General features: G+C 53.7%; 1 protein-coding gene across 1 annotated transcript; it reads right to left on the reverse strand.

The window, feature by feature from the left end:
• Positions 1 to 28,695: 28,695 nt before the first annotated feature.
• On the reverse strand, positions 28,696 to 56,688 carry DUSP8 (dual specificity phosphatase 8; the record flags this gene model as incomplete). Its single annotated transcript, XM_082000292.1, has 6 exons — positions 28,696 to 29,788; positions 30,217 to 30,340; positions 30,548 to 30,707; positions 32,971 to 33,137; positions 49,630 to 49,768; positions 56,458 to 56,688. 6 exons carry the CDS (start codon positions 56,686 to 56,688, stop codon positions 28,696 to 28,698), a joined length of 1,914 nt encoding a protein of 637 aa, XP_081856418.1.
• Positions 56,689 to 67,249: the final 10,561 nt, after the last annotated feature.

A 67,249-nucleotide genomic window follows, 5' to 3' on the forward strand; every position in this document is an offset into this window, starting at 1 on the left:
GGTAACTGAGCAGTAGTGGTATAACAGTACGGATAGCAACTTAAAAACTAAAGGCAGGAGGAATCCCTGTTGCACACAGCCCCTTCTCTTTTACTCCACTTACACTCTAATTAAGTCTGGGAGAAGGAGCTATGAACCTTTGTGAAGTCACCATAAGGCACAGAAAGGCAGAGAGATAATAAACTTGTGTAAAGTTAGCATGCTCCCACAACTTATTTCTGTCATAAATCCCCCCAAGAGCTAGACACCCTGCTGTCCAGAGAAAAAGAGTTTTATTACACAACAGAAGTTTTGCATCTAAAATTTTATTTTTAACAAGCCACGTAGTACCACAGTGAAACCAAGCCACATGGATGAGGGCCCTGATTATTTTACTGGTACTAGAAGTGCCTGTGAAAGGAGTGGATACTGCAGCTCACAAGTACAGGAGACGTTTACAGTGATCCTGGAATAGAACAGTCCTCTGATGCAGACAGGATATTGATACACATTAAACAGAAAATAATCTTCATTGAAGAGTTTAGGGATAGCACTTAACTTCTTGATGACACGGAGTTTTTCTTGTGCTCAGAGACATTCAGGTAGGAGTCAAGAGGGAATTCCATTAGTTTATGGAAACAGAAGCTTTTTTGCAAAGGAAAAGATGAAATATCTCGTCCCCTGCCCATTTCCTTCACTAAGAGTCCCTTTTTTATAGGGCTGGCCTACATACTGAAGGCTTTTCAAGTATGCCATATAAAGCTCTCCCCCTCATTACTGCAGAGGTAGGTTTTTTTCCCCAGTTTAAGGTGCATCTACAGAGGTGTTTTGCCATCACAACTATGTTAAACTGTTGCAGTTTTCTTATTCAATCAGCATAATCTGTTAACCTGCTAAACTATAAAGTTTATAGTATGGATGTAACCCCAAATTATGTTTTGTGTTTAACAGGTAACTGTTGGTAAAATAGTTTGTTTCTCTCTCCCCTTTTTACTTAACAGTTCACAATCCTCCTCTATTAGGAAAAAAATTGTTACAGCATCAGACACCACAGTTGAAGATTAAAAATAACTGACACCATGTCAGATTTACCAGTATTATTAATGTTTTACTCCTTTTTAATTATGAATTTTAAGACAAATTAAAAAGTAAGTTTCATAACTGAAGGAACAATGCCTGTCTTTGTTGCTACTTTGAACTTCAAGCGCAGATCAATGCTATTTGTAACACAAAAGTTTGGAATCTCTTCCAAAGAGGGCAATGTAAATCTGTCAGATGTTGTTGAGCAAAGCAATTAAGCAGCGCTGATCTCTGTCAAAATTGCATTGAAAATATATCCTATCTACAACAAAAAAAGCTCAAAATAGTACTTTTTTTAAACGGAGAGAATGTACTGAAGAAACCATAGTCTTTCACCAATATCAGTGTTAAGGCTATGTTCAACAGAAGTGTAAAAAATCCCAACCAACCACAGAAAAGACTTTTATTTTGGTTTATTTTGGTGCTAAACTGTGCACTGTAACATGCCAGCAGCTCATTTTTTTAGCTTTCTTCCCTAGGACTTGACTGGATTTTGAAGCACTTGACTGAACAGAAGGCAGCACCCAGAGAAGTTTTGCTGTGTGACCATGTAAGCCTATAGCCATTTGTTAATCCGTAATAAACTCACCATTGTTTACAAGCTTCAGCTTCCGTTTTTTGTATGTTAAGCACTCTGAGGCGATCAGAGACACTTGGGCTGCTACCCTTTATGGTATGATGAGAACTTACCCTTCCCCTACTTTCCAAGGGACCACAAGTGAAGGGGAGGACCAGCAAGGAATAAAGCAGATCTCACTCAAAATCGCCTATTGGATAAATGTGACATGAGCCTGAAGGGTAGAGATCTAGAACAGAAGCAAGTGTTACTGCTGCCTAATTTAACATGCTTGAAGGTAAATTTCTCAGGAATACGAAGTTAAAGCACAGAGGATGTTTCTCTTCCTAAAACATTAAGAAAGCACAACCGATAACGAGACATACAAGAAGGGTTCTTGTGAGCAAGCGCATGGAAAACTGTAACTGCAAACCAGCACATTACCAAAGCAGTTAGGAATAAGAAAGATCACAGCATTTTTACTAGTGGTAACACTCATTCAGGAAAAAGTGACAGCACCAACAAGTAGACAAATACAATTTGCTTTCCAGAGGCAGAACAAGACATAAACAAACCGATGGGTTACTGGGAGTGACCTGTTTTCCTACTATTTCTGCAGGTTTTTCTGCAGCCCTTCCCTTCTCACACAAGAGACCCAAACAGCTTAAGTTTTCACTGACAAAAATTTTCACTCAGCTGACCAAGCGACATTACCCAAAATTCTGACAAGTGTCCTCAGTTTCTTTCTCAACAAACAGCAAGAAGGACGTTTTCATTTATACACATAGTTGCTAATGGCAGCCATAAGTTGGACAGAATAAGAAAGGGTCCCTCAGGCCTTCTGCCCCTTCTCCCTTCAAAATATCAATGTTCTCCCTTCCTGCCATAACCCTCCCCAAAATTCACACAAACAGAACTCCACAAAGTTTTAGAGAAAACATTAAGAGCATCAGTGGGACAATACTGGGTTCGGTCAGGCGAGAAACGTATCAGGAAATAGCTGAGAACAAACGAGTAATGCACAAGTGACTCAGGATCCATTCCCTTTACAATGGGGAAAACAGGCAAGTCTTTTTTCCGCACATGGACGGATCCACCCACCCTGGGTAAAAAAGTGCCAATTTTTTCATAGCAACTTCAAAAATAACAAAATATTTTTCATAAAAAAACTGGCATTTTAACGTATTGAGAGTTTGGCTACATTAAACCTTGATTCTTTTCTGCTTTACAACATAATTCACACAAAATAAGTACAGCTGTGTAAATGAGGCACTTTGAGCCATCCAAATGTCTTGCATAAGTTCTGGGTTTGACTTTTTTTGTAATTACAGTGGCACTTTGACACTTCAGCTTTTACTTTTACAAAGTAAATATAACAGACCACCTGTGCTTCGTGGTTGTTATGAGACAAATCAAAACAAGCTTGTCATTTATATTTTCATTAAGACCATGTAATAATAGAGTGCAGCCCTCTGATTTACAAGACACAAGTATTGCGGTATATGGTGTATAGAACCCTTCACATGCCACAAATACTGCATTTCCACTGCTCAGCCTGCTGGAGGAAAACTCAGTCATCAATACCTACCCTACAGATACTCGGCATTCACTCCACCAGACTGAGGAGTCAGCCTTACAGTAAAACATAAGTGGTATTGACAGCTGGCTCAAGAGTTGGCTACATCTACTTTGAAGGTAAGTAACAAGTGCCATATTTTCACCAGCAAGCAGTTCAGGTGCAGACAAAAGGCAACAGACACACAAGTGGTCCTTCTAATACATCTAGCAACTGTGACAAAATAGTTTATTTTGTATTCTAGGCACATCACATTAAAAAAGAAGGCAACCTAGATGGTAAAGATCACATTCAGGAACCGGATCAAACTACTGCAAGGAAGAAGTGAAGGGCAGCAAGTTATCACTGCAATACGGGTTTTGCTGAAGCATAAACCTACTGCTCATGCAATTTTTGAAGCGTAATTATTCACAGTTCACCTGAGTGCAGGTCGCCAGCACAATTCATGCAAGAAGTAATCGAGTTTATCTTGCTTGGGATACTGGTAGGATATCAGGTCACTCCCACCAACTGCATCTCCCTCTCCTGCACTGAGGTTTTCGGACATAAAACCAGCAGCAAAGCGCTTTCTACCTTCTGTCTCTATGTAATTAGGACTATTAATCCCAGGTTCTCCAAGCCCCCCGGCGTGGCTCTGATTTGGCTTTAATCTCTGACGAGGTCTCTTCTTCCTCTCCACAGAAAGCCATTTAAACCTTGGCAAGCCTCTCGGTTTAAAGTGATGTTCTGTTGCAGAGGCATTAGTCTCACACTGTATTGGTGGGAAGCACGGAGATCTGCAACGCCCAGCCTTCCTATACCTCCCCCCTCCCCCCCCCCCCAAAAAAAAAGGAACGAAAAGTTACTTTTTCAGAGAGCGACCGCTTGGGACAAGGCAAGGGCTCCCCTGCACCCCTTCCTCCTCGCCTCCGGGCGGTCCAGCCGCCTTCCCTACCGCCTCCCCGGCTGTCACCGCAGGACGCGAACACGCCGCTTGTCACCTCGGCTGCCGATAACTGATTAGTCATTTGCGCCGCTCGACACCCGACCGGACGGACGGCGCCTCCCCGCTCAGCAGCCGCCCCTCACGCGCCCAACGGTTCGCCCTCGCGCCCTCAACAGCTCCCCCAACGGCGCCGGGCTGCTCGGGAGCGGGGAAGCCTCCCGAGGCGGGAAGCCGCTCCGGCGCGGCTGCCGGCCCGCGGGGGGAAGAGGGGGCCCCACTCACCCCATGAGCCAGTCCATGGCTGGGTCCCGCCGCGCCGGGAAGCTCCCGCGGCCGCCGACTCCTCGCTCACCGCCCGCTCATGAGGGCCGCCGCTGCGGGCGCGGGGACCGTGCTCCTCCCTCGCTCGCTCCCTCCCCTGCTGCCCAGCTCCGGCTGCGCGGCGCGGGCGGGGCGGCCGCCAGGCTGCGCCAGGTCCCCTCCTCAGCGTGACACTCGCGCACTGGGGCGGCCGGAAGTAAACACACGGCGCTAGCGGCCGCCAACCCGGAAACGCCACCCCGCCTCCTCCCCCCCTCTCAACCCGCCGCCCGGGGCACGCTGGGAAATGTAGTTCGGGCGCGGCCGGTAACGCTCTCAAGGCCTGAGGGGCCCTGGCACGCCCGGGTTCGTCAGGATGTGAAGGGAGCGGTGCCCCTCAAGGGGCTTCCTCCTGGTTGGGGCTGCTGGTCCCCGGGCCAGGGCCCTCCAGCGTTACTCATCCCTCTCTGGGGGGATTTCACTGTCCAGGACCGGGCCTCAGCAGTTCAGTCCTCACTATGCCATAGGCTCCCTGAGGTAGCGATGGGGTGGTTACACCACTCAGCGCAGAAGCCAAAATGCGTTAATTCATGAGAGTGATGAAACCCTGGAGCTCCCACAGGACAGCCAGGCATTGACCGAGGCCGCTCCTGCACTAAGACAGCTGTTCCTCTCACCCCTGAGAGAGTCCCAGAGCTTTGGACATGGGACATGAGCCGGCTGCCTCCCTCACCTGCCTCGTCCTTTCTGCTACTGGTTGCACCTTGTGCTCCAGAATCTCCTCTTTGACTCAAAATCCTTATTTTCTCAGTTCCTCTAATTACAAAAATAACTAGCCAACTACTAGCTCCACAAATGCAAGAGAGACAATACCTACCCACAGACCATGCCTCTTTGAGATGTAAATGATGCTAACTGTTTTAAAGAGGAGAAATTCTTTCCATGTAAATCACTGAGGCACAACGTTTCAAAAGGCTGTGTGAGATGGGGGGGGATGTCCTCTTCACCTATTTCCCCCAATAAGCAGCACCTGCTTAAGTGGAGGTGTTTACAGAGGCAGAGCTGCTGGGGGTGATCGCACGCTTTGGACATGTGTATTAATTAAAAACTATTTGTGTTATGGGAGAGTGATGGCTACTTCACTGGACAGCCTGCAGTCACCAGCTTTCTAAGGGAAGGATCATCTTTCAGAGGCTCTTTGAGCCATCATCCTCCTCCCCTGCCCTGCTTCCTCCACCCCACTGTGCTGGGGGGACGAAGGGCCCTCCCAGACCCTGTGGTGCTGCGGGTGTGCGGGTCCCCAGGGCCCCTCATCCCACAGGCACCCACCTGTGGGCCTGCTCGTTCAGGGAGGATGAGTCGGTCTCCAGCCATCACACTGACTCCAACGACAGTTTCAACAGAGCAACGTTATCCTGGAGCTAGGAATGCATTGCAAGGGGCTGTCACAGGGTGCGATTTAAAAAGAACTTGACTTGGTCGTGGTTGTTTTGTATCCCTCTGTCTTGAGGAAAGGCATTTAGAATTATTTTATATTAAAAACCATATTGCACTGTCATTTTTGGAACTGACCTTCCCCCTGAAATCTGCCAGGGATCCCTTTGCACAACACATAACTGCTTTCTTTTGCCATTCTCCTCTAATAAAGCATCACCCTGAGAATTATTTGGGTATCCAGCAGTATAACGTAAGAAATAGAAGACCAGAACTTGAAAATGTATGTTATCTGTGTTCCAACTGAATATCTTTCTTTAACACCCACATTTTAGCTTTTAATTATTTATAGTTTTAGTTACCTTTGCATTAACAAAATGTAGCAGAGGATAGAAAAGAGGTCTCCTGCAGCAAAACCCCACATACTTTGCTGAGTGGCTGGGACAAGGATCTTCTACAATGTTTAAAATATCAGAACAAACCATCTGCAGAAAATAATTATCCTTTATGCAGACACTTGATCCAGTCATTATCTGCAAACATTTGAGAACAGATGTCCCTCATTTGAATTATGTTTTCTTGTTGCCCTTTGTTAGGAGTATTTTTGGCAGGGCATTTGAGGATGAGCTCCATCCAATTTTACTGTGGGGTGCATTGTACCAGGAGTAGGGTGTTTAGTCATATGACACACGTTTTAAAGCAGAGATGACTTCTGATACAATGAGTTTGTCATGTCAGATTAGCTGTTTTCCTCCTGATTGTATCAAGGAAAATATAAAGCAACTGGCACTAGGAGAATTACTGGTGCAAAAGAAATTCAGACAATGGACATCTACTTCATTAATCTTTCATATCGTACCTTCCAATGACACAAGGCTCACCTAAGGTCATTATTTTATAATTTTTTTTCCATTGTCAAATTGATACTACACCTACTGCTTTTTTCTTTCTCCCCTCAGCCACTGGAAACCCCAGAAATCCCTCTGGCAGACTGAGGATTTCACATTCATCCCTGTTCAGTCAGGTCCCTTTGTGAGCAGCTCTGAAGAGCAAAGGATGTGCCAATCCAAGAGCAGTCTCCAGTGGCTGTCCTGCAACTCCCCTTCTTTTTCTAAACCTCTAAAAAATGTAGCACAGAGATTATTTGTTTGACAATAGCAAGCCAGGCAGGCCACGGGGCTCTTTTGTGCTAAGCCCTATACACATGCATAAAGAAAGTGTGCTCCTTGTTCAGGGCAGCAGGCTTGCAAGACCCTGTAGGACATGAATATAAGGTGCTCAACAAGAGGCTGTTCTTGGCATACAGATGTGGTAGGAAGCGCGGATGATCGTGGGGGTTTATAATGCTTGACGTTGAAGGGTTTTGCACTGACTCTTCCCTGGATTACTGTCCCGCAGCTTACTTGTGTCTAACAGGATTTAAAATGCAGGATTATTGCCAGACAGTCTGAGCATAACGGCTGCAGTGCACCCCGTGGGCTTGCGGGATCTGGACACGCTTTTGGCCTGTGGCACGTTGCAAGGAATACTGCATCCACTTGCTCCTCCTTGTTCTGCCACTCGTATTCCCCTGGCGTGGCTGGCACAAGAGGACCCCGAAAAAGTTCATGCCCTGCTCCTTTCAGCCTCCAGGCATAGGGTGGCTTTGGTCCCAGCTGTTCCTCAGCAGCACCATAGCTTTTCAGGAGCTGATGGGAGGCTGGAGAGGATCCCGTGCAGACCAGACCACAGGAGTTGGGGCAGGTAAACCAACTTGCATGAGTATTTGTCAGTCATGTAAAACTCTGCAGAGCTCAGTGTAAAAGCCAGGGTACATGATAGCGTGGACTTGAGGGCTGTCCCAGTCTATCAGAGGGCTCTGCTAGGTCCCATAACCCCTGAAGAGAGACACTGCAGTACCGAGACTGGCTTGGTCCTGGCTGAGAGCTGCCTTGGAATAGCAAGTCTGCTGGTGTCTTTCCTTTTCTTTCCCACAGTTCTCATGACCAGACTTGTGCAAAACAAGATGTTTGATAGCAGCACAGACATCATTTGTCATATATAGCTGATTTTCTTATTGGTTTTTCAGTCAGCTTGCTTTGCCAGTCTAGTAATAAAGCAGCGCCGCAGAGGACAAGTGGCTATGAGGAAGTAATCCAGGCACTGGTCTCTCTGCAACTCTGCCCCTTTACTGCCTCTGATTTTATTGTCATTACCTCCTGCAGCAGGAAAAGTGCAACGCACAGGTGTGCAAACATCGCCTTGCACGGCCAAGCGCTACGGAGTGAGAGTGAACTTTGCTCCCTTACTGGCTTATTGCATCAGAAACACCTGTCCCTCCTTCACCACCTAATATTTGGTGTGGGGCCCAGTGGCCTCATATCTCGTACCTTGACAACAGCTTTGCATGTTCTTTCTTCTCTCCCTAAGTGGCTGTGGTAGCACTGAAGGAATGGGCGAGGGGTGAAAGAAAGCATTGCTCAGGGCTGTATGAGTTTTCCTTTTCTTGATCTGAGGCAACATCATTCACCTGGACCTCATCTTAACCCTGAGCAGCTGAGAAGCCTCAGCAGATGGAAAGATGTGAACCCGTTTACCTGGCTGAGGTATTTCCAGTGGGTGGCAGAGAAGCAGAGCAGGTGATGGCTATCCTGACACAGAGGGGGTGTAGCATTATTCAGCAAGTTGCAAATCTGCTGCTCAGATCTGTGTCTTCAGCAACAGGAGGAGATACACTCTCACTGGGAAGACGTGGCAGACTGATGGTCTTGGGATCAAAATGGTGTATTTGTGAAGCTCAGAATGCGGCACTGGCTCTTTAAGTCAAAAACATCCACATACTCCTTCCCTGAGACAAAACGTCTTTGTCCCTGTGCATGAAACATATTACGGTTCAAATTCCGGCAGAGCCATTAGAAAAAGCAAAGTACATGAGTCTAACAGCGTGGGCCTGCCTGCAACTCCAAATGTGATTATTAATCATGCTAGATATTAATAACAGCATCTCTCCTTGGTTGGAACATTTGATTTTTTTTATAAATAAACACTGAGTGGTTATAAATATTGATTGCCAGTAATAGTAAGACATTTTAGATGTGGTCCTGCAACAAGACAATCAATCCTGCTGAGGACCAGATTGGGAAAAAAATGGCATTTTGGGTCCTGAACTAGCTGGGAAATATGGCTTGTATCCATATGTCTGAGAGAAGTCTGAAGCTTCAGGGAGGAGGGCTGAAAAATCTGTCCTTGGGGGTTTGCATTTCCAGGGATGCTGAACAAAGTTCAGTATCTCTCCCAGTCACAGAAGAATGGAAGTATTAGGCATTTCCTCTTCTAGACAACGACTTATGAATGGATGTTAAAGCACGAGGCTGTTGGTCACTGGGTTTTATTTTTCCCCCCACTAATTAGGTATTACTGAGCAATGCCCGACTGATGCCTCAGCTTCCACATCTGGAAAATGAAAGAAAGTCTTTCCTCTGCGTCAGAAGTCTTGTGAGAGACAGCATGTAAATGCTCAGAAATCTTCATTGCTTAGGAGTGCTCAAAATTAGGTGGATTTCTCTGTTCTTCCAAGCAGGGTACACAAAAATTATACCAAAGTGAATTGAATAGTAGCCAAGAGAGTTTTAGTTTCAGCTGGGAAGCTCGGGATGGCCACCCGTGGGGTCAGTATGCCTGGGCTGACCCACGTCTGTCGGAGAGCTCTGTAAGCCGGATGAGTGGGAGTTTCCTTTTGTCCCAGTGCTGGCGATACTGCGTCATTGTGGACAGGCTATAACCAAACTCACGCTCTCATTTCACCTGACCAGCACTAGCCAATTTGAACAGCCCATCGGAAAGGGGAAGCAGGAGACACATACCAGCTCTGTTGTAGGTGCTGCTTTTCCTTACTGATCAGCTCTTCCCTGGAGTGTATCTTAACCTACTGCCTGTGTCAGGGTGGAGAAAAGGACACAGGGTAAGAAACAGGACATCTATTTTTAAGTTTGGAGAGGGATGTCCACTCAGGGTGGTTGGGTTATAGGCTACCTGCAAGCAAGCGGTGTTGAATGTAACTGGAAGCCAGGGCTTGCCTATCCCCGCTGGTGTTGCACGAAGATGGAGACAGTGCCGGAAATTGTTTGCATTATTTTCCTAATGCTGCATCTCTTTCCCAGATGGCAAAACTCCCCCCAGGCCTCCATCTCGAAAAAAACCCAGCAGGCAGCAAAGAGCCTTTAAGTCTGTTTTTCAGAGTCCTGGATGCTTTTAACCAGTCCTTGACACTATTTGCAAAGGCAAAGAACAACTTCCTGGCATGTCTTTTCCTCTGGTACAGCTACACCTAAAGCAGTTCACCATGTAACCTCCGAAGTGACCTCAAAGCCTGCGTCATGTCTCCTGCAGAGCAAGGAAATGGGCAGCCCATCTGCACATGCACAGGGCGCTTCTCATGCTGGACAGTTTGCCCCCCGCAGCCGTATGCCCAAATGGAAGCAGCCCTGGGTGTGCAAGCCACAGGGACGACTGTGAGACTCATGCGCCAAGATCACACCCGAGGGTTTGCTTTGCAGGTCCTGCGCGCCCAGCTCGGAGCAAGCTGCGTGCCCTCGTCCTGCCCACGTAAACGTGGGTGAGGGCAAGCAGTGGACTGGCTCCGGCCAGCCGCTCTGCACCTCCACTCCTGCTGAGGTCGGGGAGCGGGACAAGGGCTCAGCATCCCGCAGGCGCCGTCCAGCCCCGTGCAGGGTTGGTGCCTGTGGTACGAACGAGACCTCCGATGGCTGCATTAAAGTGTTCCCAGCCCCCACTGATTACAAAGGGTGCCTGGCAGAACAGGAGTCTGTTTGTCTGCCGTGCTCTGCACAAACAGTTGCTTCTGTAAATACATCTCACATGAGCAATTAGCCCCGACAATAAAGAGGTCCCATCTCTGCCGAGCGGTTCAGGAAAGCTGCTCTTTCACCGGGCACCAAAGAGGAGCTCCAACAGCTAGCTCTCCCCAGACTGCTGCCTTCCCAGGGAGACCACAGGTCTGGGTCTGCAAAGCATCCCCTCCTTTCAGCTCCAGTCCTCTCGTCGGGGACTCAGTGCCTTGGCGTGACACGTGTGAGACCACAGCTCTCAAAACAACCCCCGGATGATAACCGAGCACCGAGCAGTGTGGGGCTGCACAGGGAAGGGGCACACATTGCTCTTCAGCTCCTGTGATGCCCTGGGGGCAGGGAGAAGTTATTTTAAGGGCGCAGGAAAGATTATGCTATGAAATTGAAGCTGGCTCTCACCGTGCTTGGAAACCACCCAGCCCAGCTCAGCAGCCATTCTTATCACTGACTAAATGCAATTGTAATTATTTCTCCTCTCCCTTCTCCCTCACCTTGCTAGCATTTTTCTCCTCTTTCATCTTGCACAATTAAAACCTAAAACCAATCCAGGAAAAGCACTGATCAGTTATTATTCATGCATACTTGCAATGCCAGGTAGAGGCCTCAGCTGGACAGCAGGGCTGCCTGTGCCAGGCTTTGGTCATTGCAAAAAACCACAAAGAGAATTATTAATACCAAAGCCCTGCAAGTCCTGGCCCTACATCAGGAGGGGAGATGTCAAATGTGATGAGCACATCGCAAGCAGCGTGTCTTCATGCACAAGCCTCGTCTCCATACAGTGCATTCTGTGCTAAAAAAAAGGGGGAAGAAGCAGGGCAATGTGGAGGGGACACGGTCACCCCTGAGCATCAGGCAGCCTGCTGCCTGCTCACTAAGACTGTCTGAGAAGGGCAAGTCCTGTGTCCCACATCGCTGTCATGGAGGGAAAGGGAGCTTTCGCTAACGCTGCAGCTCTCTTTCGTTTCTGGTCCTGCTGCATGAACTCAGTTCATCTTCTCTAAATCCTTCCAGCAATGGACACACCTTTTTTTTTATGGGCGATGTGGAGTGGGAATTGAGGCTAAAGTGCTCCTGTGCTGCTGTCACTTGCTCCTACACTGATACCACTGGAGTACAGCTGCAAGAAGATAGCCAGTCTTGCAAGGCTTGTGCAAAAAAACCCAGAAAAAAACAATGACACAGATGCTTGTATTTGTGAACAGCAGAAACCCCAGATTTGCTTCACCTTCTCAACGCCTATGCTAGAAAACTCCCTTTATTTTGCCCTATTTGGAACTGGGCAATAAAGCTCTATTTCCCTGCCTGTGAGATGGAGCAAGACGCCAGTGTGCTGTCCTCGGGGCTTCACATCCCAAGAAGACTCAATGGCACCATCTGATGGCCATAAGAAAAGCAAGCAGTAAAAGCTGCACCTGGAGATGGAGTAGGGGGGAAAGTTCATGTGAAAGCTATTCTCAACCAGTAACAGGGTTTCTAGCTGGGTGCAGATGGGGTAGTGGTCTAGTGGTGGGGGAGAAAAGGAGGCTTTGGGAGGGGTTCAGGAGTGCTGAGAGGTGGGCTGGTTTGACCAGCGTGGTGGGAACCCTCTCCCCTTCCTCACTTGGCTCCTGGAGCACCTCTGGAGCAGGTACCTGGGAAGGGCAGGTGAGCAACAGTCGGCTTGCAGGGTGCCACTGGGAAAAATGTAGTGTGCTGCTGAGGCTCCCCAAAACCAGCTCAGGGCAGAGTACACAGTGCCAGAACTGGTGGGTTGAAAGAAACAAAAAACCCCTGCCAAAACAGCCAGGAGAAGGAAAGGCTGAGCTCCTGCTGGGACTGCTGAAGAAGATTTGGGGTGCATGGGTGGCCACATGAGGCTCTGTTGATGCAGGTGGTTCAGACCAATGGGGATTCTTTTGGTAATTGGCATTTCATTGATTTTTTTCTATGCATAGGAAGTGTTGCTTTCTCCAGCAAACGCTGTAAACAAAGGTCAGGTTTATTCCATGTCTACTTTGCAGCGTTAGCAATGGGAGGCAACCTGCCCTTTTTCTCCTCTGACTCTGCCAACCACAAAGGCAATAAGTGCAAGGAGTCAGCTAAATTCTGGCCCCTGCGCATGGTAACGTGCTACTACATGAAATCCAGGAGGGTAGGGTAAGGGTAAGAAAGCTTTGCTCAGGGCAATTTCTTCAGATGTGTGGGGATCCAATGGTGCCAATGACTGAATCATCACCTACAACAAATGCCACCAGTTGTTACCGTAGCACCATCATTCATGTGTATGAAACCAGCTGAACAAACTCCTTGGAGTTTGGGTGTGGAGAAGTGCACCCGTTGGTCCTCTCATGAGATCAGGCCTCTGCTCCAAGGTGCACATCCCATCTGCAAACCAGGGCTGCATGAGCAGTTTTTAAAGGAAGAGATGAAAACCACTGTGCTGGGCACACCGGGGCTCTGGCTGAGTGTTAAGGTTTCCTCAGGGCACCCACTGTTGCCCACAAACCCACCCAAAAATGAAAGACTTCTCCCTGCTAGCCCTAGCCTGCCTCCAGGGCAAAACACAGCCACCACCAAATCCCCCTCTCCCGAGGAGCTCTGTGAAGGCAGCTGTAGCAAGACATGAGTATTCCTCCCTCTTCCGATGGTCACTCCCTGCCGTGGGCTGCCAGCCTCAGAGCTTGCCTGGTCAGGGCACTGGGCGGTTGTTTGTCTGCCTGTTTCTTAATCTGGCTGTTGTCAAAGGCAAGTCTGCTTCCCGGGCGGAGCTGATAGATGCAAGGGAGGGTTTGATCTCCATCTGCTTCTGGCAGCTGGCACTAGCATTAATGTTTGCAATGGCTCATTAGTCATTTATGAAGTCCACCCAGGCACCTCAAAGTCTTCCTGGGGATGCTGAGGGAGTGAGGGAGCCCACTTTATAAGGCAGCAAGTTGTTTGCTTCATACCCAGTAAGGGGTATCATCAGAGCAGATGACGTGGTATCTGGCTGTAGCTCCACCAGTCTTTTTTGATGCCCTAGCTGCCCAGAATGGCTCCTCACCTCGCCACCTGGTTACTTGAGCAAAGTGGACCTGAACGGATGGGAGAAGTGGCCGAGGGGTGCAGGATTGTCCCTTGGGGGTAGCAGGGTGCTGTTGAGTTGATCATTACCATAACTGAGTGCTCCCCGGCAGACTGACAGGCTTATCTGCTTGTGCCGCCGGACTGAGTTTGCACAGAGATGCAGTCGCCTGTTTACCAGTTAGCAGAAAGCAGACTGACAGCTTTGAAACCATGGGAGAAGAAGGAGAGGATACTGCTGTGGTCACAGCCCTTTCAGAAAGTCCATGCCATGGAAAAGCAGAGACCACATAGGGCACGTTCCTAGGGAAGGCACCAGGCTTTCCCTCCCTTAACCTGCAACTTAACCTGGGGGAAGACGTCCTCCCCTTCCTCCACTGAGGAAGATGGAGAGGATAAATAAAGCACGCGGTCAGCCAAAGCAAAGAAGCAGTGCTGGTCAGGCTAAATCTCTGTCCTTCTCACTGTAGTCCTGGTTGCTTTTCCCTTAACTCCCAGCTGCAAGGCCCCTCGGAAAAGCATTCCTGGAGGCTGCGGAGAAGAGACAAGGAGAGGAGAGGCAAAGAGGTTTCTTGAAACCGGAGCCCTGAGGGAGACGTGTAAGAGGTGTGGATCAATAGTTGTGCTTCCGAGAGCCTCCAGACTCCCTGGATCAGCGATAATAGAGGGCTGAGCTCATTGCTAATAGCTTTGGTGGGTGCGAGAGCCAAGGGCAGCCCATCTGCATTGGAGAAAGTCTTGACACCGTCTCTGCGGCTCTGTCGGCAGTAGTGCCTGCTGCAGGAGACAGCACGAGGATCCTTTTTCATTACTTCTCTGTGCATGGACCATTTTTTTGGTGAGGAGGGGTATGGAGGCTTGGTCTTTGGCTGGGTGCTATCAAATGCGCAGTAGAGCTAGCAAAACCGCAGAGGTTATTTGAGCTAGATGAGTCCTTGCAGTGGTCCAGGTTATCTTCCTGGCTGTGTCCCCTTCAATAAAAAAAATACCCCAAAGAAGGATGATTCCCCACCCAAGGAGGTTATTCCTCTTCCTAAGAGATCTCAGTACCACTGCTGCTCTGCCAGGCACGCTCATGGGACTGGGGTGAAACAAATTACCATCAGGAATCCATGCCCAGGGCCTGGTGCAGGAGGCATCTAAGCCTCAGTTACTCCTGTTCGCTGCCTGCTCCAACTTTGCCTGGTGGGGTTTGCCTCCCCTGTGCCAGCCTTGCACCCAGTGCTGCAGGATGGGGAACCGGGGGAGCATGGCAAATAGGATTTGCAGAGGAATACTGAATTTTCCTTTTTTTTTGTCAAGTTCCCAGAACTAAGCAAACTCATCAGATCTGAGAGCACTGCAGGAACCCTGTGTGACCCAGAGGACTAATTATGGGGTCCAGTGGGGAGAAGGGAGGGCAGAAAGTTCACAGTCACCCAAATGCATCCCACTGTGCTGGCCCAGTGACATTATGGCCTCAACTACAGGCTCCATGGGCACCATTTAATCATCCAGTGCCTTCACCCTGATGGAAATTGCTCTTCTCCCATCTCCCAACTTGTCCATACCCTCTGTGCTCCCCTCTCAGCGTGGTGCCCAGGGCTGAACCCACAGTTCTCCGGGCTCACCCTGCAGCAGCATGTGTCACAAAGCCCCGGGTACCTGGGCATTTTCTCAGAGGCTGCATGACCAAAATATCCTGGTCATCTGCAACAGTCTGCCCCAGAGGTTTGCAGAGAGTGAGAGGCAGGCGTGCCAGGTGCTTGCGGGGAGCATCTCCTGCACATCCTGGCCGTTGTCCCTAATGGATGGCCTGTGCAGCAATTAACGGGGAAAGCAGGGCAGGGAGAGGCAGCCCCAGCAGCACTTTGACTTTATGATGTACTTTTGCTTGGCACCAGCAAGGTCTGAGGAATGTCTCTGGTGAGGGAAGGTTAATGCTCCCTGACTGGAGACAAGGCAGTCTGGCCCTTGCTCGGGGCACCACCAAGTCTGCTGAGCAGTGGCTGTGTGGAGACTCCTGCAGCCTGAATGCAGACGCTTCGTCACTGTGCTGTGCCTGGGGGATGCCAGGGCAAAGCCAAAGCCAAGCCTTGAAGCCAGGCTGAAGGAAACAGCATTCCTGCACACCCTGAAATGATGGGCTGAGCCAGAGAGGATTGCTGCTGAGCTCCTCTCAGCTCCTGGCGCTTGGGACCGCACACGCAAGTCACAGATAGGACACAGAGTCTGGAAGGCAGTGGGGACCTGTCACTGACCTCTCTTGCTAATGAAAAGGACAGGCTGGGATGCCTGTAAGGGAGTTTTGGGGTACAGAGCAGGGTCTCCTAGAAGTGGAGAGGACTGTAGCATCCTGTGCAGCCACCAGTCAAGCAGCCCAACACTTGGTGCCTTGATTTTGCCAATGTGCCAACCCAAACCCAGTCCTCAGTGGCTTTGAAGATGTGAAAGACTCAAACCACATGGTTTAAGTGAATGAAGCAGGGCAGATATGGCTCTTAAGAGCACATGAAGCCCTTTCTTTCCCCGGTACCATGCATGGCTGGTGTGCTGGAGATAAGATGGGAGCTGGACACTGCAGACACCAGAGCTGATGTGTCTCTCCCAGCCAGGCTGCAGGAGGGCAGGTAGCTTGCAGAGACACTGAGCCAGCATGGCCTTGCTCTTATACAGTAATTTGTAGGGTAGCAAAACATTTCAAAGCTGAAGCAGAGAGATGGGCACCTGCCCTTCCTCCTGTCACACAGCCTGGTGGGCCAGAGCCAGGCCGGGGTCTCCTGTCCCACCGGAGGCTAACACCCCGCAGACAGCTTCACCCTCCGGACTTCTGTCCTGCATCTGTCCCACAAGGCGTGTGAACAGCCGTTGGCCTTCATCTCTCTCTTCTCCTCCTTCTCCTCGTACTAAACACCTGCAGCGGTGCTTCAGCACGCTTATAAAATGGGGTTCGTCTGGTACCGAGCATCGCCTCGGGCGCTCCTGAAGGACACGAAATGAGTGTAAACTCCCTTTCCTGTCGCCTGGTGTTGCCCAGACAAAATTTTGATGGTTTAAAGAGCTCCGGAGCCGTCGGGAGCTGCCACTAGAGGTTGCTCGCATGCCTTGCTGCAGGCCGGGTGCTGCCAGGGCTGCAGGGTGCTGAAGGGCCTGGGCACGGGTTCTGCTCAAGACACAGCCCCAGGACTTTCCCCCAGCCCGGCTCAGAGCCCGGCTTTGAGGCAGGTGGCAGGGAAAGGTGTCCCACAAAGCTCTGGTTTGGGCCACCGATGCCCCGGTGCTTCCTCCAGCACAGCCTGGCGTTTCTGTGCCCTCGGTTCTTGGGGTTGCCACCAGCCCTTGGCCGTGTGATGGATGCTGTGGGGCGGCAGTGGGGTCCGTGAGATGGGAGAAAGCCTGGTGGGTCGGTCCTGCTCTCCTGCAGCATCACGCCCAGCCAGGTGGCCCCGCAGGTTGACATTGAGGGGAGGTCACTGGGACAGAGGGAGCACACAAATATGTGTTTACCAGGGCATGCAAGGGCTTTGCTTCCAGCCCACAGGTGGATGTCCAGGCTCCTGCTTCCCTCTGTCCTGCACTCTTGGCTGCCATTGGCCTTGGCTAAGCTTGGTGCTGTGGAGCTGGGGACACCATCTCCTCCAAGGCGTGAGCCCCCAGCTCTCCCATGCAGGGCGTTGTGGAGAGGCACTGGGGGCCCACTCATCCTGGAAGGATGGAAAGACTCTCCTGTGTTAGTGCAGGCTCAGGCCCTTAGCATCTGTTACGTAGAGACCCAGGGCAGGGTGGTGAGGAGAAGTGCTACAGCCACAGCCCAAATCCAGAGCAGCTGCCCGCTTCCGTGTAGGGTGGATCTACTTGCACCTAATGTGCAGCTCTGCAAGACACAAACCAGACCTGGCTTGGGGTACCCCAAGTGTGCCCCGGCACAGGGGCTATGTGTGCTCTCAGGTAGCCCTCTTGATGCTGCTGAGGTTTCGTGAATCATCTCAGGCTGGAGTAATGGCCCCCCTGATGACAGGAGAGTTGAAGAGTGATGCTGTGAAGCAGCAGGATTGGAAGAGCTTGAAGAGCTGGAAGAGCCTGAAGAAGAGCAAAAGAGGGGGACTATGGGGCTGAGGCAGCAGCAGGAGAAGAAAATGCCATCCCAGCGTGCCTCCTCCAGCTCTACTGCCAGCGCCACGCTTGCCGCATCCTGAGCGACTGTCCCGGCGGTGGCGGGGCAGGCAGAGGAGCCCTGTCCTCCACCGGCAGTGGCAGCGCTGGCACGGCAGTGTCTCGCAGACACAGATGCGCACCGGTCAGGATGCAGCTCTGTTCCCAGTACGACTGGCTGTGACTCAGAGAGTGCCTCGGGGGAGCAAACCAGATGGGGAAGATGGTGGCTTTTTATTGTTTGGGAATGGAGCTGCTTTTTAACATGGAGGCCTTTTTTAATTCATTACGGTGTTTTGCAGACGCCAAAGCACCCACTGGGCAATGAGACGCGCTGCGGAGAGGAAAGAGGGCTGCAACTACTGTGGGCTGTGGGCAAGATGGGAGCAGCCAGGTCATCTGAGGGGCCAGCTGGATTTGGGCACAGCCAGCTCTGCACTGGCATTCAACACAGATGGTTTCTGGAGGAGAGGATTTTTGTTTGCATGCTTACCCTGGTGCCATGAAATGAGATTTTGGGAGGCATTTTCTCTTGCCCTGCTCCTGCTCACACAGCTCCCTCCTGGCAGGGCAGGGAACAGGAGCGATGCCGAGGGGCTGCCAGCGTGATCGATGGGGGTTGCAGCATTTTGGGTTGGGGCACACATATTTAGTGGTAAATCCACAGCAGGATAATTACCTCTCTTTGTGGATGGCGGCTTTATTAAAAAGAAATAAATAAAGCATCTTTAAAGGAGAGACGAGAGACACAAACCCCATCCTTGGGGCAATGCAGACGGATGAGTAATTGGGGCCCTTTGAGTAAGTGCCTGCCCGGCCAGCTCTGAGTCACTGAGCAAACAGCACCAGCCTGGAGCCAGCAGCAGGGCTATTCTTAGCCGCTCGCCCGTCAGGAGATGCTGACGAGGGAAAGGAGGCAGGTTAAGGGGTGTCAGCAGGGGAAAACATTTGCTTTCCAACTAAAAAGCCCCCAGAGCCAGCCTGAGGCTCACTTGCAGTAACCCAGCCTGGAGATGGCAAGTGTGAGGATGAGGAGGGTGGCTGCTGCCATGCTGGGGAGCTTGGGCTAAGTTTCTCAGGGAGCTGGAGGGAAGGAAAAGGCACCTGGGGACATGGGTGCTCCTTGGCCATGCACATTGCCCAGAGGGACCTTGAGGTTCCCAGGTCCTGGGGGTAGCAGTCAGCACAGACTGAACATCGCCCACGCCTGCTCCCTGAAGCAATCCCCCTTCCCACCCGTGCCCCAGGGTCCCACTTTGAGCTTCCCAAGAGCAACCTCCCCCCAGGCAGCCTGACGTCCCTGCTGCGGCCAGGGCTGCATCAGCAGGGAAGGGAGATGGCAGAGGGGTACTGTAAAGGCCTGGGCTCGGTTGCACTTGGGCTCCTTCTAAATAAAGCATCTCCAGTCATACTGGCTCAAGCTGCTGCCTCAGCCCAGAAGCCTGGAAAACTAAATGACATCATCTGGGTACTGCCGACAGATACTATTTCCACTTAGACACCAAGTGCACAGGCTTCAGCTGAAGAGAAGAGTGTGTCTGGGGAGGATTGCTGGTTTTAGGGAATCCCCTAAAACTGCTCTTTCTCCCTGCAAAGGACCAGGTCAGGCAGTTGACCCTCGTTTTCATCTCTGCTCTCACCCAGGGCATCCCAACCTCTCTGTGCCCCAAGAGGGACTCTGCACCCCAGGAGGGACCCCAGCTGCATCTCAGCTCCCTAAGCCAGTCTCGCTCCAACACCATGCACTGGGAAAAGTCCAAGGACTGGCCCATTGGCTCCCTTCCCCCCGTGCTGCCAGTGCTGCACTGGCCACAGTGACAGGGACTGCTTGCCCAGTGGCTGAGGGCTGGTGGGGTCAACCACATGTGGCAGAAGGTCTGGGGCTGTGATTCCAGAAGGAGGTTCATGGGTGGGAATTTTGGGACTCACAGCTGTAGTACTCCAAACCAGTATACTCACAAGCCTTGTCGGCAGCTACTGCCACTGAGAGCAGGGTATCTCACCACCTTATGAAGTGACATTGTGGAGAGGAACATAAGGAGTGATATAAAGCATCGCATTCCTCTGGCATCCCACAGGGGAGGACCCACAAGGGGACCAGGATTACCCTATCAGTTGGGGAACTATAGCCTGGTGGTGTAGGAGCAGGATTGGGGGCCAGGATTTCCACCACACACTAGTTTGGCTCCAGCTCTGCCTTCCTGGGTGGCCTTTGGCAAATAACCTGTCTTCTTTGCTCCAGGTTTCCTATTTGTACAAGCTGGGGCGAGTGGGATTCTCCTCTGATTTCCAGAGCTTTCTGGATTTGGTAGAGCTGATTCCCATCTGCAGGGGTACATGGGAAAGGGAAAATCAAGCCCAATAACAATAATTACTTTTCTCCTTCCCATGGGTGTTGTAAGGATTAGCTCATGTTTAGCAAAATTCCCTGTAAGTGCTAGGCATTATTAATGTCTTGGATTGCTCCAGGAGTGAATGTGGCTTTCCAGGGAGTGACGGGGTTTTTCCCTTCGCTGGCATGGAGCTGCAACGAAGTCATCACAGCCCAAGGTAAGCAGCACCCTGTTTCTATTAGGCTCGGGGTGTAGGGCAGCGTCTGCAGCCCAAGAGCAGTCCTTATCTTGAGCAGTCCTAACCCATCAGTGGTGGAGGGGTGAAGCCCATCCCTTCTTGCATCGAAGCACAACCAACAGGGATGTGGAGGAACATGCATCCCACGGAGGGTCTCGGAGTGCAGTGCCCTAATATGGGCTCATCTCACCGGTGTGGCAAATGGCATCTCCCAGACACGCAATGAAGCAGGGTTGAGCCGGGAGGTCCCACCAGGAGCAGCAGGGGACACGGCTGCAGCATTACCTGAGGTCCACCCAGCAGCCAGGGATGGACACCAGGTCACAGCCATGGCATGGCTCAGGGTACAGGTTTGAGTGTCCTGACTCAAGCAACGGTGCATGGGTGGGGGTCAGTTCATGCCCAGGGTGCCCTCAGGGTCCTGACATGCAGTATCTCTGTACACCAGGAGTTTTTGCACTCCTGTGAAATGTGGAAAAGCAATGCACATCACCTAATGCTAGAAAGCCTGCGAGAGATGATAAATTCTCTTTTCCAGGCTCCAGTGCTGGAAAAAGGTTCCTCTCCTCCCAGGAGAGGAAACCAGCTTGTGGCTGGCTCAGACCCTGCCTGCCTGATCCAGAAAATATCTCTCCCAGGGACCCCCCAGCTCTCTGGGCAGGGGTATAGGTGGCCAAAGCTCCTCCAGCCCCTGCCACCCTGGCTCTCCAGCCCTGCAGAGATGGGGCTGACTTTTTGTGACCCCTTCTCCCCGTGCTGACTCAGCCATGCCCCCACGGTGGGTGGCCTCAGCCCGGGGTGGGACGGCGTGAAGGTAGAGGCAGTACGTACTGGCAAGCTTTCAAAGAGGCCACAAGCTAAATAAATAGTCAGCAGCCTATTTCAGTGGCTGCTATATTTAGTTCAAGGAACATTTATTTATAGGCTTGGCAGCCATTCTGAGTCAATAAAAGCCCAAGAGCTGGAAAAAGGACGTTCCTGGGTTTCTCGTTGCAGTAATGGTTTCTGCCGTGCAAACCACGAGGAGCGAGAGAGGCAGCCTCGGCACTGGCGAGGAAGCTGTGCCAGGTGCGCACCCATGGGTGCCCCTGCCAGGGGACAGAGCCTCCGCATACTTGTGCAGTATACAGCTAAGAGAGACACCCCGCAGCTTTCACCTGGTCCCCTCCCGCATGGTGACCCAAAGGCCCAGTGGTCCCCTGGCCCAGAGGGAATTTCTCTCTAAAACACGAGGGGATTTAGCCATGCCCTGCGGGAGCAGCGACATGAGATGTCGGCCCTGGGGACTCTGCTGCGACATCTTGCCCAGGGCAGCAGGTTTGGAAAAACGAAGCCAGGAGCAGGTAAACAGGGAGGGTGGTGGGAGCAACGCTCACGTTTCTGTATTAAATAATTTTCCCTTTCCCTGTCATGCATGGCAACAAGTGGCTGAGAAAGAAGGGCGTGCAAACAGCCCCTCTGAAGTCGCTAGTGGGGTCAGCCAAGCAGGAGGCCAAAGCTTCACGCCAGGCAGTGTAGATTCTACCCCAGCAGCAGACGATGGCAGTAATTTCAAGAGGCTTTACAAAAGACTCAGCGATTGCAGCTGGATGAGGGGAGTGGATTTATAGAAGACCGGGGGATTTAGCCCAGCCTATGGAAAACAGCCGTGGGGATGGATGTCCCTTCTGCATTTAAGTCAATAAGTGCTGCGGCTTTCTGGAGCCAGAGCTGCAGGGAGCCTGCTCACGCCTTCTCCTCCCTCCAAAGCAAACCTGCTGCAGGGGGGAGCAGGGAAATGCTTCCAAGAGCCTCTGCTTGAACACAGCCCTGCTGAAATGGGGCTGCTGGTTGGCGCCCGCCGGCTGCCCCCCCAGCACAGCACAGCTGCCGCTGTGGGGAAGGGGCGACGGCTCAGTCGGCTGCGGTGGGACCGGGGGATGTTGATAGGGCTTAGCTGTAGTGTGCGGCAAGCGTGTATCTAGACACTGCTGCTGCGCCAGGAGGAAGGTGGGAGCAGAGCATAGCTGGGAGGCAAAAAAAAAGTAATAATAATAATAATTATTAATAACAGAATGTATTTCAATGAAAACACTCCATGCCTTTGTGCTCTTTAGCTCGGCAATCTGTACCATCCCCTACGCTTGTATACACCTATCCGGAGCAGGATGCCTGATCAGTTGCCTGCCTCCAGCTTCAGAGCCGCAAGCCACACACCGGACCATCCGAAAGCCCTAGAGCGGTTGTTTGCCATCCGTGGGCCTATGAATGCCCCAATTAATTTTTATCGCCCTACTCCTTGAGCCGTGAGCCTTATTTCTGCTTTGAGTCAATCCAGCTGTGGCTTCCAGCCACAGGGCACTATACATAGACATGGGTCTGGCTGTGCGTCCAGGTCTGGCTGTGTGTCTGGTTCTCCACTGGCTCTGGCCCACATTGATGCAGCTAAAGGTCCATCACCCTTCCCAAATCCCCAGAGGACCCTCCAGCCCCACCATGAGAAGTTCTGGCCCTCAAAAACCAAGGCTGACACCAGCTGTTAAAACACCTATTCGGGTATTTATTACAACACGTTGTTCCAAAATACAAAAGAAAGGAAAAGAAAGTAGAGGGTAGAAAAGCACTGCTGTTTACAGCCTCCAGTAATAAATAAATAAAGACAGGCAGGGGCAGGGTGTCTCCCCAGGTCCGATGCCAACACTGGCCAAACAGGCAGCGAGGAAGGGAGCATGGTGGGGCTGGTGGCCAGAGCCTCTCTTCCCTGCTCAGGAGTCCCAGGTACACCAGGGTGGGCGTAGAGCCCCTCCTGGTGTTGTGCTTGCTGAGGAAGGGCCTGGTCTTGCAGGGACAGGGCGGGGAGCTGAGGAGGCTCAGCCCTGGCATGGTTGGGACTTGCCTGTTCCTTCCCCATCCACGGCTGCCCCAAAGACAGGTGAGGTAGGAAGGGTGGTGCCGGACCGGGACCCCAGCAGGGGTCTACCAGGGTCCCTCGAGAGAGTGGCAAGACCTGAGCTCTCTGCTTTCCAGTGCGGTCTCAGAGCAGCCTCAGAAATGAGTTCAGCACAGCATGATGAGAAGGACCCCGACTCACGGCGAAGCAAAGTCACGACAGAGACAAGAGACTGTGCCCAGGCCGCTTGGAGAAGGGTGGTGTTAAACCCCACAAACAAAAATGACTCTTCATGGGGCTGGCGGATTATGGGGAGTGTTTTGTACCAGTGTAGATGGGGTTCCTCTTCCCTTCCCCTAAAGTCTCCTACTTCACCTTACAGACATGTGGAAACCTCTAGGTTGTACAAGGAGCCCAGGCAATGGGTGCAAAAAACAAGCGCCAGACTCTGTCTGCTTATGACACCCCAATTTATCAGTTTTGGATAAAGGCCATATCCTGTCCCATGTTGGGAGCCATTCCCAGCCCCTTTCCGAATCCCTCCAGGTACCAGAGGCTGCTCACATCTCTCCTTGCTGCTCTGCCACTGAGCTTGTTCTGACACTGGCCTTGTGTCCTCCCGGGGCTGTGCTGTTCCTGGGCAGGGGAAGCTCACCAGCACGAGGAGGACACTCAAGCCAAGGAGTGGCTCACTCAACAAGGAGGACACTCAACCCAGGGCACATGGCTAGAACAGGGCGCCAGCGCAGGGGCTCGGCTGAGCGGGGTGAGCTTTGCAAACCATCTGCAATGGCAGAGCAAGAAGCCTCTGTCAGTGATGACGCAGCCTGTAGGTGCAGCCAGCAGAAGAAGGTGAGAGGACCACAGCTGGAGGGAGCTGACTCCATGAGCTGGATGCCTGGCCTCTTACAAAAACTTTAAGCTTTCGCCATTTAATCCTCTGTTCTTGGTGCCAGTGGGTTCCTGCCTCTTGCAAACGTGAGCAGGCACCTGTATTGGGGAGAGGAGCCGCACGAAGGGAAGGGAAGAGTTAAGGGAATGGATCTGCCCTGGGTTTGGGTGTCTTTATACCCTTAGGAAGTATCACCCTCCAGCTCCTCTGACAAGGGTTTGCTGGGCTGGGTTTGCCTCCTGGGTCTTGGGACAGCTGGGAGCTGTGCTGAGCATAGCCCCAGCCGGGCTGCGGGGAGCAGAGAGAAGGTGTGGTGGGGCCTTGCGTTTATTCACAACAGAGAAACAAGGAGCAACATACAAAAGAGTAAGAAGCAAAAAAGTACAGAATCATAACCATAATAATCATAATAATAATCATAAATACTCAAATCTATCGTTCATAGATTGCAATGACAACACTGATAGCTTATTATCATTAGTATTAAGGATGGGAGGGGGAAGGGGACAGAAGGAGGGGGTTCTGGGGGACATCGTCTCCAAAGGGGCAGACGTAATGGGGATGGATGTCCAAAAAAACAAGCAGACAGAGAAGGGCCAGGAAGGCAGCAGGGGCTGGGGACACTGCTGCCGAGGCTGGGGATGAGCCTGCTCCGACCAAGCCTCTGGCTCAGTGTTGCCGACCTGATCGCTGCCCTCCTGCCAGCTTTGCTCAGCCCCCCAAAAGGCGACCGGGAAGGACGTGACCGGGGGTGCCAACCCCAGAGACAGGCAGGGACTCGAGGGAAGGGCGCAATGTCCCTTCTAGCCTGAAGGAAAGCTGTGATTGCTCTACCCTTTGTGTGGTGGAAAGCCCCGCCATCACCACTGCCACACCAGGGACAGCATGGGCACGGGCATGGTGGGGTGTCCCAGACCGCTGGGCACTCAGCAGCCCTGTTGGTTCCTCCCTTGGCTGGAGAGACCTTTCCTCTCCTCTGCTCATATTTCTGCCACTGCAGGTCCTTTTGAATAAATGCACCATCATCAGATCCGCATGGAAAAATGATTTTTGGTTCCAGTGAGGCTTTGGGTTGGGTCATATGGCTGTGAGAGCCCATAAAAAGGCTTGGCTGATGGGGAGGGCTACCAGCCGGCACATCCATCCATGTGATAACTCCCAGCTCTCTGATTCATAGACAAAGTGGTCTATTAGATAGGGTCTGATTTTAAAAAAATAATTAAAGTTAATTGCAAGCCCCTTGGTGACCCTGATGGCTTTGGGTCAGCACTGGCAGGAGACAATCAAGCAGAGCTGCTCCATCAAAGAGTATTTTCTGGATGTAGCCTTAAAATATTGCACATGAGAGGGCTTCTAGTGCACACACCCAACGTAAAGGCGAAACATGAATGCTAAGTACATCAAAGTAAGGCTGCAGAGGTGGGTCATAAATGTCTCTTGGCAGTTATGATCTACTAATCTTAAAATCTACTTCTCTTTGCTCTGGTTCTGGAGGAGAGAGGAGTCTGTAGGGTCGAAAGCCTTGAACATGGCTGGGGAATATCCAGGGGCATGGCAGAGTGGAGATGACAAAAAGCAAATCATGTATCTGCCTCTTTGCAGACATTCAGAGGCTCATTTACAACACTTTCCCTCTACTTCCTGACTTAATCCAGATGCTTTTTTATGCTCGTAATGCACCATGTCAGCTAACGGGATGAGTTACACAAGAGATGGCTAGCGCCTTGTCTCCTCTCCCATCTGCCTGTGACGACCCGTTGTCCTCTTTTTATTAAATACCTTGCGAAGTCATCTATCCCCCTCTCTATTGCCCAAACCTACACCTAAACAGCTCCTGCCAGCAACTTGCCTGACCTGAGCTCAGTTGATCCGTGCTGGCATCAACCCTGGAGGACTACAGGATAGGCAGGGACTGAGTGATACAGAGCAGAGCTCAACAGATGATGACCCCTGGCATGCTTGGGAAGAGATGCCACTGCCGAGGGCAGCAGGAGGGGAAGGGGGACCAGCAGTGCTGCTTGGGCAGGAGGCAGGTGACACTGACCCTGGGCTTGGGAGGCTTCCCAAAGGGAGGACGAAGCCTTTTTCACTCTCTCCTTGGACCTGACATCAATGCCTACTTAGGAGACCCTGCTGCAAGTGCAGCTCCTGAATAGCTGTCCAGCTCACAGGATGGACCCAAATGCTTACTGGAATCTAAAAAGCGAGCTTAGAAAATAGTGTCATTGTCCTTTCACGGCCAGAAGGAAGAAATGTTCAGGTTGACAACACTAAGCTGGTTTGAGGTGGTTGCCAGAAGCAATGATGGGTGGTGGGCTTTCAAGGGATGACTACAAGATCTCTCACCCTCATCAAAAGTGATGTGGGGAGAGAGGCAGATGGTCCCTGGCTTTCCAGCCACCCTCATTCCCTCCCTACCACACCTTGGGGAACCAGGCAGGAGCACGTGGGAGTCCCCAATGTCTCACCAAATGGCCCTATGGCAAACCAGAAAAAAAACCCAGACAGCCTGAAGACAGCAATGAGCCTCTGGGGAGACTTGCCTCAACTGCAGACACAGAGGTGGTTGGGGAAGCAACCAGCTGATGCGAGCAGCCCCTCCTCTCACAATTGCAGCTCCTCATGCCTCTGCCTTGTGTTGTTTTAAACCTGAGATCATTTGGTTTTATCACGTGTAGTTTGATTTAAAGATTGAAACTAACGACGAGAGGAGGAACAAGGGAAAGGGAGAGAAACCGTGCGGACCCAGAAAAGAAAAAAACAATGCTCCAAAGATGACACAGGACACAGACATGCACGAACAGAGACCCCTGAGGTATTAGCTTTGCAAACTAGCACGAGACGAGGGAGAAAGCAAAGACAGCCACAGGGAGAGATGCACTTTGCAGCAGAGGCAGTTCAGTGCCTACAGCTCCAGAAAGCAGCTTCTCAGCAAGCCTGACATCAGGGCTTGGGGGCAAGAGCTTGGCTCCCCACCAGGATGGGGGGAAGCAGCCAAAAGCCTCTGAAAATAAGTCGTCTGTGCCCCTGTGTGCTTGCAGAGCTTCGTGTCCAGCTGGCTTACCACCTGCTGGAAGGAAGGGAGCCGGCTTAGAGGGGAACAGGGCCAGGGGAGTCCCGGCACCTGCAAACACGCTCCTCATGAGTTTCTCAGATGTGAAGCAAAGCATGAGGGAAGTCTGAAAAACCACCACTCCCAAAGCGAAAATGGTGCCCATACCTCCCAAGCAAGGTGGCTGAGGTGAGGGGGAGCCGAGGGGCTGGGGCGGGCAGGCAAGACAACCCCCCCATCAAGAAATCCCAACTACTGCCAGCCTCCCCTCCCTGCCTCCGCTGTGGCAGCCTCTGATGCCTTCCCTGCACGTCTGGAGGTGATACCCGGCACCCTTCCCTCCGCTTCAGGTGACTCCCTCCTCACCCTCTCCAGCAAGGATGGGCAGCCCAGGGGAGGGGAGGAGGGCATAGCCGGGATGGGGTGATGGCCAGGATGGGGACGATGGCTGCGATGGGATGATGGCTGGGTTGGAAGTGATGGCTGGGATGGGGGTAAGGAGAAGCAAACAAGAGACCAAGGGGTAAAGAAATGGCAGCAGCTTCCAGAAGAGAGTTTTCTGGCTCAGTTTGTGTTTTAAGGTGGTTTTATGGTTTGCTCGTTTGCTTGTTCATTTCTAGAAAAAGTGCCCAGAAGAGTCTCCTGTCTTCTTGTCGCTGTGCCCGGAGGGAAGCGGGGAAAAATCTTTGTCATCGACATGAGCTATAGAAGGAGCCACAGGCCTCAGATATTGCTTAGAAACTCGTATTTCAGATTTAAATACCATACACAGTAAAAATAGAGCTGAAAGTACCGCCCCACATTGTCTGCAAATCATTGCCAGAATGAACAGCTTCAATAAATTAAAAACAAAACAAAAAAATTGAAATATTATTTACGTCTCAATAAAAATCGCAGTAAAACCATTTACCTTTTCCTTTGTGTGTGTGTTTTCTTTTTTTTTTCTTTATATTATATATAATATATATTTATATATGTATAGGGCTGCTCCAGTGCAGCATTTGTAGGATACCTAGCCAGAGAAACATGGGGGAGCATGCTTAGTGCACCAGAGTGCAGGGAAGGGGTGGCTGTGGTCCCTCCCCACGGGCACTGTGCCCCATCCCCACAGCCAAAATTGCGACCCCTGCCCCTTCCCACTCAAATTTTATGTCCAAATTTCAAGCATGTGTCTCCGAGGGCTGGGACCCCCTGGGGGATGGCAGGGAAGGACCAGGGTGGGTGCAGGAGGGACACTAAGCATCCGCCATTATGTTTCCTGACTCTGGAAAGTCTCATCCACCTTCGCTTCGGTTTCAGCACGTGTGCTCCTGAAAATGCACGCACGGGTATAAATACTACCCCCTCAACCCCACCGCCCCCCTCCCATCCCCTCTCCCCCCATCTTAAATATCCCCCCACCCCCGCCCTGGCCCCACTCTCCAGGCGCCCCAGGAGGGTGTCAGGACACCTCGATGATCTCCATGCTGCCCGAAAAGCTGGACTGTTTGCCGATTTTGCCCAGCTCTTCCCGGGCCCTGCCCTCAGACATGGTCTCCTCAAACTCCATCTGGCAGCTCCTCCGCTTGAACTGCTTCTCGGCGCCGGCCTCCTCGTGCCAGCTGTGCCGCCCGTCCCGCGGCTCGGCCCGCGCCTTGTCCCTCAGTCTGATCTCACAGCTGCCTGCCACCCCGCCGCAGCCGAACGGCGGTGGATATGGGCCAGTGCCGGCAAACAGGTTCCCACCGCTACCGCCGGCACCGCCAGAGTCTGTGTTGAAGTACCAGCCGGCCTCACCAGAAGGGGTGCCGGGGGACTCCAGGTGCACCCCACTCCAGGCGGCGGTGGTGGTGGCACCGGGAGCGGCGGCTGGCTGGCCAAGCCGCGGCGGCAGCCCGTCCTCGGCGCCGGGGCTCTTGCGTGTGGCGCAGGCCCCGCCGACGTTGAGACTGAGGCCGTGGGCTGGCGAGCCCGCCGGGTGCCGGTGCTTCCGCCGCTGCCTCACCTTGGCCTCTAGCAGGAGGTCGGGCCCGCTCGGCCGGTCGGGGCTGTCCGCCCCTGGGGAGAAGGGGCCGAGGCCGCCAGGGCCCGAGGGGCTGTCTAGCTTGCAGAGTTTGGGGGCGTCCCCAGGTCCAGGGGGTCCGGGGGGGTCCTGCCGCAGGCCGGGTGAGTAGGCGGATTTGATGTCCAGGGAGAAGGACCGTTTCAGGCGGTTGGTGTCCTGGATGCGCTCGGAGGAGAGGTGCAAGCCATTGAGCCCCTGCTGCAGGGTGGTGGGTGACAGGACCTTCGGGGTCCCGCCTTGCCGCTCAGGGTCGCCGTGGGGGGACACCGAGCCAGTGCCTCTTGGCACCTCCTCGGCCTTCTCTGAGGTAGGTGGTGGGGGTTGCCGGCTGCCCTCAGCTGCCTCTGCTGGGTCCTGCTGGGTGTCCCCCTCGCCCCGGTCGCCCTTTGACTTCAGGGCCTTGAGGAGCTTCAGGCTCCTCTCGTACTCCAGGAGCTGGCCCAAGAAGTTGAAGTTCGGTGAGATGGATGGGCGACGGTCCTTAACGAACCTGCCGAGAGGCACAGACAGCCCTGGTTGGTGCTCGGTCCTTCAGCGGGTCACCCCTCTCATGAGAGAGGACTTCTCAAGTGAGGTACCTGAGAGCACCTCACTTTCTCTCATGAGAGAGTACCTCTCAAGAGGCATCATCCAGGACCTTCTGACCAGACCCTCTGAAGAAAGGGTCTTGGGGAACCACGAGGCCTTGGGATGCCCCAGGGGTAGAGCTGGAACTCCCTCCCCTCCCCATTTTACTGCTCCCAACCATTCCTTGTTGCATGCACTTTATGACGGGAGGTTTGGTTTCACCGGGACTCATCCAAGGCAAGACAGAGTTTCAAGGAGCTCCCACCCATTCCTTCTGGGCTCAGCCTGCTTTCCTTCCCTGGAGTGAAGCATACCGGTGTAATCCCTCCCTGCCCTCTGGGGAAAACTCACCTGTAAGCATCATCTGACGACATACCCATGGTCTTCATGATGTAGGCAATGGCGATGGTGGCCGACCGGGAGATCCCAGCCAAGCAATGCACAATCACCTGGCAGCTGGACACCTTGGCTTTGTCTGGAGCACAGCAGAGGAAACAGAGAGAAAAGCATTGATGTGGTCAGAGATGGTGAGCAAAATGACTCTAGCCTCCCTCCCCAACCCTCAACCCCTTCATATAAAAGGGCAAGGGTTGCTGGGAGTAAGACCATGGAGGACAGAAGAAGAATTCAGGTTTTGAATGCTGAAAACTGGACAGTCTGCAACCATTGTAGCAAAGCTCACCAATGAATTCAATGGACTTGTCCAGCCAGGGAAGCAGCTTCTCACAGTAGTTGTCATTGACAGGAATGCGCATGAAGTGACTATCACAGATGAAGTCTGGCTTGGGACAGGAGTTGCTGGCGTTGAGAACATAGCTTATCCCATTCTGCGTCATCAAGTCCTGGTGGGAAAGAAGTGATCGAATGATCAGCTGAGTTCAGCCAGCACCGAGTGCTGGAGATCTGCCTTGCCACGCACTCCCTGCCTTTTCCAATCCCAATATTTTCTCCTCTGGGTCTTCCACTGCTGCCTTGGCCTAGCTGATGGTAGTACAGCAGAGATCAGCTGAGAAGGTTGTGTCAATTTATATGACACAAGTTTGAACCTCTTTACTTTGCTCCAAGTAAAAGTCAGCAAGACCAAAGACTCCTGGAAAGGGGTCCCACAGGGGAAAACCCAGGAACCCCAGTATAAGAGGAATAGGAAAATACAAGAAAGAAAATCAGCAAAGAAACCTGGCTGAAAGCTTTGAAAGGATCAGCTGAGGGAGAGAGGAGGCATCTCATCAACAGAATGGGGCGAGTTATTGGTAGCACCCTGTGTTAACCAATGCCAACTCATGTCTTTGCTCCCACGCCCCTCAGAAATGCTTTGGGAGTTCTGACAGATTTGTTACGTGTTCACGATTCTTCACTGTGAACATACACTTTTGTGTTGGGACATAGGCAGGTGGTGAGGGGAACCATCTCTTCCCTCTCTCTGACACTGAAACGAACCTGAACTCCTTTTCTGTGACTTTTCTGCTTTGGCCACTCAATGGCCACCATCACTGTCCGTATTTCTGACTCAATAAAATGTGATGGCACAAGGGAGACCTTAGGCAAATAGGGTCAGATGAAAAACTGCAATGAGGGAGTGAGGTTTGACCCACAGGCCCCATCAGGGAACTGGCTTGCTGGCTGTGTACTGCTGCATCCACACCAACTTCCATTCCTTCCCTCCCAGGGCTATGGTGAGCTTCACCTATAATGCGGTGCTGACACCGAATTTATGGCTCATCTGACCCCTGTCTCTTTCCCCATCCCATCAGATTAGGTACCACCTGTACAACTCGGGGCAGGTTGCTTATAAAAAATGGGGGAACAACTGTGCCAGCTGCTGGGTCTCAGTGCCTGGTCTGCACTATTACAGGGAAGACCCAGAATTAAATGGGAGGAGAAAATATGGAGAGAAAAGAGTCCTTCCACACGTCAGAGTGCGTGAAGCCACCATGTGGAATCTCTCCTTTGCAACGTGCTGGAGAAGAGAAGCATTGCCCGTGCACAGCCTACGCACTTGACTCCGCTCTGCTGCCTATGAATAGAGCATCTTCTGGCCACCACGACGTGGGTGTGGCAGAAAACACAGCTCCAAAAGATGAACAAAACCCTCCGAGGAGGCAGAGAGGGAAGGAAACCATCAATTTCCCTGCCTGACATTGGCTCCTCAGGAGACCGCACGAGGATTTCGGCCCTGGCTCCCCAGCGGCCGGTTCCTGCCCACCCCAGCAGGCTCTGCAGAGCCTGGCCTCGGCTCGGTGGAGCCAGGCCAGCTCCTGGGTTCACATTCTTGGCATTTTTCTCTTTCATTTCCTTCTACTCCCTGTATATAATTTCTCTCTCCCTCCTTTCTGTCTCCAACCCCCTCTGGCATCGTGGTCTCTCTCCCCTCTCGCCTGTCCCAGGCAAGGATGCCTGGCTGCCTCCCTCCTGCCCACGGTAGGCAAGCGCCCAGCAGTGTTTTAACTGCAATTCCTCTTTCTTTCTTCTCGTCGTTATTTTTCCCTTAAACAAAATTCCTTCCCTGGTGTGACATCACAGCACAGCCCTTCCAGCACCTTTAAAAGGGCACTGTCCCTCTTTTCTCCTCTCTTCCCACAGCCAAACTTTGCTCATTTTTGGGCCTCCTGAACTAGCCCCAGCCCCTGGCCAGAGCTGCCCATCCCCACGCTGCCACAGATGAATACCCTGGCTTGCTCCCACTCTCTCTGGCTCCCAAGAGGATTGCAGGGTTGCTGAAATTGGTGTTATCTGGCAGCCTGGCTGGTGAGGCAGTTGGGTGCAAAGCTGGCTCCTGTCCCACATCTCATTCTAGCTGTGGTAACTCCTCCTCCAAGCCCAGGTGTTTCCCCAGCCATGTTCCTCCTGCCCCTGAATTTGCTACGGGCACTTGGGAAGAGTTTGACCACCCCAAAGCTCATCAACATAAGATGACTCGTTCTGCGACCACCCTCCCCAGTTCTATTGGGCTTTGCCTATACACTCCCTGTCTTCAGCCTCCTGGTAGGGTCCGACTGACCACACGTGGTCCTCTGCCCAGGCAGGAGAGGAGTCCTTAATGCCCTCACCCCTCTGCATGGCTGGGGTCTCAGATGGGACAGGGCAGATGTGACCCTTCGACTGTACCTTGTTTAGGACGTCTTTCTGGGAGCCCAGGTAGAGATGCGGCAGGATGCGTGTGGGGCCGATGTTGGCCACGGGCAAGCATGGCTGGGAGATGCTCATTGGCAGGATGGCAGCTGGCTTCCCCTCGCAGAGCCCCGGGAAGCAGGACGAGAAGGTGGCAAAACCTCCTGTGGAGAAAATGGGGACATTGAGCTCATAGAAGCAAGGCTGAGACCATCAGTACCCGGCACCCTGAAGTGTGGGCTGGGGACAATGTGGTGATAACCCTGCAACACTGAGAATAGAGCCTTAAGGAGCAAAAAGCCACCAGTTGTTGCTAACCAGTGAGGACACATTGTGATGACTGTGCCACACACACAGGAGAAAGGAACGGAGAGCCAGCTCTGATTTTTCCTGCCACAGCTGGATATTAACGCACACATGAGGCATCCCGCACCCCCTCCTGCTCTTCGCAACTTCATTCAGACAAACAACAGGAAGAGAAAGTCCTTTTCTTGTCTGCCTGCTACTCTGAGGACAACCAGGGCCACTTTTTGATAGCAAAACCTGCCAGGGCAGGATGATGACAAGCAAGTCCACTGAGACACAAAGCTCCCTGGGTTGGGGACGTCAGCCCACACCTCGCTGCAGTGGCTACACCTACATGTTGCATTTTCCGAGAGATGCCCCCTCCACCCAGCCCCACCAAGCCCATGATTTCTGCCACATCAGACCAGAGCGGCACATTGGTACCTGCAGTCCATTGCTGTTATTCATGCTCTGACGTTACCAAACGCGACAGCAAGCAGCACCCAATTTACCACACCAAGTTGCTGGGCAGTCATACCCAACTTGAGCAACTTGAAGCCTGATATTGAGAAGAAAACCCCCAGTTGGGGCCATGGTAGGTGGCATCTGGCAACCAGAGCTATCACCGCAGTGTTTGTCATGGTCAAAAGCACGGTCTAAATGTGAATAAGCCTGCCTGAAAGCCAGTCCCCAGCTCAAGTGGCAAAAGCACTGACCTAAGCAGGGCAGCAAGCATTGCCCTGCCTGCATGGTGGGCAGCTCGGGGAGCTGGAAAAACCCCAGTGCTGTTGCATGTCCTGCGCAGTTGTGTAAAGCCACTGGTGATCCTGATTTGCTCTCGCTCACCGACCCAGTTCTCTGGGGTAGAGCCAGATCCGGCTAGTGGTGGCCCAATGTCACTCCCCTCCAGCTGAGGACATCTGGGCAGCAGCTTCGTGCAGTGGAGAGGACCTTTGGTCATATCAGCCCAACCAATCTCCCTTGAGGTTTTCCCAGTCATGTGAATGAGCAGATGCAGCTTGACATCACCCAAAGGACAGAGAAAACTTTAGGGCTTGACCGCCTTTTACTGTCAGATGGACCAGGATGCCCCCATGAGATCTTTCTAAAAGTCTAAGTTGCTGTACTCAGCACCATGGGAATCCCTGGCCCATCTCCACAGCTAAGCAAGACCTTTTAATGAGCCTTTGGTAACAACATTTCCATTCAGTCTTTCTCCCCTTCAGAAGCAGGGCAGCATTGGCACGTTCTCAATTTACCTTCTCCAGAACTTTGCCAGCATTTCTGCTGACCCTCCTGGAGCACAACCCTGGCTGCCGGTGTGGCACCCAGGCTCTAGCGGGGTATGACTGGTGCTGCAGACAACCCACCCCACATGTTTGGGGGGTGAAAGTGATAGAGAAGCCAGAGCAGCGCACAAAATTGTGTTCACACCACCTGGGAACATCCAAGGTCCTCCATCACCCTCCATCTCAGCAGCTCCTGGTGTCGGTTCCCACTGCCCCAAGAGCAAGGTAACCTCCAACCAACCTCTTTCCTCCCCTCGCTTATGTAGTGCTTGCTGGTTGGCAGCTAACACAGCTCCCAGCTTCAAAAACTGGCCAAGCCGGGACGGGTAGAATTAAAGCACCTTATCTTCTCCAGTACTTCCTTTTCCCTGGCTCCCTCTGAAATGACATCACCTCTCAACTGGGACATTAAATCAGAGCAAAAGCAGGAGGCCCAGCGCAGGTGCAGCACAGCTCCAGTTACCACCCGTCCCTGCGCCACATCCCCTTTGCCAAAGAGCGTAAATCACCGGCCAGAGCCTGGCGCAGACACGTCCAACCTCCCTGCTTCACCCCACACTTCAGCACAAGCCGCTGATGCCCCAGGGATGCTCGGGCAGAAATCCTGCGGGAAGTGCTTCCCTCAGGCTCCCCAGGGAAGCTGGCAGCACGCGGGGTCGAGTGAGGCACAGATTTGACCCCTGAACTTGTGCAAAACATGGGAATTTTTCTGAAGGAACCCGGCATGTTTCTGGGGAGCAGGGCACACGCAAGTGCAGCCCCAGGGATCAATGCCTGCTCCTCTCCCCAGCCTCTCATCCTCACTCGTGCCAGTCAAGAGCTGCCCAGGGCCGCATACATCTTTGGATCGCTCTTTAGAAGCCAGGAGCACGGGGTGATGTCATAGCTAAAGCAGGTCGGGGCACGCCGCCGAGTGTTCTCTCCCCCTCTCTCGCCTCCGCTGGCACTCGCCTGGCAGCAGATCCTCTGCCAGCCCTGCCCAGGGAAGCCCAGGCAGGAGCAGAGGGGGCTGCAAAGCAGACGGGGATGTTCACGGAGACTGGTGGCAGCACCCTCGGCCGCGGTGCCTACCTCCGCACGCGGCCAGGAACCGGAGGACGCCAGCGCCCAAAATTATGCCCATGGCTTGCCCCAAGCAAAGCCTCAACCCTGTGTCTGGGAGCCCAGGCATGCTCCCATCCCGCCTGTCCTCATTTCCCTCATGCACACAGCTGCCGAGGGCAGCCCGGGCTCAGGGGAAACCCTAGAGTCAGGGCCGGGTACTCGACGCCATCCCAGCCTTGGAGTGGTGCTCACCCCACCCCGCACCGGCTGCTCTAGCATGCCTTTCATTTTTAGAAAGCGAAGCAGCTCTTCAAAACAATCCCAAAGGCAGTGAATGTCCCTGGCTGGGCTCCAACCGATACCTGGGCTTTCCCCGCTCCGTACCCCAGGCCATGGATCCCAGCTTTTGCTGGGAGAAAGTGGCAGAGCCCCGTGGGGTGAGGAGCCAGGGCAGCACTGGGTCTTCTGTCTTTCCTCTTTGTTCACAGTGGTGGTGCTGGGAGTGCCATTTCTCTTGGCATGTGGGGAATTAAGCTCAGGAAGGATTTGTATCTGACACAGAGCGGGTGCTTGGGGATCTCTGGTTTTCTCTTGGTGCTCCCCTTGAGCCTGGCAAGGACTTGCTGGGGAGGGGCTGGTCCCTGTGTGACATGGCCCCATGGCTCCAGCACTCCTGAGGGTTCTCAAAAGCATTCCCTGGAAAAAAACCAGTGTTTTCCTGCCTCCTGCAATTATCTGTGTCTGGTGAAGGTAGGACCCAGGAGGAGAGGGTTTGAGCACAGGAAACTGGGCCAGAAGTGGGGACACCTTTGCTGCTCCTACTTAAGATGGAGAAAGGAGGAGCCAAGAACCAGCATCAGGCAGGTCCCTGGGAGCCCTGGGGGGTGAAAACCACCCCCCAACTTTGTTGGGTGTGTCATTCAGCAATGACCCCGAGATATAAAAACCTTTATTGATGTCCAGCTCAAGGTGGGGCTGAAGCAGCTTTCGGGAGGGAGGAGAGTGCTGTGACCCCACAGAGGAAAGAGGGAAACTGAGGCATGGGGTGTTGCAGCAACTTAGTGTCAGAAGAGTGCAACATCTGAAACCTCGTTTCTTTCCCCATCCCAGGCTTCACTCACGGGGTGTTGACCCTCCCTTCCACCTCTGTCTCTGCCCTGCAGAGACCCCTCCAGGCGAGCCCCCGGCTCTGTTCTGTGTGACCCCAGCAGCAAACAGAGCAGCGGGAAAACCCCCACAACTTCTGCCCAGACCATATCTTTGCCAGGCCCTGCCCCTGCGCATTTTCCAGCTGAACACCTATGACAAACTTCCAGTGAAACTGGATTTGTTGGGAGAACAGATGCCGCAGAGGCAAGGTGGCCAGCCCAGGATTCCTTCCCGAGCCCATCCATCAGCCCGGGAGGAGATGCCAGTAGCACCTTTGAATAAGCCTCTGTGGTACTAGCACTGCTGTAGCCAGTGGGGAGTCCTGCAGCTTTTCCTCTTGAGCATAAAGCAGCAAACTGCACAGCCAGGAGCCCCTTCGCCAGTCTCTCTTTGCACCAGTGGCTACGTAAGACCCTGAGATGGCTATAACCAAAATGAACAAAAAGCCGCAGTGTTGGTGCTGTGCTGATGGGTGTGGAAGGAGATCAGAGGGTGGAAGGAGAGAGGTGTTGGACTGCCGAGCTGGGACCCTGTCACACCTGGGGACCCCTCTGCTGCCTTGTCTGTCACCATCAGGTCTCTGGGGACATCTGGCTCATGACTGGGACACTGACAACATCTCAGGCATCACGCATCACCTGCAGGTTGCGCTTCTACCCTCTCTGCCTTGGCAGGGCGGCAGTGGTGCTGCAGGGAGTGCCACAGAAGGTGACAAAGTCCTGGCTAGGAAGAGGGATGTGCTGTGGCATTGTTTTCCTCCTGGTGGTAAGCCCCAGCTTTGGGGATTTAAAACCTGCTGAGCTGCACGGGACATTAGAGGAGATGCTGTGGAGGATAAAATCTGGGGCACATGAAGTAAGGTTATCCCAGCTCCCTGCACCGAGGCTGTCTTCCTAGGCTGTAGGCATAAAGTGGAGACAGGGAAACAACGGGGCTTGAAAACCATCTCACATCTCGCTTTGATGGCTGCAGACTGCCCGTTCATCTCTAGCCCCATGGACTTGCCTCCTTTAGAGTCCCTTGAAACAACCCAGCAGCTTTGGTCTTGATCCTGCACCCCGCTGACTGCAAGAAGCTGTGAAAGGGCTGCCCAGGGCACCTGCCTCACCCTAAAATTGCTCTTCGGGAGAGCCATGTGCCCTTTGAACACCCACAGCCCCAGGAGTCTCCTAAGCTCTCCTCCCAGAGACACACTGAACAGCAGGGACATATTTTGTTTGCCAGCCTCCCATGTACATGGTGGAGCACATCCAACCCAAAGCCCCCCCAGCAGGAAGCAGGGAAGAAGAGGTGACATGCCACCCTACTGTGCCATCGGTCTGTGGAAGCAAGGAGGAGCAGAACAGGCACAGCTGGAGCTGCAAACCCTCCCTGTGCCAGCAGCCACCACACCCCACCTCCTCACCCCCACTTCTCACACCAGGAGCTGGTAGGAGACCTATGGGGGTTATTAAAGAGGTGATTTATAGCCCAACCTCATTGCTCCTATAATGAGTGTTAAAGAGCAGCAGCCAGAGCTGCTCAGCGACCAGTTCCCTGTGCAGGTCCTGGAGCTTTTGCGGCAGCCCACAGCCCCACCAGTGGGTTTTGCACCTGTGTTCATGCCGGAGACCCTCTGCCCCCCTAAAGCTCCTGGCAGCCGAGAGGGATGAGAGAGGCTGGGCCCTGCCCAGATCTCATTAAAATGCCTGTGGTGGCTGAGAGCCGCTGCCAGGGTGGCACGTGGCGAGGGGCAGCGGGGCATGCAAGCGAGCATGCGCCTTGGCTGCTGCTAAAGCAGCCGCCACGCCAGCGTGGCTCCTCCAGCGCTGTGACGGCTCAGCGGTCAGGCTGGTGCCCGGATGCCCCCTCTCCGTCACCCAGCCCTCCGGGACACGCTGTTCCCAGCGCCCCGGCACATCTGTCGCCAAGTGTTAAACCACCTTACTGAATTGAGGCATGGCAGGAGACGACAAGAGCAGGGGGGACCTGCAAAGTCCCAGCCCTCGCCTGCATCGTGCTCAGCCTTGGTCGGGTGGTGAGCCCGAGCTCTCGGCTGAGCACCTCTGTGGCAGGTTGAATTGAAGGAAGGAAAGCAGAGGGGCCAGGCACGCCACACGTCAACCCCCAAAGCTGCTGGGAAAATCCCTCTTTGCAAAACACCGTCTCCCTGGCTCTCGTGCTGGGTGGGAGCCTGTTGGTGTCGGCAGCTAAGCCGGGCGGCATGATGAAACACTGCTTACTGCTACCCTTACTCACTGCGCTCCGGGAAGTTCCAGGGCTTTGTCAGCACTTCCCGTTGCCTCCATCCTTGCTGTTCCCTCTTGGAGCTGCAGCCCCCTTTGCTTTTCCCCAGCCCTGCCAGCAATGCCCGGTGCAGCAATGCCCGACACCGGCAGCCCGCTTGCTTGCGGGCCCTTCCCATCTGACTGGGTGAAATCCCAGTGCTCTGCAGCCTGGCCAGCTCGCCCTCTCCTGGCTGATGCTCTTTTACTTCCACCCATTTGAGTGCATCGGAGAGAGATGTCTGGTGCTCGCCTAGTCCCCTGTCCCCTCCGCGTCCCTCTGCCTGACCCCTGCGCTCTCCCCCAGCCTGGGTTCAGCTTTCACCCTCCCTTCACCCAGCACCAAATTTCATCACCCCATTACCAGCTCCTTGTTTTTCCCCAAGCAACAAGGATGAGAAAGCCAGTGAATCAGCCCTATTATGGATTCACGTGAATTCCCCATTTCCCCAATGATCACCCCGAACAGCCTCTGCCCATCTGCTGCTATATCACCCTGCCACCTCCTAACCCATGCTGGCCCCCCCGACCTCGCAGGCAGGTCCCAGACCCCCTTCCCATTCTCCCAAACAAGCGGAAAACGTCCTTAAAAAAATGGAAAAGCAGCAGAAAGGAAGCTCTCCACCCACACAACCATGGACACGCTCCCCGAGCTGCTGGGCTTGATTTTCCTCCGGTGACTGTGCCTGCTTTGAACCAGTCTTACTCGTTCTAAGTAAAGAAAAATGTGTCATTTCCAGGAGTGACTTATTACTAATGACACCATCACTGGGTTATGTGCTTCATGCCACAAAAACCTGTCAAGCACTTTTAGCAGGCTCCCATTTTAAGTGGTGATGGAGGGGAAGTTTCTTGATTCAACCCTTTGGTAATCTAGGTCATTCCAGGCTCGGCATATTTTTAAGCTGCTCCAGTTAATACCCCCTTCCTCTGCTTGCCCTTCACCCTGGCCCTGGGGGGTGGCAACCCTGCAAACCCCCTTTCTGAAAGAAATCCCCCTAAGGATGGGCAGGCAGCAAGCATGCTAGGGAAGCGAAATGGCTCCGTCGGGCAGCTGCCTGGGTGCAGGCAGCGGCGCAGCGCTCTTTTAGACGATTGCTCCCCGCACACCTCGCCGCCCTTGCTCACCCTTTCCCCACTGCACACTCCCCTTTGCCCGGGGCACGGACACCCGCGGCCTCAGTGACCCCTCCAAACCGGTGCTCGAGGGAGCAGACATGCCTGTGGCAGAGCCTGCCCTGGCTCCCGCCGCCTTCCTCCATTCCTCCTCCTCCTCTGCTTCATCTGCACACTCACCAAGCTTGCCTGGATGGAGAAGGGTTCAGGGGACCCCACACCAGGTGGGAAAGTTGCCTAACGCCAACACCTCTGCAGATACCCCTGCCCGCTGCAGGCAGCCTCTCACCTGCCTGAAGGAGCTGCCCCCTCCGTGCAGCTCCTTTCCTGCTGCTGCCTGCAGGGCCAGGCGAGCTGCCTCCGCAAGTGCTTCTGCACATCGCCCGTGGCTGGGAGCTGGCGATCGCTCCCCCTCCGCACACTCTCCGCTCGCCTCCATCTCCCCGCTCGCCAGCTGCCTGCGCTCTTTGTATCACCAGCCATCGCGCTCCGCTCCCCGTCGGCCGCTCGGCAAAGGCGATCTCTGTCCCCCAGGCAAAACAGGGCTCTGAGCAGCCCCCTCTTCCCCCTCCGTCCCCATCGGAAGGAAAGGAGCCGGCCGGCTGACAAACCTCTCATGTCCCTGCTCTCCTTCATCCTCCGCACCCTTATTTTCAGCTTCATCTGCCCCTCGCGCATGTCCGTCCAGAACTGGTCCTCGGAGGGAGCAATCATTACATCCACGGGCATCCAGGCAGCTGGGCTGCGGCTCACGGGGGCACCTCTTGCCTTAGCCAAACAACAGCTGGCGGGCAAACAAAATACTAAAAAACCCCCAAAAGCCCCCTGCAGCAGAGCACCGCCAGCCTCCCCCCGGCTCCAGCCTTCAGGCTGAAAAAATAAAAAGCATTAAAAAAAAAAACCCAACAATCGAGCAGGGTAGGTGGGCCTGGCGTAGCCCCCTTTTCCCCGGCTGCCCTCCTCCTCGCCTCTCGCTCCCTGCGTGCGCGGCTCCCGCTCCAGCCTGAATGAGCTCAACCCATGAGCAACAGCCCTGCTGATCCATCTACCGCCGCGCTCATAGCACACTCATAGCTAACGGGTCAGGCATGCGACCGCATTCCTTACTCAGCACACAGACACGCAGGAGAACGCCGGGCCTGACATATGCTTCACTCCCTGCTTAAAGGCGCAAACCGCGATTTTCTCGCCCGCCCAAAGCCCCCCGCAGCGAGCAGCCGCGGCGGGAGCTGGATCGCTGGCACCACGCCGCATTTGGCCCCCGCGGAGTTAATCTGGGGACAGGGACTTGGAGGGAGGAAGCTAATGCCCACACATGTCAGCACCAGCCAGGATGATGTGTGATCAAAACCCCGTGCGGAAGCGGGGGATGCAGCACAGCTCTCCACCCCTGCTGCCCCCAGTCCAGTAACGGGCACCCCACGGCTGGACCCCGTCCTGCAGCCTCCCCACAGCGGCTCCTGGCAGGACCAACGCACATCCCCTGGGGGATGTTTAACTCTGAATCCCAGCCCCAGGAAGGGCAACGCCACAATCTCCGTTTCCCAAGGGGTAAACTGAGGCACAAAATATTAAACAACTTCCCCGGGGATCTCTGCTGCAGGGCAGAGCCAGGGCATGGATGGCAGGTCCCTGCCCGCCAGCTCATCGTTCCTCTTGGTGTCTCCACCAAGAGCACCACCCAGGAAGGATGTTCATTCTGGAGTGGTTTCAAACAGCTGGAGGCGAACAGGTCCAAACAGCTGGTGGGGAAAGGGGCTGGTGCTGGACTGCTGACACCTGCGTGCGGCCGCCTCGGATGGAATTATCTGCCTGGTCCCAGTGGAGCAGTACCGTGGTCTGGAGGAGATGCACCCTCCACCAAAGCCTTCTTGTGTGCAAAAGTCTAGCAAGAGGGGGACATGTAGGAATGGGCTTTCCCAGTCCTGCTGGGGTCTGTCCATCGGTGGCTTCTGAGGCAGGTTGGGGGCTGATGCGTTTTCTTCCTTGCATTTGTCCTGGGGGAGACGATTACTTGTCCCCTCCTTCCCACCCGCGGGACTCCTTAATACATCTCCACACAGCTCCTTACGAGTTTATTGGTCTGAGCCCAGGCCTCCAGAAAATCATTCATGATTATAGTAAGCAGAGGAGTGAGGGGGGGCGGATGTATTGTGCCTTTGAAAATCTGAAGCTTTATGGGCTGAAAAACCCCAGGCTGAGCCATATGTGAGTGACTTCAGTGTTTTTCCTTTGAATGACATCACATGAGATGAGGTCATTGGCATTAACTAAGTGCTCTCCCCTCCCCCCCACCCTGCGTGGAGCCAGCCTCCTAACGAGCCTTGTTGTTGTAACAAATATGGTTTGATTATTATCAGATGTGGGTCAGAGGTTGGATAAAATTCAAAGCCTGCTCCAACTAGGCTGGAAGAGAGAGGAGCAGCCTTCCCCCAAGAGCCATGCTCAGGAAGCAGCTCCCACAGCAGCTCCCCGGGGGGGGGTCCATGGTCCCCCACATTTGCCACCCCTGTCCCTATGAGGGAGGGCGCACGATGCTGGCAGCCAGTGCCAACGGCTCCTGGCGATGGAGATGCCTCCATCTCCCACTGCTGCTGCGCTAGCAGTGCTCTACCCATGCCAGCGGGCAATTTGGCTGCGACCTGCTCCGTCGGCTGTGGTTGGGGCTCTGCTGGGGTGGAAAACATCACCAGGTCATGCAGGGGCAGTGGCCAGCCAGCCGAGGGGGATGCTGCAGGAAGCACGTGGTGAATTAGGGGGTGTAATCGTCAACCAAGTCCCCACCTCAGCGGTCTGCAAACATGTATTTGCCTTCCCTCACAGCCCTCCAGTTGCCTGACGCTCTCAGGCTTGCAAGAGCCCTCGGCACAAGTTACTTTGGTACTGGCATGTTCCTTCAGGATGCGTTTGGACCTAGTTTTCAGCTCAGGACTGCAGCTAGGGAACTGGGCATGACACCAAGCAGGAGGTGGCTCGCTGGTGTCCTGCATCCCTCTGACCCTCAGCAAAAGAGAAGTGAGCAAACCCCCCATCAGAGGTCCAGCCACATGGAGATGCCACCCACAGCCACCATTCCCCAGGCAGCGTCCTCCTTCCCATCTTCTTCACCACTTTGCCAGGACCAGGGTAGGGGCTGGGAGCTGGTGCTGGGGCAGGGGGGAGCTGGCAAGTAGAGACATGAAAGGCAACATCCATAGCACAGAGGCACATCCCGTGTGCCGCCCGCTGTCCCCCAGCCCCTTTCCCCAGGTGCTCCCGTGCCCATCCTGCCTCCAGCCCGTTTAGGAGACAGAGTTGCATCACCCAGGGAGCGATGCCTAGCCTCGTGGGCCCCGCTTTGACCTCATCACCACTGCAAAAAACCTGCTGCAACGGGTCAGAGAGACTCATGCGGCCTGCCTGGAGGGGCAGGGAGCAGAATGAGCCCCAGTTCCGCACCTACATACCCATTGCGACGGTACCTATAGCCTGGCACGAGCCCACCTGGGCAGCGGCCAGCAGCTCCTCTCTCCACCCAGCACCGGGACCTTATAATAATCGCCAGCGCTGACCTTTCGCAAGCGCACAGCACGGGCCCGGGGAAAGGAGGGGGGCGAGTGAGGGGAGGCAGGTTTCTCACAAGGAAGGAAACCATAACTGGGCAGCAGCTCCTGCCCATTGGGATCTCTTACTGGGGAAGTTGCCTTCCTCCCATCAGCTTTCCAGAAATGAGAAACGAAATTACGCAGTGGTTTTGTAAGTCTTGGCAACCGGAGGGCTGCTCTTCCATAAACCCCTTCTCCTCCGTCCCTCTCCGCCTTCGGCCCTTTTGCTCGCCTTTTCTGGGTCCGATGGTTAAAAATGCATCCGGAGGGGGAGGGGAAGCTCCTCAGGGTAATTATAGAATCGGGAAAACAAGTTGTCTGACGACAGCGTTGCTAAACAGGGAGGTTTAGAGCATAGGTCTGGAATACAATCAGCTCGCACATACGTGACCTGGCTTAACCCCTCCCAGGGATGCAGCCGCTGGTCCTGCTGGGGCTGAAACCCTTTCAGGCATCTCCCGGTCATGGTGGAGGGGTGGGAAGGATGCATCTTAGCCTGACGCCATGCCACAGAGACCAGGAGCCCTCCCGAGGGCCACCACTGGGCTGAGTGGCTGGGTTGGATGCCAGCACCAACTGGAGGGTGACAAAACACAGTCCTGCCCTTGCCAAAGTGGTCCCAGACAGCTTTGCTGTAGGAAAGCAAGCAATTCCTCCAGTGCCATGGACCCAGGGATGATTTGTGTGACAGGGAGGGAGGTTCAGAGAGTTACCTAAACCTCCAGGACTGTAAAAAACACAAACCTTGGTGCTACCATTTGAAGTCCAACTTCAAGTGGCTAAAGCCAATGCTATGGTTTTTAAAAAAGCACCTCTCCCTCTAGGCAGGTAATAGTGCTCTACCTCCAGGCCTCTGGGCAGTCAAAAGAAAAGCATCACCGCAGGTAATCCCACTGCGCCCCGCCACCTGCGACCTGAGAAAAGCAGGATGGAACCCTCTCCACAGCACTTCTTAACCTTCTTCCATTCCTGAGCATCATGCAGGCAGTTTGCAGATGAAGAACAAGCAGGTTCCCCATTCACATTACCTGCAAAACTCCCAAATCTGGGAGTAGCAAGAAATTGAGAGTCCCAAAGAGCACTCTTTCCTATCTCATCCCACCCCTGCGCCCTCCTTATTCATACCCACACTCCTGCCAGCTGAGGATCGGCTTCTTTCAGTTCATCACGCTATGGGGTGGAGATGTCCACACGTGGGCAGAGGTGCTTGTGGGAGGTTCAGAGGCAGTAACTAGACTTCAGAAGAAAAACTTGTGAGTACATCTGGTGGATTCACACCAGTAAGTCCACAAGTGCTCTTAGACTTTGCAGTCTGAGGGTACATGGAACAGCCCTAATGCTTGACCTACGTGTGCATCTTCAGGCCTGTGTACTGAGCAGAGGCTCTGCTGGAGTAAAAGTCCACCAGCTAGTGCATCCTACACATGCTGTGTCCCCAGGAGACACACTCACATATCCAGGTCACCAGATGAAATTGTGATGCTGTCCAGCGCGGGTGATGAGGAAGGTGATCGTCAAATAACCAGCTGCAGTGAGGTCCTGCTTCCCCACTCCGATCAGACAGCTTCTGACTGACAACCAAAGTATGGGTGTTCGGGGTATTTTCTTTCTTAGGTTTTGGATTATTTTTTTCTTATACTGGGTTTGTAAAGACGCCTCGATCCTGGTTCTGGATCCCGCTAAGCTTTTAGCTTCAGCATCAGCCATGACAAGTTTCACAGATTAATTTGTATTTTTGCTGCCTTTCGGATGCAGACGCCGCCTCCAGCTCCCAGGACTCTGACTAAAAGCAAGCCCTCTCTGCTCTGCCCTGCCTATGCGCTGTTTTTGCACCTGCCTAGCTCAGCTTTTTTCATTCATCTTCCTTTTTCATCTAAACAGCCCTAGCCCAATGTGTTTCAAGACAAGCAGACAGCACGGAAGATGTGATGCTGCCATGTGGCTTCACACCGACACGACACGCAAAAGCATCATGGTATTTTCAGTCTAGGATGCGTGAAGTCACATTCGGCTGCTCTGATGTTTAACCTCCTTTTAGGACTGTCCCTATACAGGGGGAAGAAAAAAAAAAAAAGGCTGCTTTTTTTTTTTTTTTAATTAAAATCATCTGTCCCCGAGTCCTTGTTTCTAAAATAATTCCAGCCAGAGCTGAACACACTCACGCCTGGGCAGCCCAAGTCAGCTCCTGCAATGGAAATCCCCTTCCCTTTTTCACTACTTCGTTTTGTCCGCTCTGAAGTCACCTGCCTTTGGCAGATCCCCCCGGAATCCCCCACATCTCAGTCCCCTCTGGATCACCGCTGCCGTGCAATTACAACTCCTCCCGGCCGTGCTGGCTGGTTGCGGCACCGCCGGGCTGGAGAGGACCTGGGCCACGGCCAGCGCTGCCGCGGCCAACCCGCGCGCCGAGGAGGAGGATGGCAAGCGGAGGGCTGGGAGGGATTTCTCGCTGATGATATTGTTACATTCTTTCCGAATCCTGGGAGTAAACAGATGCTCCAAATTTAGAAAGAACAGGACTGGAAAATTTAAACATTCCTTGAAGAATTGGTACAAAAGGCGGGGGGGGGCTGAAGATGATCTCACACGCGCTCCCGAGCCAGATGAAAAGCTCATGACTCGAGTTCAGAAAGCAAGCGAGGGGCCTGTTTCAGGTCAGAGCGTGATATCGCAACGATTAAGCTCTCCTGACACACGAAACTGCGATGAAAAGAGCCTCTGCCGTGCAAGGCGGGGGGTCCCAACCCCAGCGGTCTGGGCTGCAGGGACCACCGCTGCTGGCCGCGCGGCCACCCTTGGGTTCGCCTCCGGCTGGCACACGGCTTCAGGCGCAGGAGCCCAGTGCTCAGCCCAAAGACCAGGAGTAGGGATGGGGATGAGTGCCTGAACACCATCTGGAGGAGCATCCCAAGCTCCTCAACTATCGCTTTTAGCCGCTGAATGGGAGCAAAGGAAGATCTCCCCACCCTCCACCGCAGCTGGACAAACAGAGAGGAGCTGGTGAAGCTCAGCACCCAGGTGCTCAGCACCACGCTGCAGCTCTGGCTGGGCTCCAACACAAGAGCTGGCACGTGAGAGCCGTCAGGGAGCAACGGAGCCAGACCGCTGCTGCTGCTTCATAAACGGATAATGGCTGTTAATAAAAACCAAGCAGGAGTTTGCAAAGGGGAAGAAGAAGGGGGGGTGGGAAAAAGCAAAGTGTAAAAAGAAAAGCAAAAGAAAACAAAAAAAAAAGCAAAAAAAAAAAAAAAGGGCAAAAAAGCAAGGGTTTGTGCTGAAGTAAACAAAGGTTAAAGAACAGTCAGGCTCCTGCAGGAATAGCAGAGCTGGGCTGGGAGGGAGGGACGGGGCATTACGTAATGCAGGAAAAATGTTGGCTCCATTCAGTTTTCCACCACTTCATGTGATGTCAGAAAAACCATATAAATCAACAGGCTTTCTGCTCCCACGGATGGAGGGCAGCAAGCAGCACTATTTATACTTACACAATTAAAAAAAAACGAGGTGGGGGGGGGAAGAAGAGAAGCTGATGATTTCCAAGACTGGGAATAATTGACTCAGATTCCTCCTTCCCAGCCCCACTGGAATCGCTGCTTCTGGGCTGTTAACCCTTGAGGGGTCCCTGCTGCCACTCTTACCCCTGTCCTTGCCCATCAGCCTCCACCAACTGCTTTGAGGGTCTGAAGGGTGATGGGCTGGAGGCAAGCAAGAATGGTCAAGCATGGCACATGCATGAGACGGGGACACCAAGGCATGGACCTGTGTCACCCCCAGAGAAACATCTGCTGGGGCTGAGGAGAGCTGGGGAGCATGGAGGGGCTCAGGATGTTTTGTCACACCAGATTGGGGACCGTCAGGACAGGTTTCCCTGGGGTGCTGGCATCCATTTACAGACAGGCTGAGATTTCAGGACAGGACCCTGAGATTTTGGCAGCCCTTGCCAGCCCAATTCACTGCTGGGGTCACAAACCAACTCCAGAGAGGACCTGGACACCTCTTCTAGGACGCGGGATGGGATGAGGCAGGACGAGGTGCCCAAGCCCGGAGCAGACAGACCGAGGGGTTAAACCCCACCAAGGCAAGGGGCCAGAATCAGGCCCGGCCCGCACATCTCCCCCCAGACCTCCCACGCGCTGCGGAGCTGCCTCTAAAGCAGCCTGGCTGCTGCCCACACTGAAGGCAGGAGGACGCTGTGCGTGTCGGCAAGCGTGCCCAGCCTCCCCCGGATGCTCTCCGCAGCCGCTTCCAGTCACGATTTCCATGTAAGATGCCACCACCACGACCCAGTGTTCTACATTTTGGCTCCCATTTTTTCCACCTGCTGGCAGCCCACATTCCACATCAGGCTGCAGCCCTGCAGCATTTTTAATTAGGGAGGTTTAAGCTTTGCTTGGTGCCTAGCACAGCCTCACCCCTGCTTGGGGGTCTGGGCTCTTTGCAGCCCAGGGGGGTGGAAATGGCTGCCCTGCAGATGGAAGATGTGTGCGCCCAAGAGGGGTGCAGGCTTGCTCGTGGCGGGCTCTGCGGTGGCAATGCTGGTGGCCAGGGCGGGTGGCACGCCACTGGCGCCCACGCAGCACAGGGCAATGCATGCGGCTGGGGTGCACCGGTACTGCGGGGGTCCCCTAAGCCTCCCCTTACTTTCCCAGGGAGGAGAGTGCTCTGGGGCTTTCAGGGCCACCTCACCCAGCCTTGGCCCCGCACCAGAGGACTCGGGGGTCTGTGTTTTGCAGCCGTCGCCCAGCGCTGCCCCTCGCCCAGCCCTGGGAAAGTGGCAGTGGGTTGGGGGGTGCTGGGGTCATGCCACAAAAGGCTGTTTCCTGACCCATCCCAGTGACTAAGCAGGTTCCTTCCCAGATGCAACTGAATCTGCCTTCTCCTTCTCCTGCACCGTGCGCCAAGCAATGCCCTTGTTTGTGTTGTGACGACCTTGGAGCAGCCGGCGCGGCTGCTGGGGCGGGCCGGGGGCTGCTGTAGCAAGGTCATGGCGGCATCCTCCAACACTGGCCTCAGCAGAGCTCCTGCAACCCCGGCCACGCTAATTATCTTTAACACAAGTTCGTGTAGTCCCTGCTTGCTTTTGAAACCTTTGAACTGGGGGGTTTATTCCCTCTATTTCTCTGCTTTCTTCTCCCCATCACAACACGGCTGCTCTGATTCAGCAGCACTTACCCATGCTGTGCACGGGCAAGGCTCCCTCAATGCCACTTGCCTGTGCCATCTTCCCCATCACAACTACCCCTTCCCAGGGTCTGTCATGCTGCTGGGTTTGTGGGGACGCCCACTCCCTCCATCCCTGCAATGCCCCAGGGATGCAGAGGTCAGTACCCTCTGACTCAGCCCCAAAGCAGTGCCCAATCTCCACAGGATGGGCATGGGCAATGGAGATGATCCCCATCTCTGCCTTTTTGGTTGCCAGCTGAGCTCAGTGGAACCGGGGGGCTGTGTGGGACAGCGCCTGCCCACCCTTCCACAGGCAGAAAGCTCGGAGGTGGGCAGCCAGCCAGGCAGACACAGGGCCATCCCAGCCACGGGGAATTAAAGAGAGATTTAATTCTCCCTTCAGCAGCTCGCTGCCTCTTTTTCCTCCTCTCTGTTGGGTTGGAGCATTTTATTCATCAGTCGCTTGCCTCCCATTTTGCTCTGCAGAAGGGCTGTAATTAGGGTGGCGCGTGCCTCCTGCCTGTGCGCTCACACCCTTTATATCCTCCTCTCTGGAGGCGGGCACAGTGCTGGGGAGCGGGATGGTGCAAGGAACGAATACATGGGGGTACCCAGCAAATGCCAGTGTGGGTTGAGCCTCCTCGGTCCACGTGCAAGGCTGCCCTCCGTCACCACAGCCACCGGTGGCTGGGAAAGTGGGTGCAGATGGACTCTAGACCAAGGACACGAGCACCAGGGGAAGCAGTAACCCAGGGCTCCTACCTGTGAGGATTGAGACGTTGTGGAAACAGCTGTCCAGTTTGCCCAGGAGGATGGAGAGGAAGCTGTCGGCAGCCAAGCCGGTCACATCCCGTGTGCTCTGGTCATAGACCACCACGTCCTGGTGCTCTTCCGCCTCCACCTGCAGGGGAATGGCAAAAACTGGGCATCAGAGAACTAGGCTGAGCGCTGAGGATGCTGCTGCCCACCCTACCACGGGAAGCAAAGCTGAATTTAGCAGTCATACAAGCGGGAGACCCCAGCTCCACGCCGTCCCCATGAGCCAGCTTTGCTCACCAAACAAAGGGTCCAGCCAGGCTGGGACTCCGCTCCATGGCTACAAGTGAGTACGTCAGCACAGATGCCCGTTGTAGCAGACCTTCCAACCACGAGCACTTTTGAGTATCCTACCCAAAATAGGGTCACTCCTCCCCATCGCCCACCCTCAGCTTGCCATTACTTAACCGCATCCCAGAAGTTACTGTGACTTCTTCTGCCACCTCCTCCCCACCCAGACTTTGCCCACAGATACCACTCTGCAGCCTGGCTGGTGTCAGGAGGATCTGGGGGTGGTTCTGCAGGCAGGGATGCTCCCAGCACAGCCCCTGTGCTGTGGCTGGAGTGAGCGGGGCTGGAGTGACAGCTCTTCAGGGCTCAGCCTGGAAACACCGTGCCCAGCACAGTAACACCTCTGTAGGCACTACCCCTCTGGAAGCTCAACCCAAACCTCCTGCAAATCACCCCTGAGGGCTGAAGGAGAGGGAAAATCTCTTCTTTATCTTGGTGGATGTTCAGGGGGATGCTCATTTTTCCTTTTGTAATGCGTGGCAGGGCTTGCACACTGCAGAGATGTGCTGGGGAGAGGGAAAGGAGCTCCCGGATTGCTCTCATGTGACTTTACATGCCACAAACAGCACCCAGCCCTGCTGCCACTGCAGGGTCTCTGGGGTGGGTGAGACGGTGGGGTACCCTGCGGGCAGGCAGCTGTCTGCAGGCAGGAGTCCTCCCATGCCTGGTGATGGCTGGATTGCAGCGAGAGCACTCGAGGCGCAGCCAGCTGTTCCTACACCTACCTGAAGGTTCATGCATTAAAAGAAGATGAAAATCCTCACAGAGGCACGGCTCAGTGCATCTGCTGAATAGCCAGGCGGGTGGCACACCCCTGCCTTGCCAGCGCCTGCCCTCCCAGCTAGTGGGGTAAGGCACATCCATCACGCTGCGGGAGGAGGAGGCGGCAGTGGTGGGCAGGGAGGGAGGGTCTGTGCCCCCGAGCCGGTCTCTCCTCCGGCTTGTGCTAGAGCTGCCCATCGCCCACCCCACTCTGAAATCTCTTTAGGAGACCACTTGAACTAGGAACCGCTCACGGACACCCGCCTCCTTTTGCTGTCTCGCTGCCATGCCGTATCTTACCACCAGAGCAGATTTGCTCAGGGTTGCTGTCGATATTAAGGCTGCTTTCACACCCTGCTGCAGGTGCTTCTCTGCTAGGAAACGTGAGCACCATCCAAATAAAACTGCAGGGCACACCAATTTAGCTGAGCTCATCATGTCTCCTCGCCGCAGCAGAAGGACGGCCCCACACCAACAGAAATCCCTGCCGGGGCACCACGCGTGGCTCTGCAATAGGAAGGGGGGAGCTCGAAGTAGTCCCCTGTCCCCAGCCCAGCACTGGGCACTGGAGAGCAAAACTGGCCCCTGCAGATCAGCGCCATGACAGGAGGGATGAAAAGGCAGCGGCAGGATGAGTGGGAAGAGAAGAGGACGCAGGAATTTTAAAATAAGACACCAAAAAATGACCAAAGCCAGTTAAGGCTCTACCCCAGCATCTCGTCCTCGCCATCCCTGAAGCAGGTCTTCGCAGGAGGCCATCCCAAGCACAGCTGGAGGGAAACACGGTAGCTGACAAGCCAACCCGGAGCCAGGAGCCCGTCAGTCCTTAGCAGGCCACTATGCCTTCAAGCCCCCCTAGCACACCCTTAGCACATCCCAAAATCCTAGTCCCCAGCCTGAAACCCCATGCCAGCAAAAGCATCTCCCCCAAAACCACTTCGAGGCGGGGACCGAGACATGGCGGGGCAAGGGCTCATCCCAGCTGCATGGTCCCGGACAGGGCGGCTGCAGGGGAGATACCAGCTCTGGCTGAGCAGAATTATCCCACAATAGGATTTAGTGTTCCCTCCTAATGGGGAGGCTTTGTTTGGGCCATTACTGCAGGGTTGCTGAGCGACGGCAGAGATGTGCGACGCGGTTTACATCTTATTAAAGTTATAAGGTTTCACTCAATGTAAATGCCAAACATGCGCTGGCCTCACATGGCCTGGCTGCAGAAAATAAATACCCCGCTTTCTGGGGTGAGGATGCTGGCAGGATGGTCCTGAGGAGCCCTTGTGGAGCACCCAAGGAGCCCACACCGGCATCCTGGCTCCTCGCCACAAAGGGAAATGCGAGGGAGATGTTTAATCAGGTCCATGGGCCTCCTGTTAAACTCATGACAGCCCCATTTCTGGCCTTGAATGTACAGAAGTTAAAAGCTAACTAACTGGGGTACAGGAGGAGGGTAAAGCTGAACAGATGCTCAGGACCAGACTCCTGCGTCTGCCATAGGGCAGAGGCACGGCTGACAGCAGAGGAGTCCCTCTGAGGAGCAGCACCTCCATGGTGGGAGCTCTCCCATGGGGGTTGCCCATCCCCATCACCCCAAGATTGCTGAAGAAACCAAACCCCCAGGCATCACCCTCCAGAAAGGGTCCCCAAATCCAGCCAGCAAGGGACAGGAGGGCCAAGGCACAGCAAGTCTTTTGGCCCCAAGTAGATGTTGAGTGGGGCTTGCAAACCCATGCATGCCTTTGAAAAGCTGCTGGCCCACCTCAGTGCTGGAGGTGCCCCAGGGCACCTCCCCAGGGACAAACCTCCTCCCTGCCAGCATCTCAGCTGGGGGGATGGCCAGCCTGGAGCAGGGACCACACAGCCAACAGCTCTAACCAAACCCCAGCTGACACCATCCATTGCCTTCGTGTGAAGCTCAGTGCTCCCCATCATCCTCCCCAGCTCTGGCTGGAGGTAACACCCTTACGGACATTTGGTCCTGGGCACTGGGTCATTCAATGCAGTCCGGGTCCCTGCTCCGCCTCTCCCCAGCTGCCAAGCAAGGATGATGATGCTCTACAGGTGATATGGGCTAAGATAAGAACTATTCTTACTATCCCAATTACTATCAACATCTCAGTCACATATTGTTTCAAAACACAGTGAATCACCCTACTGAAATAACAGGGCTTCCATCAACATAGAGAGCAGCCAGGCACATGGCTCAAAAATAAGCCCCAGCTTTCCCTTAAGCAAAACAGCTGCTTGCAGAGCCATGCCCCTAATGCAAAGAAATAAATATTCCCATCGCCTGAAGAGACTCTTGTCATGCCTCAAACAGCGGCTATACCTGCTCTGGAAATAGCTACATTTCAGGAAGCGAGAAGAGGTTGAGAGGTCGAAAGACTTTCCAGGGGGATCTTGAAGAAGTGAAATTTTCAACATCTCCCTCAAGAAATGCTAGTAAAAACCCCAACCAGGAATTTCCCATAACCTCTGCCCCTGAAACTGCACCAAGGAGCTGAATTATTCCCGTTGTTATTGAAATTTATTACTGGGAGAATTTATTATTGTTAGTATTGGGAAAAGGGTTCAAAAACAAAACCAGAGCAGTACATTGGTACCATTTTTGTGTGGAGGGAGACTATTGCTAATTGGGAAATGAATTGCTGCTGCAGTTTTTCCCAGCCTGGGCACCACGGGAAGATGGCACACAATGGGGCTTGGTGAGAGATGGTTTAGCTATGCCCACGATCGTAGGCATATCGCATTGAAAAGAGAAAGGGATTTTTATTTTCCCCATTTCTTCTTTCCCACCAAGTGGTCCTCTCCTTTCCTTGCACCAAAAAAGCCAGGAGCTGCTGTTAATCCCACAGCATCGCTCCAAACCGCAGCATCCAGAAGCACCATTAATGGCACCCTTCCTTAACAGCGGTATGGAAAAGAGGGGTGCGAGCACTGGGAAAAGCAAATTAGAGGAAGGCTCTCATCCCCCTTGCCTGCAGGCAGGTGGGAGGAGTGGAGGGGAGAGGCAGGCGGGGTTGCCCAAAAGCTTGGCTCTGTATCAGCCCCTGCATCCTTCCCCAAAAGGCCATCGCCAGCCGGGGCTCCGCCAAGGCGGGACGCGCAGGTCGAGCTCTCTTTGCACGGGGCGGGCGAGGAGGGGCGGGGCGGGGGCTCACGATTGCCCTTTCCCTGCCCGGGCAGCCCCGCGTCGCTGCCGGCCGCCTTTGTCTCGGCAGCCCTGGCCGGCCAGGAGCAGGAAATGGGAGGAGGGCGGGAGGCCCGTCAGGAGGAATAATGGGGCCGGACAATCGCGCCACTGATGTCACCCTTCCTGCCATCTGCTCCCAACGCCAGCCTTGCCCCCCGTTCCCCCCCCCGCCCCGCTTCGCCCCACCGCCTCCCCCAGACCCGGTGTGGGGAGCCGGGGGCAAAGCCGGGCTGGGGAGGGGGATGGCCAGCGATGGCAGGTGGAGACAAGGAAACGACACAGGGGTAACGGAGGTCTAAACCAGCTTCCAGCATCCCCCTCTGAGGGTCTGTGCACCTCGAGGCAGCAGACCGTATTGATTTCTGGGTGTCCCAAAACACATCCATGACCATTTCAGTGGCTGAAATCGGAAGCGTGGGGGAAGAAGAAAAGGGGAGAGGAGAGTTCATCACCCCAAAATACGAACTCACAGGCGCGTGCACAAAAAGCCTGGGACACCCCGAGCCACAGACACCAACCCTGCTTTATGCCAGATGAGGATACAGCTGTGACCCACCCGGTCCCTGCCTCCAGCTTCCCAGGGCAAGTGGCTTAACTGCACAAGGGTGCCCCGAAGCTTTAATTAATTCCCGGGCTGTGTGCGCTCTGGCAGAGCCAGCGCGAAAGCGGCGAGCGCAGCAGGGGCTGCGCAGAGCGGCAGCGGGGCCACGCTGCCTCCTGCCCGTGGATGCGCCAGGAGAGATTTCAGCTGTACCGAAAGAAAAGAGAAAGAGAAAGAGAAAGAGAAAGAGAAAGAGAAAGAGAAAGAGAAAGGAAAAGGAAAAGGAAAAGGAAAAGGAAAAGGAAAAGGAAAAGGAAAAGGAAAAGGAAAAGGAAAAGGAAAAGGAAAAGGAAAAGGAAAAGGGACAAGGAAAAGGGAAAGGGAAAGGGGCAAGGAAAAGGGAAAGGGAAAGGGACAAGGAAAAGGAAAAGGAAAAGGGAAAAGAAAAAGGAAAAGGGACAAGGAAAAGAGACAAGGAAAAGGAAAAGGAAAAGGGAAAAGAAAAAGGAAAAGAAAAAGAGAAAAGGGAAAGGGGAAAGGGAAAGGGGAAAAGGCCGTGAATTAAAGACAGCAGCAACGCCTCTCCTCTGCCCCCCTAGCATCCCTGGTTATAATCACGTCCCCAGCTGGTACCTGGACCATTACACAATGATCCAGGCGCGGGGAGGAGGTGATCACTCCTCTATGGGGACAGAGCAGGAACAGTCAGGATGGACCAGCCAACCCCACTGGGAACCACTGCTCCTCTGCGGCTGTCGAGCTGCAGGTTTGCAGGCAGACGGCATCAGCTGACGTTAACTCTTCCATGCTTCCCCCTTCCCCGTCATCCTCTTCTTCCTCCCCCTTGCGCATCACTTTTGCTGCTGCTGCTGCTGCCGCTCCACGTGACGGCGGCCACTGCAGAGGTGACCCTCGCCGGGAGGAGGGCGGCCATGCCACTCTCCCTCCTAGCTTGCGAAAAACTGATTATTCTGCTTTATTCTCCCGGGGATTTCAGAGCAGCTAAAGCCGTTCAGGAATCAGTCTCTGCAATCCCCTCCAAACCGCCCAGCCTGGAGCATCACCGCAGCAGATTGGTGCGAGGCCGGCCCCCCCGCGCCACGAGCCCCCTTGATCCCGGCTGGGTGATGTCACCGGCAGCCAATGCGGATGGCGGTGGCTTCGCGGGGCAGCGGGGGGGGGACACGCCGCAGATGGCTCCAGCTGGGCCCAGCATTTGATTAATCGCCTGAATTACCCTCGCTTTGCCATAAAATTACACGGCGGGGGGGTGGGGGGGACAGGACACGGTAAAAGCGAGCTGGCGGGAGGGCGGCCTGCGACGGCAAACCACCCTCCGGCTCGTCCCGCAGCCTGGCACCCGCCGGCGCAGCCCTCCGGCAGCATCTCGGCGGAGAGCGGGACCTGGCCGGTGGCACCGCGGGGGCACCCGGCGCTCTTCTGGCCGGGGCTCCAGCCCAGCTCTGTGGCTCAGAGCCACCTCTATTATTTAACCAGGAGCGATAGAGAGAGGAGCCTGGGAGAGATAATATGCCGTGACACCGGATAAGAGCTTCTGGCGTCACAGGAGAGGAGGATTACATGTCCCTGAATGGCGTTAGAGATGACAGAGGGGAGGGGAAGACTTTTTAGCAGGGGATTAACCTTACAGCTCCAGGAAGGCTTGGAGGGGGTTGTTTGCTGGCACAGGACAAGTCGTAAGGCTGATATACCTGTTAGACTTGCCTGGGGAGGGCTCTGGAGCAGGGAGCCGCGTCACTAGGGTGGCGGCAATGAAGACCTGTAGCCACTTGAGCTCATGCTCCAGCTCTCTAAGGGGTGCCAGAGAGATGCCAGCAGATACTGGGGTCAAGGGATGGAGGAGGATACACATACCAGGCATAGACTGGCCCTTAGGCCAGTCTACATCCCACCCCACCCTGCCCCTTTCTACTGGGGAAGAGGGAGGGTGTGACCATCCACCAGGAAAGGTGAGGGCCAGATCCCCTACCTTCATCTTGGAGGCAGGCTGGATGAGCTCTGTGATGGAGACCTTGTCCTGCTGGAGTCTCCTCTTGACGAGCTTGGAGCAGCAGATGTTGACGGAGCTGAGGACGTGCCAGGAGTTGTACTCCACAAAGGAGCGGCTATCGATGACCAGGGTGCCCTCCGCTCCGTTCCTCAGGAGGCTGGCCAACTTCTTTGGGTCCATCACCTTGCGTGGGAGCCTGTCCCCAGCCATAACGGGCCCGTCCCCTCTATGGTGAGTGGGGGGCAAGGGGCGGAAGGGCAGGGCAGGGACGCCAGCACCCGTCTCCCCAAGGGGAATGAGCAAGGGGGTAAAAGGGGTGAGCAGGGCAGCACCCGTCCTGGACTCCTCAGGTTGCTAACACTCAGGATGCCAAGTCATTGTGCTGAACCTGGAAAGGAAAGGAGACCGGTCAGCTGGGCAGGATGCGACACTCACCTTGGGCCAAGTCCCCAAGGGCCTGGCCTTCAGAAGATGCCTTCAGAAAAGCGTAAGAGTGTAACAAGCCACACTTTCTAGGTATGTTCTCCCAGCCCATGGGCATCTGTGGCTCTAAAGCTGCTCAAGCTAGGGGTTTTTCTCTTTGTATTTAATAGCCCTCAGCAGAGCTTTCTTCCATGAATTTGTCTAATTGCTGTTTGAAGCCATGTCAGCTTTTAACAGGCACAGCGGCCAGTGGCAGGGCACGGAACTGTTTGCCAGCTACGTATGAAGAGGTCCTTCACCTGGTTTGCTCCAAATCTGCTAAGCAATGGCTCCTTCGTGTTGACCCTTACTACTTACACTGGAAGAGGCCATGCATGCCTGTTCCCTAATAGCCTTCTCCACAGTTCTCACCACACTTAGACCTTGTTTAGGAGCCTTTCAGATCAGAGCATCTACAGAGCCACCTGTTGCACACATGCCTTTTGCCACCCCAGCCAGCCCTGACACACCACGTTTGAGAGGCAGGCACACCGGGGACCTGCACAGGGCAAGATGTCTCCTCCCTTCCCTGTTCCCAGCCCAACAGCTCCTCGCGCTCAATTTGCTGCTTCTGACCTCTGCTGAGCACAGAGCTAATGGTTTCACAGAAGCAGCTTAGCTCAGCTCTAAGGTTTTGCTGCCGCATGGTAATAGCTAGTTCAGGGCCCATCAGACACACCACCAAATCAGGTTTGCTCACCCACATCCATCTCTTCACACTGGATTTCACCTGCCTTTTTATCAGAACTTGCTCATGGGTATCTTGCCAGTGTGCCTCCTGGCAATTCAAGAGAAGATGACCTTTCTTGGAAGCCAAGAAGTCAAGTTGACCTTCATTCCTGCCTTCAAGAAAAAGGACAAGCATTAGGGCAGAGGCCCTGGGAAGCTGTACTTGGACCGAGATGGCCCCAAAGTGGCTACTGCTTTCCAGCATCTGACTTGCACAGACTTTGAAAGGGTGTTTGTATACACGGCTACATGTCTGCGCTCCATCTTAGGAGGATTGAGCCTGGTGCTCTCTGAAGTGGTACCAGAACAAGCTTCCTCCATGCCCAGCCCATGGGGTCTGCAAGAGCAATTGGCAGGCTGGGGGGCATTTAGCTCAGGGTGTCTTCTTAGGTTTAAAAGGCACACGTCATTGCAGGCATGTTTTAATGGCATTAGGTTTTAATGCCGCTGCAGTCATTCAGAAAATAAGCCTGGGCTATTACCAGGCTCCTCTTATTCCTGCCAGACGGTGTTTTAGAAAGAACCCAGAAGCTGTTCCATGGAAGCTTTAATGCATCTGAATTAGGAGGACTATAAATACTGTGCCTGAAAAGGCCAGCGTAAAGATTTTCATTGACTTCTGCAGGGGCAGGATTTGGTCCATGGACTAGAGGAGGCTTACGAGTCACCCTGATCCAAGTAAGCCAGCAGTTCTTAGAAGCTCCTACACCTAAGCCCCTGTGATGCAGGTACCTGCTGCAACGGTGGCTCAAGACACAAAAGAGATGCTTGGGCAGGACACGCTACTGGGTGAAATGACAAGGACCTCCGTTACCAGTCACCAGACCTGGAGGATGCAGCCAGCTCACGGGAGAAGGATGGAAAGCCACAGAATAAGAGGATGTGGGTTCCAGCATTTGCTCTGGCTCACAACTCCAGCATTAACAGCCCCAACTTCTGTGGGCTACCAGTCCTGCCTCCCAAAGCAGGGGTTAGAGGTCCCAGGCTTCAGCCTCAGGATCCAAGCTCCCTCCACGAGGCCGCAATAGGATCTGCAGTCCTTCCCTGCCCTGTATCACACCCCTGCTGCTTCTGCCAACACGTTAATTCAAATTAGGGGCGGGGGGGGGGGGGAAATCCCCTAAAAGCTGCAACGGTGATGGCCCCCCCTGGCACAAAGCATTTTGTCAGCCCCGCGGCACTACGGCACCACTGTCCCCAGCCCCATGGCCAGCTTGTATCACTCTGCGGCTCCTCGTAGCGGCTCCAATTAGAGCTGCCCCCTTGGCGGGAGGCTGGCGGTCCCCCCGCCGCAGGAACCCCGCTCCCCCTGCTTCCCCCCAGCACTCCTCCAGGGGGGCTTAAAAATTGAAACAGTTCTAATTAGGGGGTCTGAGGGGGAGCGAGGCTGGCTCCTGCTGGGATATGACACACCTCATTACGTCGCTACCGCCTTGCCAGAAGACCCCCTGCTGTACCTTGGCTATAGAGCCAGGGCACTCAGAAAGGATGCAAATTAGCCAGCTTTTCCCCTTCATCTTCCTTTCACACCCCACTCCCCAAAATCACTTTCTGCCTCCCTTCCCCATCAGGACACCAGGCTGCGAATTCTTCTCGGCTTTTCCAACTACATCCAAGAAATAAAAACGGAATGGAGAGAGTCGAAATACAAAAAAGATGGGGATAATACCGTGGCAGAGGGATGAGAGTGAAAGACCGAAGTGGGAGGAAGGAGTGGTCCAATGTGGGGACACACACTGCACAGTACCTCTGGAGATAACACAGTACCTGCTCTCCAGATAATGAGCAAGGGGTAAACTCTGGTGGTCTCAGACACAAATAGAGAGGTCTGGGAAAGATAACAGATCCTTGATCACCTAACCACCGTGAGAGAAACCTGTTCAGAAGAGGCCTTCCATGCATGAAGTTCTGGCAGCTGACTGGGAGCTTGGGTGGAAGAGATTGGAGAAGACAGATGACGAGGTTTCCCAGCTTAGCTAATAGCCACCCTCCTGCAGAACAACTGGATAAATGTCCGCTCCAGCACATCCAGGTGGACCTGGTGGCAGACACGTGTGACACATCAGCCAGGTCCCACTCCCAGCTCCACCCAAAAGACATGGGGGAAGGCAGGGCAAGGTTGGTCCATTCTGCCCCTTTTTACAGGGAATGGAGATGACTTACCGAGTGCAGTCGTAGGGAGCTGTAACCTTGGCATTAGACCCAAGACACGGCGACTTCTGTAAGAGTATGTTGAGCCAGGACAAAGGCAAAGGAGCCACTTCTCTGCCAGCCACCACAGGACATTTTGAAGCCAGACTGAGGGGTGGTGGGTTCAGCCTCAGCTAACAGGAACCTCGGGTACCAGCAGAGCCTATGAGACCTTCACAGTACCTCGCAGGCTGTGTGTGAGATGGTCTTTCAGAAGAAAGAGCTCTAATGCCTTCCTTCTGGGAAGGCTACCAGAGAAGGAAGATGTCTTTCTGCTTCTGCTCAGGTGGGTCAAAAGGAAAACTGGAGGAACAGGCATAACTACGGAGCACTGCTGAAGTAAGAGATCTTCTCACCATGGTGACCGGAGACCAGGGGAAAAGGTTAACCTGGAACCTAAATTAGGGTTTCAGAAACATAGCTGTGTCCCTCTCTTACCAGTTTATTAAAGCCATCTTAATCTTCTTGAGTGTTCCTGAAGAACATTACCATAATCTTTTAATCCCACCTCTCCCTGGAGTGCCTGTAATGAGGAGATGGGCACATGGCTTAGATGAATGGGAACAGCCAAGCAGGAGAAGCCACGCTGCAGCCGAGGGACAGGAAGATGGGCAGAGCTTAGCACACAGGCTGGGCCAACTGCCTGCTCATCAGGACACTGTCCCCGGCGTCACCTCCACGGACGTGTGTGTCAGGTTTGGGGTGCTGGCCACACAAGTCACAGGCGTGACAGAGATGCAGATGGCAAGCCAGGCTAAGGGCAAGTGTTCAACCTGGCTGTGACCCTCTTCCATTCAGGCCAGGCCAGAGAGCAAGAAGACCCGAAACACGCCCCAGCCTGAGTCTATCTGTTAGGCACGATGGACCACGGGAACTCATCCCTGTGCTGGCCCAACACAGGTCACTGAGGTGGAGGCCACCTCCCTCAATTTCTCATCTTGCACAAGGCCCCCAGCTGAGAGAGGTGGTATAGGAAGGGTGCAGATCTGGTTTCTCTTGTACTGGAGACATCAACTGGAATGCCAGCACGTCTCTGTAGCAACCATAAACCTCACTAACCAGCATGTCTACTCTTTGCACCAAGGTAGTAGTTGTGTCCTGGAGAGCTCTACACTCCACAGTCCAGTTTGAGGAGATGCTCCCCTTGCTGCTTCAGGCAGGCCAGCTTTGCTGCAGGAAGCAGCTCTGACCCCATGAACACGTTTCCATCGTGTGAGACTGGATCTACAGCACGCATCCCAGGAACACGCTCGTCTGGTGGCATCTCCATTCTGAGTTTACCAAGGGGTAAGAGCACCACAGAGGAACGCCTGCTTGTTTGTCCCCAGTAACCCATGAAAGCAGCTGTTCCTGAAGAACTGTCATCTCCACGGGGTATCCAGCAGCACTGAGCTAAGTGATCTGGCTTTTCCCCCTGCAGCCCACCTGGGGAAACATCCGTGTGCTCTGAGCCCTGCAGCAAGATGCTGCCTGGTCAGGGCTCCTTCATCCATCCAGGTCACCCCACCGGCCCCCAGCTCTCCAGACGCTTATTAAGATGTAACATGCGGCACTTTTTGCCAAGGCCTCCACCCTTTTTTTCTTGCCCATCCCCTCATTTCTTTCAAGTGCTTCGGCACTTAAGCGAACTCCCCTCAGCAGACTCATGCTGTTTGAGGGATTCCTAAATCACGGGCCTATTACTAATTATTATTATTTTGCAGCAGCAATCAGGGATGCGGGACTCATTAACAAGTTAGCACCTCTGGTTTCCCTGGAAACCTGCAGCTGCCAGGCAACGGTTGCGTCTCGGCCCGAGGCGATGCTACTGCAGCGCCTTCGGCTCACTCCCGGAAAGATGCTCGGGTCCTGCACCGGCTGATGAACCCAGCCTAGCAAACAGGACGGGGTTAGGAAACTCCAGGATGTGTTCCCGTGCTCCATCCCATCTGCTGTGAACCTCAGCCCGTCTACTGATCCCCTTCTGCCACTCACAGCATCATAAACTGTGTAATGGCTTCTTCCTCCCAGTGAGAGATGCAGGCTTTCTCCAAGGGCGAGGAATTTGGAGCACTAATGATCCCCCACGGTGGCAGTGGGACAAAGCTGTCAGGTGTCTGCAGTAGCTGCTGTGGAGGTGATGTAACCGCTGATGATTTCTCAGCAGCTACTCAAGGTCCCTTTAAAAGACAGCACAAAAGATTTCTCTGCTTGACAATGGAAAAATGGAGTGGTTCTTTTTCTTTTGCTCCTTAAAACCAGGCTGGGAAACACCACTAACCACATCCACTAACCCAGAGGCAAAGTCTGCTTGTCCACCTTTCCCTGGTGAATCTCAAGGATGGGGAGGAATGGCATGTCCCAAGCCCCAGCAGTACGAAGATGTATGGGAGATGGCAATGCGGTCCGCTGCCCTGCTCTAACCCCCCTGAGACCCACAGGAGGTTTTCCCAGGGCAGAGAGAGGACTGCCCCCCAGCCTCACTCACGCTGACCTCCCATTCCCACCTCGGCTTCTGACACACCGCAGGCATCCCCGCTCCGTGAGGAGAGCCCCTGCGCACCCCCTCCATGCAGGGAAGGCTTCGGCAAGGGGGGAAGGGACAGCCTCCGCTGCTTCCCACAGCGCATCGCTGGGACGCAGCCACTGCACCTTTGCCAGGGTTTCAGGCCCAGCTGCTTGCCGATGTCATGATTTTTAAAATCTTTTTTCCCCCCTCCTCCTTTCCATGCCGCAGTCTCCTTTCAATTCCCGGAGGCTGGAAGCAGCAGGGTGGGGATCCCTGCAAGGAGCTGCACGCACCCGAGCAGCACCCACTCGCCTCCCCGTGCTTCCCACGTCCCCTCTGCACCTGCAGCCCTTTGTCCAGAAGGTGTTTTCCACTGGAGGGGATGGCCGAAGGACCAGGAGGTCCTTCAGCAAAGTGCCAGATGGTGCATTCACACTGGACAAGGGACATTGCCTGGAGGCACGTGGCAGCGCTGGCACGGGGGTACGAGGCTGCCGGCATGGGGCAGTTCAGGGGCTGCTCACACTCGAGCCACAGATGGGAACACGGGGATAAAGGGAAAGGGGACAATTCGCACCCAGTCTTTCCCATGCACCCCTCACCCCACAAGGCAGAGCGGCTCTTCTGGTTGCAGTCAAGCCAAGCGAAGGGGTCCCTCATCCCCTCCCACCCCCTGGGAGCTATGGATGAGCTATGACTGCAAATGCAATCGCCTCCCAGCCTGCTTCCATCCAAAGAGACCCAGGTGCATTTAAGGATTTGCAGACTGGCCATTCCCAGAAAAATTTATGACTGCAGTCGTGGTGGTCAGTTTGGAGATCTGGTCAGGAAAAGCCAGTGGGGACAGCAGGAAAGGGAATTTAGCTGGAGTCTAGATGACAAGGCCAGTATCTTCTCCTCTTAGACCTGTGCTTTTAACATGATTTATATGGTTTTCCTCTTTAGTATAAACACAGGCTTTCATTTTAAAGCCTACAAAAGCCAAGACAAAAGGTTATCCATGACCAGCCAGCCATTTAATCGCTGCCTTTGCCCATGAGGATGGAGCTCCCAAGCACACTGCTTTCTAATACCAAAGCTATCCCATTTCCATCCTCACCCTGCCAAGCCAAGAGCTGGCCAGGCTCTCGTCTCAAAGCACCTTCTGCTTTGAGCAGCTTGGCACACATCACAGAGGACATGTCACACTGGAGAAGGGAAATCTAGTCCTACTGATGCTTCAAGGGCCCTTGGTGCCTACTGTCTGATACCCCTGTCATTTGCTGCATGACCCCATGAGCCCAGCAGGCTTATCTTGGGGATCTTTGGTAGCTTGTTTACCTTTTTGCAACAAGAGCAGATAGAGGCAGCCCAGAAAGGTATGCAGTTAGATACTTCTGCAGGGCTGGTCCGGCTCTCTCGTCCTAGCACACCAGACACCATAAATACCTGCTGGGTTCATCTGCAGTCTCCTGGAGAAAGGGTCTCCAGGACCTGCATACTATTTTCCCACAATACCTACACGCTAAGAAAGCAAGCACAGGATTAAGCTGTGGTTCTTCAAGGCTGCAGACAAACAGGCCAGCATTTCACTTCTTAAGGACAGTCCCAAGCGACACAAGTTTGTCCACCTCAGCAGAGCACCAGGAAGAGTCACAGGTGAGGCCAAGGCTGGTGAAGCAAGCACATAGCAAACACAGGGGCAGTCCGCTGGCACCTGCCCAGCACGGTGTCGTTAGTCCCCCGTACTTAAATGACAAATAGGACTCCTGGCCTCACTGAAGAACAATGATGTCACTGCCTCCTAGCAGGTTTTATGCAGTTTCTGATGATAACTGGTGCAAACCGATGTGCAGGTGCAGATTCCAGCACAGGTCTCCAGCCAATGTCCACACTTACGCCACTCTACGCCTGCTGAAACTCTGGCCCTTAAGGAGACCCAGAATTCAACTCAAATGCACGGGGCTACGCTGGTTTTCCATGGGATGAGACATCCCCCAGGGCAGTAACATAGGCTTTGCAAGGCTTTTCTGACCTGGTTCAAGCCTTGCTAAGTTTCCTATATGTACATGATAGCTAAATTGCTCACAGGTTTGGGATGAATTAGCACTTGCCAGCTCAGGCTCCACATCTGGTTGCAGCGATGAGGAGGCACCAACTCCAGGTTTCGAGTGGTTACCTTTATCTAAAAAAAAACCACAAAAGACAGGCAAAGCCCAAGGTGATCTTCCTGCCCCACTCTCTCCTTTTCCCTTGGTGACTGTGATTCACTACCAGGTGGGTTTGGCTGGTTAATCTGAGGTGACATGGGGGTCAACAAAGTGTTCTGCAGGTCTTCCTCCATCCCCACCACCCCAGACAAGCACATGCCCACTGACCACACCAAGCCACAGCTTGCTGGTCAGATGTCATAGCTCTTCATGTATGAAATCCTACAGCCTAGCCTCTTCACTGAGGGCTGGGAATTGCATCGTTTTGTAACACGGGACTTCTCTCTTAACGCGTAGCATCATTGCTGTTGTGGGTGGCAAACTAGATGAACTCATTCACTGGGGGAAACAAGCAGCAATATTCCGCTCACCAACTCCAGCATGATCTAGATATTTTTTTAACCCCAGATTCAAAAAAAACCCAGAGCTATATCATGACATCCACCCAGAGCTTCAACATCCTCCAACTTGTTTTTATGCCAGCAGATCTCACTCATCCCTGCTTCTGCATCACACAACAGAAAGCACGGGTGATCACACCAAGCCTTGCCCCTTTAGGGCTGCTGCTTAACCCCCCCAGCTAAGTAAGATGAGTTTGGTCCCCCTCACCTTCCTGCCTGTCTTGTTAGACTCCAACAGAGCTCACACTTATCTGTGTATCAGTTACTGCTGAATGAACCTTGCCCAGGTGCCAGACAAAGAGGCAGCCAAGCTCAAAGCAGAAGGGATTGCGAGGATGACACAGAATTACAGGCATCAGCATTCAGCAAGCAAGCAGAGAACACGCCAATCTATTTTTAATGGTACAATGCAAGTGCTTTACAAAAGGATGTGTCTGGGGAGATTCTGCTCAGTCAGAGATTTTATTCGGGTTTTTTGCAGCAGTCAACTTTGCTTGGTGTGCGAGAGGCATTTTGTCCCTTCACCACCCCACAGAATAATTTAGACAGCCCCGTCTCAGATTCAGCTGGAGGCTCATCCCTCTGGGTCACCCTCCTGCCCTGCCATGTCCTTCTGGCTTTCTACCAGAAGAGCTGAACTTGGGGTAAGCAGCAGGTAAGGTTTAGAGGAGAGCTCCAGGTTCACTTGCCTTCTGGCTCTCAGCCCCACCGCGCTAGCAAAGCTGCCGGAGGCACCTCTGCAAGGTCCACTGAGAGCAGCAAAGCGGTTAACGTGTTTTTTCACAGGCTAGCTCACAAGTCAGCAGTGCTGGCACTCTCTCCACACCAGCCCTCTACTCAACAGCCTCAAGTGCCAAGCCAGGCTCAGGCTGCGCCTGTCCGCTCCCCACGCAGGGCTGCTGGCCAAGGCAGATGAAGATGGCATGAATAACTCCACTCAAGCTACGGCTCAAGGAGGACCAGGCTGCCATTGCAAGCTTGGAAATGAGGTTCGTTAGAGGCAACGTAAAAACAATCCGATGCTGTAGATGCTTCTTGGTTGCTTCTTTTCAACAGCACACCCCAGAGACTGATGAGCCCTTTTTGTTCGGAGCAAAGATTGCCTGGCGTTACCCAGGAGGGGCTGGATTTCAATGGGAGATGTGTGATTTAAGCAGACACAGATTTAATGTGTGGAAAAGGCTTGACTTTGACTTACGAAAAAACCCTGCAATCACATAATAAATGGACTGAAATTTCTACCAGAGCTTCTGCCGCATCAGCTGAATTGCTAGCTTTAGACAGCAGCGCTCCTCAAAGAACTAAATCCCCTATTAAAAAGAAGAAAAAAGGCAAGATGAAAAGCCGTGAATGCGGGCACACTGTGCACCTACATGCCGGGTGAGTAACGCGGGTAGGCAGAGACGAACCGGAAAGACGCACTGCATCATTAGCAGGGCTGGAGGACGCGTGCTGTGGAGGGGAGGATGCCAGGGTCATGCTGTCATTGGAATCTCCATACAGGATCAAAGCAGTGGTCCACCTCGTTTCACGTCCCCTTACCATCACTGCCTAATAACAGGTATTTTACAAAAGCCTGGGAGAAGCAGGATGGTGGGTATTTATGGAACAGTCATGGAATAATTTAGGTTGGAAGGGACCTCAGGAGCTCATCTGGTCCAACCCCTCTCTCCCTTAAAGGAGTGCTAATGTCCACATCAGAACAGGTTGTCTTGTCCTTCTGGTCACCACATAGCTTGTTCACGGTCATCAGTAGGCTCAGAAATTACTCTCCCCGTAATTCAGCATGCAGAAATGCTACACAGAGAGCTGCTTCTGCAAATTGCAAGAGCACCCTGAAGGGCTCTGGAGAAATTCCTGAAGAACACAACATCTCTGCCCCAAGAGACCTGAAGGCTTGGTTTAAAAAAAGTACAACAAAGGCAGACAAGTCATGCATGCACACGGTTGGCAAACAGAAACCATGCAAACAGGGCTTTCCATGCACAGCAAACAACATGGAAAAAGGCATAAGAGGAGTGGGAAGAAAAGAGGGAAACAAGGAAGGATTTTCAGCCTCAGATAGGTTGCTGGGATGCTCTTAATTTAGGTCAGTGCAAAATGCATCACTATTTCACCTTCGCGCAACACAGTGCCTACATTTCTGTGCTGTTATTGCTCCCTGTTTGCACTAGGAGACTCTCCATGTACTGGACCAGTTTCCAGTGAGCATCTCCAGGTTCTCCTCCGGATCCAGCCTAAGCTACCACTGCACCTATCTTTTGAAATATCGATCTTTTCAAGGCATCATGCAAACAAGCACTACCTGTCAC

Source organism: Phaethon aethereus (genome assembly GCF_964289735.1).
Source record: "Phaethon aethereus genome assembly, chromosome: 5".
Classification (NCBI taxonomy): domain Eukaryota; kingdom Metazoa; phylum Chordata; class Aves; order Phaethontiformes; family Phaethontidae; genus Phaethon; species Phaethon aethereus.